This window comes from Capsicum annuum, chromosome 4, assembly GCF_002878395.1.
Source record: "Capsicum annuum cultivar UCD-10X-F1 chromosome 4, UCD10Xv1.1, whole genome shotgun sequence".
In the NCBI taxonomy this organism is placed as follows: domain Eukaryota; kingdom Viridiplantae; phylum Streptophyta; class Magnoliopsida; order Solanales; family Solanaceae; genus Capsicum; species Capsicum annuum.
Window position 1 is genome coordinate 34517394 of NC_061114.1, and position 72089 is coordinate 34589482.

Sequence of the window (72089 nt, forward strand, 5' to 3'; positions counted from 1 at the left end):
TTTTTGTGGTGGTTTGCATATATGGGTTCTTGTTGATTCTGGTTTAATAAATGGTTTATGGGTAACCCTAAACTTTATGTTTTATGCTTTGGTTTTCATCTTGGTAAAGTTATGCCCTCAACATGTTTGATAAAATACCTATGAGAATATTTTGCTCTATAAGTGAACTTTCATTAAAGCCATTACATGGTATGGTTTGGTAATGGAACCCTAAATTGGTTTAAATGGTATAAATGGCATAAATGGTTTAGAATGGTTAAATAGTAAGGTTTTGGTGGTTATGCTTGGTCAAATTGAAAGCCTTGCGGGGTATAGGGGAATCCCCCAAGCAAACTTAATAACAAACATCTTATGGGGTACATGGGATTCCCCAAGTCAACTTAATAATATAATCTATGGGTACATGGGAATCCTTCTTCTATAAAAGGTTTGCTAAGTACATTGTTTGCAATCTATCATCGGTATAACGATACCACTACTTATAGCCTTGGTTAATAATAAATGGAATGATGGTTTGGTTGTGTGGTAATGGTTTTAATTAACTAATAATGGCGGGGTGTGATAGCTAATCATAAAGGTGTGAGTCAAATGGACGGACACTGAAAACTCATGTTTGCCAACATGAGGATTGGTCATGGCAACCATATACTTGAGGGGTACATGGTAATCCCCTAACACTTGTATATATGTACCATAGAGAGCAGAGGGTGCACAGGAATCCCCTGCTCCTATAGTATCTCTAGTTCGTGTGACTACATGCATCAGGGCCCGTCCAGGGGGCAACACTGGACCCAGATAGCCCGTGTATTGATTATGACTTTTAAGCTACACATACCTAGGTTAATGGTTCTAAAGGTATGCTAAATCCGACTCCCTTTCCCAGCATGGATTATACATACATATATATAAATATGTATATGTGTGTATGGTTGTGAATGCACATGGTTGGTTTACTTGGTTTTAAAAGGTTGGCACTATTATATCCCTATCTTAAGTGCATACTAGCATTTTCCCGCCAACCCATCTTTAGGAGTTGTGTTCTCACGCGATGCAGGAACCAGCCATACTACTCTTCCTGCTCATTGATCAGATTTGGGAATAGTCAGTGTTGGATTGAAGTGGTGAGCTTTCATACTTCGGAAGGCATCTATTTCATGTCATGGATTACTTTTCATATTTATGTCTTTTCATAGACTTGGTTTTTGGCTATGGTCGGGGGCATGTCCCGACTAGATACTCCTTAGTTTGGTTTAGAGGCTTTGTATGGACAACTGTGGACTTGGCTATGGAATGGTTATGATTTATATTTATATATATATACATTGGATTGTCCTTTTTTGTTTGGTTGTCTATTGGGTGGATTGACTTGGTTGCATTGGTCGTGGAGATCCAGCCTCCGTAGCACGTCCAAAATACAGAGGCATTCTACCTTTAAGGTTCAAAAAAAAAACCAAACCTATTCCCAAAAATCTAAAACTCTCCCGAATGACCATTTTAACATCCCTAAACATATTTCAACTCAAAAATCAATGTTTTGAGCTCGGGAAGGCCAACAATAAAATGTTCCATTCTTGGTCTCTTAAAATGGCACATTCTTGGTCTCTTAAAATGGCTTAGTCTTTTGTACTTAGTATGAAATTAATGCCTTGGACCCCAGTAAACATGCGTCTAGAAGATGAAAACGTATCTATAATCTTGTGGGATATTATAACTATGATGATATGTACCCCTATTACATGAAAACATAAATCAACTATGATGCTATGTACCCCTGTTACATGAAAACATAAATCAGATCCAACATTCCTCTTGGTTCTTGAATTGATTTCTTAGGCTAAGTAATGGTAATATTTCTGATGAAACTCAACCCACTGATATAAGAAAAGAAGAAAGGAAATAGAAACGTTTGAACTTAGCTTCTACGGTTTTAATACTCTATTAAGGCAGATATTAGTCATGAATATGAATATCAACACCTATGATTGGAGCAAACAACAGTTGGGAGCGATTTGGGCAAGATGACTTCTCAACTTTCCTAAATGGTGTATAAGATTTTTATTGTTCCTCCTCTTTCGTCTGAATTTGTTATTTGCTTTTGGGCTAGGACACTTTTGGGCCTAGTCTTTGTATATGGACCTCTTTTTTTCTTATAAAATGGGTTTCAAACCTGTCTTTTATTTTTAAAAAATCATAATGTTCCCTTAGAGGCATACCTTGTATCAGACTGCGATTACAGTTAAACGTATGAAATTATAGCAATAAGTATTTCACAACCATAGGCTTTATACTTGCCTTAAATTTCCTTTGATAGTCCATGTTGTAATCATTTGTACTATATATAGATTAAATACATCACCTAGACAAATTACAGGCTTCATATTATAATGAACCTTTTTGGGGACATTATACAATGAACTAATAAAGTTGGTGCACAAGTTACAATTTCATATTGTATATGTGTTACTTATATGCTCATACTTCTTTCACTTTGGAATTTAATTCATATGAGCTTCTGTACTTGCCCAGCTGTTATTCTATCTGTTTCCATACCAGTACATGTTGTTTGTGTACTAATGTCTTGGGGATCACCACGTTCTATTGATGCAAGCTCAAATTCACATGATAGCAAATGTCAACATTAGGCTTTATAGTTGTTTCTAGCTAATATTTTGGTGAGCTCATTCTCTCTCTAGAGCCATTCTATATCTAGTATTATAATTATATGTAAAGGTCTCTAATTGGGTATGTCGGGCCCTGTTCCAACTAATTATTAGTAGTATAACGTGTTAAACTGGATAGAGGCTTCATAGACATCATCCAATATTGTATTGTTCAGTTTCTGTTAATATAACCCCCTCGTAGGTATATATAGCTCTTATTGGATATCCTGCTAATCATTACCTTATAATCTTGTATATGTCATTGATTGCTTGTAAAGTAGGTGCATACAATTCTTGTTTGTCATTACCATTTTGGGGCATGACAAACGTGGTGCCATATCCTAGGTTCAGTTGTCCCAAGAAGTCTATGAAGTCGTATCTAGTAGGACCTCACTTATTGATGTGTTGCATTCCACATTTATAATTAAAGGACTGCATGGGCGGCATTTGGGAATTTGACCTTCATTTATAATCTAGATCATGCAATAGAGCTTAATCATAAAAACTTATTTTTAACTCATATTCTACATCATGTCTGCTACAGTAAAGAATAAGGCATCCCAACAGGCCACTACTAGCACCATTCATGAGGCAACTATTACAAGGCAATCTCTCATATTAGTGGATCTGAATAGGACTCAAGAAAGTTTGGTGGATTCTATGTTTCCAGGTCCTCAAATGCTCGGAATGGAAGGACATACAGGTGTTTCTGCACCTCCAGTGGTACCAACTATAGTTCTAACCCGTCACTGGGTGCCTCAGACTTAGATGTCAAAAAAGTGATACAATTGGTTACACAGTTAGTAGTCGTTCAGGACTAAAGACAAAATGTGGATATACATATTGCTACTCGGGGAGGGGTATCCGAATCTATGATCAATGATTTCCTCTATATGAATCTGTCAGCGTTCATGGGTTCTAATCTTATAGAGGACCCTCAACAGTGTATTAATAAGACTCATAAAACTTGTGGGATGATATGGGTATCGAACACAAATGCAGTTGAATTGGTTGTATATCAACTGAAAGATATTGTTTTTGACTGCTATCTATGTGGGTATCCTCGAGAGGTTAAGATGCCCCCCCCCCCCCCCTGTGGTTGGAAAAGACTTTGCAAGGGCCTTCATGGATCATTTTATGCCACTAGAACTGAAAGAGGGAAGGGTAGATAAATTTCAATCTTTAAGGCAGGGTAATCTTAGTGTCAAAGAGTATTGTATGTGGTTTACACAATCATCCAAATTTTCTCCAGAGTTGGTTAGCACACAGACATCACGAAATCATTATTTTATGATTGTCCTTACAGGTCCTTTGAAGGACCTTCTTTTATTATTGTTATAAATACAGATTTGGATATAGCAAGGATCATACACGTTCTTAGAGGTTAGAGAAAGATCGATGAAATCATGAGGTAGATAGAGAGATGGAGTAGAATAAGAGAGCCAGGATGGTTCATCCAGTATTGCGAGACCAGTAGAGCTTCCACTAGTAGGGGGCCACCTAAGAAGACCGAGTCAGTTGTGCGCTCCACATATAGTGCTCTAGATCCAATTTCTAGACATAAATATAAGTAGGGTCAGACTTCTAGGGCATTAGAGTCATGGCCTTAAATGGGCACCTGTCGGAGATTACCACCTCGAACTACATGTAGACAGTGTGGGCGAGCATATGAAAAGGAGTGTCAGCATAGTTTAAATTTATTTTATTGGTGTGGTGTAGAGGGTTATATGGTACGAGATTGTCCACAGCTCAAAGATAAAGCTAGAGGTGATCGATTACAGACTAGGGTCTATATCATCCTCACCATCATTAATACCTTTTTTTCTTCTTCTTATGGTCCTTAGGAACCAACAAGTAGAGGATATGGTAAAAAAGGAGGGTTTGGTTTAAGCACTGGCTAGAATCAAATATATATACTAGCTGGTCGGCAAGATTTAGAGGCATCTCCAGACGTGGTCATAGGTACCTTAGTTATCTGTTCACATGATATTTATGCCTTGATAGATCTAGGACCTACCCTATTATATGTTGCTTTTTTTATTGCTGAGAAGTTGGAATAGAGCCAGAGTTATAAAGTGAACCATTTGTAGTATCTACTCTAGTAAGAGAGTCTTAAAGCTAAACAGGTCAATTATAATTGTGTGGTGACGGTATCTAGTCGTGCTTCATTGGCTAATTTGATTGAACTTGAAATGGTTAACTTTGATGTCATGATGGGTATGGATTGGTTATCTTTTTGTTATGCTGCAGTAGATTGTTGAGCAAAAATAGCCCGATTATATTTCCCAAGAAAGACATTCCTGGAGCTGAAGGGTAATTCTATGATTCCAAGAGGGAGGCTTATTTCCTATTTTAAGTCATGAAAGATTATTACAAGATGTGCTTGTATCATATAGTCGAAGTAAAAGACCTTAAACCCAAAAATTAGATATCGACTCTCTAATTTATGCCAATGGTGAATGGGTATCCAGATGTGTTTCCTGATGAACTTTTTGAATTACCTTCCATCAGAGATATTGATTTTGGTATTGATGTAGATCCCAAAACACAGCCGATATTAATTCCACCTTATAGAATGACACCTGCAAAATTGAAATAACTAAAGAGCAATGTTATTTGTACACAAAAAAAAGAGCATTGCAAATGTATATAGATTATAGGCAACTAAAGCAAGTGATAATAAAAAATATGTATCCTCTTTCTTGAATAAATGACTTATTTGATCAATTGCAAGGAGCTAAGTGCTTTCAAAGATTGATTTGAGGTCCTATTATCACCAGTTAAGGATCTGTGAAGCAGACATTCCCAAGACAGCCTTTTGAATAAGATATAGACACTTGGAGTTCCTTGTTATGTTATGTAGACCGATGAATGCCTCAACGGCCTTCATGGATATAATGAATAAGGTTTCCGAACCCTTTCTTGATATGTACATAATTGTATTTATAGATGACATTTTTATATATTCACATAATAAAGTAGGCCATGGAGATCATTTGAGGCTAGTATTACAGAGACTCTGAAAGCACCAATTGTATGTTAAGTTCTCTAAATGTGAGTTCTAGTTGACCTCAATAGATTTTCTTGGTCATGTGGCATATGGTGAAAGCATTAGAGTAGATTTTCAAAAGATAGAAGCTATGAATATTGGCCTCAACCAACCACTCCTACAAAGGTGTGTAGTTTCTTAGGGCTAGTTAGTTACTATAAAAGATTCGCAGAGGGATTTTCCTCTATTTCTACCCTATTGACAAAATTAACACGAAAAGTAGTTAACTTTCAGTGGTCAGATGCTTATGAAATATATTTCCAATAACTAAAACATAGATTAACTACAACACTAGTATTAGCCTTACTAGAGGGCACAAAGGATAGTTGTGAACTGTGATGCTTTAGGTATTGGTTGGGGTTGTGTGCTAATGCAACATGGGAGAGTTATCATAAACAAAATTATCCCACTTATAACTTAGAGCTTACAACAATGGTATTCACACTTGAAATAAGGTGTCATTTTTTGTATGGCGTGCATGTTGATATCTTTACAGATCATAAGAGTCTTCAATATCTATTCAAGCAGAAAGAGCTAAACTTGAGGCAAAGGAGGTGTCTAGAATTATTAAAGGACTGTGATATCAATATTCTCTTCCATCTAGGTAAAGGTAACATTATAGAAAATGATCTTAGTTGACTATCCATGGGTAGTCTAGCATATTCATCACATATTCAGTATGAAGTAGCATGAGATATTCACAAATTAGCCATCCTTGGAGTCTGTCTTATGGATTCTAAAAATGACGATGTTGTAGTACTCAATATAGCTAAGTTATCAATCATGGCATTGGTGAAATAGAGGCAGTATGATAATCTTTTATTGCTTCAGTATAGAGAGGGAATTAAACATCATCTAGTCACAATATTTGAGCTAACAATTAATAGCACCTTGAGGTGCCGAGGTAGATTACGTGTATTGGATATAGATGGACTAAGATAATAGATTATGGTCAAGGCACATTGCTCTCGATATTCAATCTATCCCAGCTCTATAGAAATGTATCATGATCTTGAAAATATCTACAGGTAGAGTGACATAAAGAAAGATATAGCGGAGTATGTGACACAGTGCTTTAATTATCAACTTATGAAAGTCAAACATCAGAGATCTAGTCGCCAAGCTCAAACCTTTAGTATTCTAGTGTGGAAATGGGATGCTATTAATATGGATTTCCTCATAGGATTAACTTTTTCTTATCAAAAACATGACTCTATTTGGGTAATAGTTGATCGACTAACGAAATTATCCTATTTCCTTCCTGTTAAGACTACCAGCAAGGCTGAAAATTATGCCAAGCTATATGTAAAGGAAATTGCTTAACTGCATAGGACCTCAATGTCCATTATTTTAAATAGAGGTTCCGTATTTAAAGTACAATTTTTTAGATCATTCTAGAGGAGTTTCAGTACACGAGTAAATCTTAGCACTACATTTCACTCACAAACAGATAACTAAATTGAATGTACCATTCAGATGCTCAAAGATATGTTGAGAGTATGTGTGCTAGACTTTAAAGGTAATTAGGATGATTATTTTCCCCTAATGGAATTTGCTTATAATAATAGCTATCACTCCAACATTGGCATAGCTCCATTCAAAGCTCTATATGAAAGATGATATCGATCGCCTATTGGTTGGTTCGATGTAGGTGAGACTCAGTTATTAGGACAAGATCTAGTGCACCAAGTTGTTGAGAAGGTTAAGTTAACATGAAAGAAGTTGAAGACTACTCAAAGTCGTCAAAATTCATATACAAATATGCAATGTAGGAATTTAGAATTTAAAATTGAGGATTTAGGGCTCTTGAGGGTGTCTTCTACGAAAGGTGTTATGCTATTTAGAAAGAAGGGTAAGCTTACTCCTAAGTGTATTGAGCCCTACAGAGTTATTCGATAATTGGACATATAGCCTATGAGATAGAATTACCTCCAAAGTTAGCTACAGTGCATCCCATCTTTTAGGTGTCTATTTTACATAAATGCTTAGGAAATCTTTGACAAGTCATTCCTATAGAGGGTATTGAGCTTGCGGAAGATTTTTTATTTGAGGAAGTCCATGTGGCCATATTTTATTAGCAGGTCAGAAAGTTAAGTTAGTTAAAGTATTTTGGAGAAACCAGAACGTAGAAATGCCACTTGGGAAATAAAAGCACATATAAAAGCTAAATATCCATATTTGTTCCAAAAACTATTATAAGGTTCCTAAACTACTTGTACCATTATAGGATCGTTAGTTTCTACTATATGTGTTACTTGTATGCTCATAGTTCTTTCACTTTGATATTTGATTCATATGAGCTTTCGCACTTGCCCAACTATGATTTTGTCTGCTTTTATACCAGTACATGTTATTTGTGTACTGATGTCTTGGGGGCACCATATTTTATTGATGTCGGCTCTAATTCATAGGATAGTAAACATCCATATTAGGCTTTATATCCATTCCTAACTGATATTGGGTGATCTTTATCTCTCTAGAGCTATTCTATGTCTAGCATTTGTTATTATATGTGCAGTTTTCTAGTTGGGTATGTCGGGCCCTGTACCAACTAATCATTAGTAGTATAGTGTGTTAAACTAGCTAAAGACTTGATGGACATCATGTAGTATTTTATTATTTAGTTTTTGTTAATATAACTCTCTCCTTTGTACATAGAGCTATTATTGGATATCTTGTTCATCATTACCTTATAATCTCGTATATGTCATAAATTGCTTATAAAGTAGGTGTATACGGTTCTTGTCTTTCATTACCATTTTGGGGCATGACAAATACCATCTATTTGATGCCTATGTGATTTGATAGGATTCTGTGGTGTTAGACCATGATTTATACTTTAAGGAGAAGTCTATAGCAATCCTACACAGGTATATTAGTATGTTAAGGTTTAAGAATATTAATTCAGCGAAGGTCCAATGGAGACATCACCCTATTGAGAAGGCTACTTGGAAAGCCGAGTCTGACATACTTTGAGATACCCCCAACTTTATACCGCTTCAGGTATTTTACTTGATTTTTAGTTTGAAGATGAATTAGTATTTTAGTGGTGGATAATATAACAATGTTGGTATGTAAAACTTTCCTTTTATGTAATTTGACCATTTTTTCCCTTCTCTAGTTGTTCATACTAATTATAAGGTGTGTGGATAGTTGGCATGATCCTCGATGCATTTGGAAATGATTTGGGAGAGTTTGAGACTCTTAAAGGCTTTAAAAGCCCTTAGTTTGACTTCGGTCAACTTTTCATGTTTTGGGTATCGAATGGTGATTAAGCTAGCTCCATTAGATTCGGAATGTTAATTTTGGATTTGTAGCGGGGTTGGTTTAGGTTTTGAACCTTTATTTCATATTTTGACCTTTGTTTCAAAATTAGTCAAAATACCTAAATGGGGATTTTGGGGGTTAATTTATCATAAATGGTCTCTTTTTAAAAATCTGACATAGTCATTAAGTCCAGAATATCAAAATAAGTTAGTAACATATATAGTTTATTTATGTACGATCCTAAACAAATTCCGAGGGTCTGTTTTGAGATAATTTTAGCATGCAAACCAGATGGTGCAATAATATTTTCTGGTGCAAAGTTCCTTCTTTGTGAACTCAAGCCCTTGGCCACGAACATGGAGAAAGAAATAATCCTTAATCACAAACGTAAGGGGGAGGCTTTATTTGCGAAGGTTAATTGACCGATTTGGACATTTTTCTTTGTCATGAATACAATTGGACCGTCACAGATGCCATGGATCTGAGTCACCAACCTTCATAAATATAAAGGGTTGGCCGCGAATGTGAAGGCAAATAATTGTCCCAGTCAGCATTGACCCTCGCAAACCCATGATTTGACCCTGTTTGTAAGGTATTATTCACATTATAATATAAATATCTTTATTTCATGATTTTTCATCATTTTTGAATCTTAGAGCTTTGGGAATAGGTGATTTATAGGGTTTTTCTCACTGTTTGTGCCTGGGTAAGCTCCAAACTCTTGCTTCAATTAATTTTCATTGAGTATATCATCAAAAATACTCTTAAAATCTTGATTTCAAAATGGGTTTTGAGGGTTTTACCGGTAAACCTTTAAAATAGTTTTTCTTCGATTTAAACACCAAATTCAATTCACGTTATTGTGTGTTTTCAACTGTATACTCCTATAATCTTGGGGAACATGTTTCTAAAATAAAATTTGACTTTACCCCTTTAAGTTCCAAATCTACTTTCGAATTCATCTTGGATCCGTCTTAAATATAGTAAATATAGATATTATCAGCTTCCTTATAATGCATAGACGTTGTTTTTGATAGTTTTAGCTTGTAACGAGGCCATTCATAAAGGAGAGGTCTCTGAATTGAAGGTTATAGGCTTAGATTTTGGCACTACGAGGTAGGTAGTGGCTTGACTTTTTTCAGACTGGGCTGGGTAGTTAACAAATGAGTAGAGTTTGATATAGTCTAGGGGAATTAGCCGTGGAAGTTATATTTCGAGATTATTAATACTATTGTGTGCCCATATGGGGCTTATATGCATATTGTTGTTGACTTGAGAGATTAAGCTTGTTGTCCGTACGGGGGCTTTATTTGACATCATGAGCCTTATTTGCGCATTAGATGCCATTATTATCGACATGATCTCGTGCGGGAGCTTGAACAAATACTATAGTACTTATTTAGCATCATTTGCCTCTATCATGATATAAATACCCGAGTAAGGGATTTGAAATTGATATTATTAATGACTTACATGACTATTCATTCTAGTGGTGCCAAGCGAGGGTTGACATCATGAATTGTTGAAACATTGAGTTGATCTTAAGCTTACTTATACATGTATTGAATGGATTATCATCTTCATATTGATTTAAGTATGAGCATTGCATCCTCATTTCGTACATATATTTTCATGAGACATTGGTACTATTTTGAAACATTGATTTGAATAATCCTTGATCCGTGTATAATAGTTAAAGATGTAAATAATACACTTTCTAAAAACCTTGATTTGTGAACATTAGCTGGAGAAATTAATTAAGATTTGAGACAGTATAAGATTTGTGAACTGCTATATCCTATTTTGATAATGACCAGCTGACAACAAGGGACCAGGTCTCTGGGTTCTCATGGACATATACAGTTGTCACATGGCTTGCACAGTTTAGTCGTCTAGTGTAACAAACTGCGCAGGTGAGATGTGTACCAATCAGGACACTTGGCCCAATCAGATTTTTTGCCCTAATCATTATTCCACTATAAATAGAAAGGAATGTTTCTCAATTGGTGAGTTTTTGTAAATCAGACTATAGAAGTGGGAAATAGGCAAAAACTCAAAATTTGCAACATTGCTTAAGTTTTTAATTTTTATATGTACTGAAAGAATGAGATTTCTTGAGTCAAGTATTGGTCTGTAATTGCATTGCTCATGTTATAAGAGTAATGCATTTTTTTGTGTTTTTTAGAGTGCTTAGATAGAGTTATTTGAGTTTGATATTGCAAACTGGTTAAGCCTAGAGTTAGGTTACATTTGAGTGTATAATTAAGAGTTTGATTATAGTGGATTGTTGAGTGTTTGTGAGGACAATTTGTGGTTTTTCCTTACCTGGAGCAAGGAGGTTTCCACGTTAAATCTTTGTGTTGTTTAATTTCTTGCAAATTTTTTGTTCCCTACTATTTTACGGTTAATTGCCTCTGACTTACTCTAAATGACCTGGTCTCTCATAGTGTGGTGCAACCCCCTTACATTTCACCAATTGGTATCAAAGCCAAAACACTCTAAAAGGTTCATACCTAGAGTGATTTGGTTATCATGGTTGCTCCACCTAATCTGGAAGAAGAGCAATCTACCACTAGACTACCCTGCTTTAACTGGCAGTTCTATGGGTGGTGGAAAACAAAGATGCATAACTTCATCATGGCTGAGGACAGTGAGTTGATGGATGTAATTCTTGATCTTTCTCATGTCCTAGTTAGAAAGGTCAAAAAAGAGACATAACTACAACAGGCCAAGAAAGATAGTTGAGAATAATTACAAGGCCAAGAAATTTCTAGTTTGTGGCATAGGACCTGATGAATACAACAAGAATTTTGCCTGTGAAAATGCTAAGGAAATCTGGGATTGCTTGAAAACTACTCATGAAGGAACTAGTAATGTGAAGGATTCAAAAGTTGATATATAGACTACTCAATATGAAACCTTCACCATGAACGAAAGAGAAACTATCCAAGAGAAACATACCAAATTCACTTCAATCACCAATGAGTTACATATCTTAGAAGAAGTAATTCCTTTGTACAAACAGGTGAGAAAAATTCTGGGGGTTTTACCTAAATCCTAGGGAAGCAAAGTGGATGCTATCACTAGGCAAGGAACCTGAAAACACTCACTATGGATGAACTTATTGGTAATCTAAAGCCACATGAACTCAAGATGCAGCAAGGTCCAGAGAAGAAGGAAGTAAAAAGGGACAAATCTCTGACATTGAAGGCTCCTAAGTCAGATTCAAGTGAAGAAGACTCCGTTATTGCCTATTTGCCAAAATGAATTGTTAGAGAAATAAAGAAAAGTGGTTAGTTTCAAAGAAAAGGAAGTAGCAGCAAAAAGAGAGGCACTGTGGAGGTTTGTCACAAATAAGGAAGTCTTGAGCATTTTATTAAGGACTGCCTAATGCACAAAATAGACTATCAAAAATATCTCAAGACTGGAGGTGACAAAGGAAAGAATAGGGACCAGGTCCTTGTAAAATCAAAAAGTAAGGTTGCAGTTGATTATGCAGCAAAGCAGGCCTTAGCTGTCTGGGGAGATTCCTTTAGTGAATCTGATAAAGCTGAGAAGACTGCAGATATGTCTATGCTAGTTGTGTAAGATAGTGAGGTTATCTATGATTCCTTATTTACTCTTATGGCAAACAATAAAGATGAAGAAGAAAATGAGGTAACTCTCTCTAACATTAAGAAAAATTTAGATAACTGCTCTGCTTGAAAGATAAAGAAACTAGAAAATATGATGATTGATTCTGTGTGTGAACTAACTACTGAGAAATATGCTATAGAACAGAAAGTAGACAATTAGGAGCTTGAATTAATTTCTTTAAGTCTCCAGATATCTGAAATAAAAGAACAATTTGCTAAGTTGAAATCTGATAATCTGAGTTTATTGAGTCAATTGGAACAAGTAAATAATACTAATGATAAAGGAAAGAAAAATGCTCTAGAAGTGAAAGTAGAGAATTAGGAGCTTGAATTAATTGATTTAACTCTCTAGATATCTAAAACTGAGGAACAAGTTGCTAAGTTGAAATCTAAAAATTTGAGTTTAGTGGGTTAACTGGAAAAAGTAATGATACCAATGATAAAGGAAAGAAAGAAGCTTCAAGGCTTCAGATTGAGCTTGAAAAAAAATTAAGGGATTCTCAAAAGAAACTTATGACTGCCCTCCATAAGAATAAAGAATTAGAAAGGTATCTAGTCCGTATAAGATTAGAACTGAACAAATCTCTACAATGGACCACATCTTTTCATATCCTTTCCAATTTAACTGGTCAGGGGGTCAATAATGGTAAAGGGCTTGGATATCAGTATCAAACCCAATTACTTGGGTATCAAGGGAAAGCTATTCATTGTATGCACTCATTATAGAAGAGATGGTTACATAAAGAAAAACTATCAAAGCTGGTTTAGAGCTAGAATAAAAAGTGTTAGATATATCCAGCAAAGGAATATCTAGCTTAAGGGTTCCAAACCTTTGAAGAAAATGAAGAAGCTCAAATTACCTAGAAGGGACAAGAAAGATTTGATCACACACTTGTCTTCCTACTGGGAACTCAAACTCAAATAGGTTCCCAAAATCTAACAAATGACTTTGTTTGTAAGTGGGAGAATTGTATTGATAGTAGATGTTCAAAATATATGACTGGAAAGTCTGGCTGTAGTCTCTCTCTCAAGACACTTCAAGATGGATGTGTCTTATTTAGAAAAGGTAATAAGGTTAAATTCTCATATAATGGAAGCACTGTATCTAGCTTGAAATCTAAGAGAATTATTCTCAAAGTCAAGAAGATAAAAAATATGTATGTGGTTGATTTGGAGTCTGTAGCTGATGGGGAATTAATTTTCTTAAGAGTTCAAAGTGAAGATGTTGATTTATGGTATAAAAGTTTAGGACATATAATGTTCTCTTCGCTAAGAAAATTGATTTCAAAGGACCTAGTCCGTGGCATGCCATAGATGAAATTTCTACAAAACAAGGTTTGTAATGCTTATGTAAAAGAAAAACAAACCAGGTCTTCCATTTAAGCTAGAGAAGCAAGTGATGATAAAGATTCAGAAATTAAAGAACTCATTTTTGTTCAAAGGGATGATATTGCTAAAGATGATAGTCAAGAACTAAATAATGCATAAGCGAATGATGAAAGTGATGGTGATCTAGGATCTCAGTCACAAAACCTAGCTCCAGTTGAAGAACGACAAAAAGGATCCAGTCAAACTACTCAGGGACTTGATCCCAGTGGAACTCATCTTAGAAGGTCAAACTGGAGACACAGATCCTCTCGCCCTCTTGACAATCTAACTTCACCTCTAAAGATAAGAGTCTAAACAAAAGCTTAAACAAGAAATTTCATGGTATTTTTAGCTTTTCTATCTTAAATTGAACCTAAAAATATAAAAGAAGCTTAGAAAATGCTAAATGGATTAAAGCAATGAAGGGGATGATTTAGCAACTTGAAAGAAGTTAATTTTGGGACCTGGTCCCCAGACCTATTGAGAAAATAATTTTTAGAATAAAGTGGAGTGCTGAAATAAACAAGTTGAGGCAAGGATTGATCGAATTGACCTTACCTACTAGGATTGATCGAATTAACCTTACCTACTAGATGAATCAGTTTTCTCTACAAAATTAGCTATGATCAGGAGACATTTATCTTTGGTAAAGTAGGAACATATTGGTCTAACTTAGTATCATACCTTTGCAAGTATATACCCATGGAAACAACTTTGGAGGAGGCCAGCTATGACTTGCATAAATGTGAGGATTTACTCAAGAAAAAGAGGGACCTAGTCCTATCTCTCAGGTTAGTACAAAATTAGTGTGCCTTAATAAGCATAAAATTCTATCTAAAAAGCCACACATTTTTTCTTATCTGAGCAAAAGTTGTCAATTCATAACAATGTGAAAAGTCGCATCTATTACAATCAGACGTGTCATTTCAAAAAGGGCACATTTTAAATAACAACAGTCACATCCTTTAATTAAAAAACCAAACCTTTTTATTTCACTCTCCTCTGAATTAATTCAAACTATCTTTCTCAATCGTCTATCATCTTTAAACTTAAACTGGTCCTAGTTTTTCTCTTACACAAAAAAATTCAAAATGGCAAATTTTCTCACTTCCTCAACCCCCGTAAAGATCTTAAAGTCAATAAAGCTCCAGAAAATCAATCAGAACAATCCCAAATTGAACCTTCTTATTCTTTAACACCAAAAACCATAGAAGACATCTCTTTAAGTTCTCAAGAAGAACCTGTGTCAACGCTACCTTCTGAATCTTCTCCAGAAATTCCAGAACCCCTAAATAAGTTTGTCTCTATTGAAACATCCTCAACCATCAAAATTTTTGCTGAATCGACCTTAGTAGAGGATCTAAATCATGGTTTTGGTACACCAATTAAAAAATAAAATTTCTCAATCCAAAGTTCTTTCTTCCTCAGAAGAATCAAAATTATTTGAAGACTCTCAAATCCTCATTTCTTCTAAAGAACTAGAAAATACAAAACTCTTAAAAACCTTACAGATACCTGGCTCCCCTACTCTCTTTGAGTCAAACCCCATCTTCACCCAACTGTTCGATGAAGAAATACCAGTGAAGAGGTGCGATCTTTCCAACAGTGTAAATTGGGTAGCTGAAAATTTATTTCTGTTTGCATATGATCCCAAGGAAAGATCTGTTAGTACAGAAAAGCAAACTATTAGAGAAAAGGTTGATGTAACAAATGATGGAGAAATTGTGCTACCTCCAAATGAGGAGGATGAGGATGAGCTATCTCTGAGATGGTCTATGACAAAACAAAGGAGAAGCAAAGGGAAAGAAAAAGTTCTAGTAGAGAAGAAGAATATTAAAGTTGTAGATGTTAGAAAGGATGAAGACATTAATCCTGATGTTGTTGCTGCAACTAAAAAAAGAATACGAAAAATTCATGTCTCAGAAAGGACCAAGTCCTCCCATTCTAAGTCAGGCAGCCCCGTAGAAGTGAAGCAGAACACATTATTGTAAAAAAAAAAAAGTCTCTGAGGGACCTGGTCCCAAGAAGAGAAAAGCTTAAAAAAAATAAACAGTGATTCCAAGAAAAAAAAATGGGTCTAGAGAGCAAAGGAATAAAATTTTGAAAACTCAAAAAGTATTATCTGGGAGAGTGTTTGATCCCAAGATTTATAAAAAACCTATCATGGTAGAGTTGGTGGAGTATGTCAAACACCAAGAATGGTTACACTTCCTAGAGGAACCAGCTCTCACGGTGTTTGAAGAGGGAGTAAGAGAATTTTATTATATAATGGACTTCTGAGATGAGGGGTTGGGCTTGACTGTCCAGGTGCAAGAAAACGAGATAAAGTTGGATGAAAAGGTACTAGGAAAGATTTTGGATGTGCCTAGTATAGGTGTAAGGACTATTGTCAAACAACAGACCTTAACTGAGTTCATGATTGACGCCTTAAAGGTGGGAGAGACATCAATAGCTAGTGTGAAAAAGAAATTTCTCATAAGTGAGTTCCAATTAGTATTTGAATTTGTGAACAAGGTCATTTTGCCCAGGTCAGAGAAAAAGACCATTGCCTCTGCTATTGATTTATTTCTGATAAAGTATTTGAGCAAATTTGAGTTGATAAGTTTGTCTACTTTAATGTTAGATCACATGCACAAGGTCATCCATGAAAAGGAAGATAAATATGGTATGTCTTATTGGTACTTCTTAAATAAGGTTTTTGATCACTTTGGAGTAATTGGGACTAAAGGGACTCCTAGAACAGTCAAACAAAAGTTTAGTATGACAATATTGGTAGAAAATGAATGCATAGAAGGAAAAGTGGAAACTGTGTCCCCAGTGTCAGAACTATTGGATGCTCAAGAAAATTTAAGCAAGGAATGAAAGAGATGGGGATTAAGTTAGCTTCAAAGGATGTTGAAATAGTGCACTTAAAGATGCAGAATCAGAAATTATCCTCAGAGGAATGAGGTGCTACTGAGGTACTTACACCAGAAAATGCAAAGCTCCAGATCAAGGTTACAGAATTTACTCAGGAGGTTCAATGTCTAAATGCACAAGTTAAAGACCTCACTAAGCAATTGTCGAATGCTCACACTGGAGAGAGTTCTAGAATGGAGTTGTTGCTGAAATCCTTCTCCTCTAAGCCCCCCAACCTAAGTCCTATTATCCCTATGTCACTATGTCATCCCTGTGTCAGTTTTTAGTTCTAGTTTCTAGTATGGCTTTTAAAGATAGTTGTTTTATGTTTATTTTGGTATGATTCTACTGGTACTGTTCTTACTTATCAATGAATAAATCCTTTATCTATGTATCTCATCTATCTCTTCTTTATCTTTAAAGTTATTCCTCATGTTAGTGTTGTCCCAGTGTCCATGAGTTAACAAACTTGTGCTTATTTTACTCTTGGTTTACTGTTATTACTTTTCAATGATGTCAAAAGAGAAAATAATGAATTCATGTGTTAGGTACCAGGTACTAGGTGCATATGTGGTAAAGTATGATGACATATTGATAGGGAGAATAATGATATGAGGAAGAATGCTAAATTTTAATGGTGTATGTGATAAGTGGAAGAATGTACTGAATGAACATTGATGAGTGCAGGTATATTGACATGGAGGACATTGAAACAAAGTAAATAAAGGTTGATGCCAATTGACAACAAGGGACTAGGTCCCTAAGTTACATGATATATTGATAGGGGAAGCAAGATGTATAGTGTTAGGGGGAACATTCACTAACAATAGTGGTAATCACTCTGACTAAATAAGGTGAATGAATTTGATGCTCTAAGTTCCGTGGTCAAGTTCTGTGATTTGTCATCATCAAAAAGGAAAAAAATGCTATATCTTTGTTTTGGTGATGATCAGTTGACAACAAGGTACCAGGTCCCTGTGTCTTCATAGACATATATAGCTGTCACATGGCCTGCACAATTTTGTTGTCTAGGGTAACAAACTACGTAGGTTAGATGTGTACCAGTTAGGACACTTTGCCCAATTAGATTTCTGCCCTAATCATTATTCTACTATAAATAGAAAAGAATGTTTCTCAATTGGTGAGTTTTTGCAAATCAAAATATAGAAGTGGGAAATAGGCGAAAACTCAAACTTTGCAACATTACTCAAGTTCTTAATTTTTGTATGTACTAAATGAGTGAGTGTTCTTGAGTCAAGTGTTGGTCTTTAATTGAATTACTCATAAGTAATGCATTTTCTTTGTATTTTTTAGAGTGCTTAGGTAGAGTTACCTAAGTTTGATATTAGTTAGGGTTAATCAATATCGAGGAGAGTTCTTGCCAGAGTTGTCAAGGTAGGTTTGTAATAGATTTATTGCAAACTAGTTGAACTTAGAGTTAGGTTCCTTTTGAGTCTGTAATCAAGAGTTTAATTATAGTGAATTGTTGAGTATTTGTCAGGGTAAGCCTTGGTTTTTCCTTCCTTGAGCAAGGAGGTTTCCACGTTAAATCTTTTTGTTGTTTAATTTCTTGCGAAGTTTTTTGTTCCCTACTGTTTTACTGTTGATTGTCTGTGACCGACTCTAAGGGACCCGGTCCCTCATAGTATGGTGCAACCCCCTTACGTTTCATCATGAACCCCCATGGGTCCTATCTTGGAAGCGTTGAGGCTCGATAGGTGTATACAGAAAGTCATGTGATAGCTTTCAATCATTCATCATGATCCCATCATCATTACATTATATTGTGGAAGCGTTAAGGCTCGATAGATGTATACAGAAAGTCATGTGATAGCTTTCAATCATTCATCATGATCCCATCATCATTGCATTGTATTGTATATACATTTCATGTGTTTCTTAATGTACCTTTGATGTGTACTTAATTCCATATATGTTTCGTGTATAGTTGTTCTTGTTTTGATCTTATGTATATATATACATATATATATATATTAGTGGAGAAGGTTTGAATTACCGTCTGGAAATTTTTCTGTTTGTAGGTGTCGTGCACATAGTATCTTTTACTTGTATTATTTTCTACTTTGCTCAGTCGATCTATGATACTTATTAAGTACAAGTGGACCGTACTCACCCCTACTATGCTTTTTCGGTGCAGATCCTAGCTTGAGTATGAGATGCGCTAGTTGATTATCCTGCAGAGATTTTTGAGGTATTGGTGCGTTCCAGAGTACGGGACAGACTCTGAATCTCTTCTTATCCTAGCTTTATTTACTTTTTGAGACAAGCTTATGTACTTTCAATATTCTGAGTTGCATTAGATGCTCCTACATTTGTGACACTTAGATCTTAGGGTTTATGATATTTTTTCAGACTTTCATTATTTTATATGTATTTGTCCTGACTCCATTCTAAAAGTCTTGTTGTTGTTTATTTGATCTGTACTTCATTTTTTTTCGTTCTTTGGATTTTGATTTACCTACCGAGGTTGGTTCAAGGTAAGTGTCATCATGACCTTGACTTTTAGATCATGACATATATGATTCATAAAAAGTGAAAAGGAATATGTGTTGTGCTTTATGCTTTTCAATCACCCCCATCAAAACAAATAAATAAGAATAACGTCAAACAAACTTTCGTCATTGTACTCTTCTATTTTCCTTGAAGAAACCAATGAAGGAAAGTCGATCCGTAAATTTTTAGACTTTAACTGTTGCACATAATTCAATTATAATTATATTTATATAGGAAACTCTATATAGATTATTTTAAATATATTAAATATTTTTTTTGGAAAATTTAGGTTCACGATGGTGGGTATAACCAAGACGAATCAAATCTTTTAAGACATGTGTTGATTATCCAGATTGACAATTTATGTGGATTAGTCAGATGATATTTTTTATCCACGTGAGTTGTTTGGTGGCATTCTGTTAGATTGAGGAGTATTTGTAAGCCAAAAAACAAACGGAGAAGTATTTCTTGAGTCAAAACATAAACGAAAGATTTTTTGCTACATTTCGAACAGTTCAAAAATAGTTTTGACCCTTTTTTATTTAATAATTATACAAAAGGTTTATGTTTATTTATGGAGTTTGGCCTTTATTAAGAAAAAAAAAAAGATTTAGTATTATTTTTGTAAGTCCATAAGATAATTATTTTTTAAGAAGTAGGAAATTTTTTAAAAAGTTGGAAATAGATAATGTGAAGTGTGTGCAGACACACAAAATACATGGCTCAGAAGAATCCCATTCATTCCCCTCTTCCCAAAACTAGCTCGAAGCAACATCTTTACACCAATAAATACCCCTGGATTCTTCTTTATTTACACCTTTACCCCTCCCCTTTAATTAACTACCTTTAATAAAGTCGCTTTTTCATTACTACTATTAATAAGGGGAAGAAACAGACAGCGGTTGGTCAACATACCTGTTTCTTCACCTGCTTTAGCTGCTCTGTAATTTTACTATATTATTTCTAATTAATTATTTTAAATTATTTATATATAAGAAAATTAATAATATTTAATTAAAAAAAATAAAATAGACATTTATGACATGTGTGTTTCACCTGCTTCAATTATAGTTTTATTATATCACTTCAAATTAATTATTATAAATCATCTAGGTATTAAAAAATTAATAATATTTAATAAATAATAAGATAGATATAAATGATAAATCAATTCTTGATGTTTTAAATTAATAGGACATCTTATCCGAGACTTATTTAAAAAAATTCACAAGTATGTTTGCTCCATTTACTCCTAATTAATTATTGTAAAACATTTACATATAAGAAAATTAATAATATTTAATAAAAAAGGTAAAACAAACATTTGTAACATGTCTACTTCAGCTACTTCAATCGTAATTTTACTATATCACCCCTAATTAATTATTATAAGTCAATTAGATATTAAAAATTTAATAATATTTAATAAAAATAAAATTGATATAAAATGATAAATTAATTCTTGATGTTTTAAATTAAGATGATATCTTATATGAGACTCATTTAAAAAATTTTCACAAATATTTTCTCATAGTAATTTTGTTATATCACTTCTAATTAGGTATTATAAGTCATTTAGGACATATCCACTTCGTTGCTTCAATCATAATATTCGGTTGACTCTCTAATTTATTTTAGTGCTACTTAAATAGGAATAAAAGAAAAAATATTATAAATCATAATAATTAATAATTTAAATTATTTTAAGAATATAATTGAATATCAATGCCACAAAAATTTGGATAAAGAGAGTAACATATATTATTTGAAAATTACATAAAAAATATTATAAATTACAATATCTAATAATTTAAAATATTTAAAAATATATTAAGAATCTGATTGATTATCTAAATTATATTTGTATCACGTAAATTCGGGATAATTTTGATATTTTATAATTTGCATGTTTTATTGTTTTAATTTAGTAATTTGTTGATCCAAATGATGTTTTCGAATGTAATATGTTTTAAAAATTTAGTACTTTGTTTATTTTAATTTATTTACTTTATTTTGGTAAAATATTATATATTTAAAAATTATGTAAAAAAATAATTATAAGTCATAACTATTAATATCTTATAATATTTTTAAAACATATAGTAAAAATATGATTGACTTTTGAAATTCTAATGTCACATAAGTTGTGATAAAGCAAGTAACATAAATTATTTGAAATTACATTAAAAGATACTAAAATCATAATGATGAACAACTTAAAATATTTAAAAAATATATTAGTAAAAAAATTTGACTGACTCATAAATTCTAAAATTGAGACAAAGTGAGTAACATAAATTACTAAATTATATAAAAGATACTATAAATCACAATAATTAACAACTTAAATTATTTAAAAATTTATATTCATAAAAATTTAATTGACACTCCAAATATTATTTGTGCTTCATAAATTAAGATAACGTAAATAACGGGCTACAGTATCTAGTCATAATAATAAGGCGGCTCTCCAAACTCCCAAATCACCCTAGCTTAACGGATATAATCATATAAATTCCAAGGATAAAATTGTAACTTCACTAAAAGAATTGCCTGCTGGACTTGAAACAGTAAATAAATCAAAATTCAACAAACAAAAACTTAGTGGGTTTGCGATAAAGAGAGCGTGTTGGTAGGGTGGGTGGTTGAAGAACTCCGGCCAAGGGTTTTCAAATTCCGATTCCTTTCTTAATCAATACTACAACTTTTTCTCCCTTCTTTCATATTATTTCCATTGAAAGTTCAAATCTTGATCTGTAACTTTTGCAATTCTTGAAAGATTTGTTCCTCTCTTTGGGGGAACTTTTCATAATGTCTACACCGGCGAGGAAGGTTTTTTCAGGGTGGACGTTGACACCAAGAAGCGATCTGGGTAAGAAGACTGTTTCAAAGGGTAAAGATGTTGTGTTTATGGGTTCTGAACAAAAGGGTTTGTCATCAATTCAAGATTCTGGTGATACTGTTGACAAAGTTTTGTTACTTGATAAGGTGTCAAATCTTGAAAATGAGGTTTGTTTTACTAACCCCACTTGTTGTTTCTTAGTTTTAGTTTCTTTTTGGTGGAATAGATTGTTTTGCATGTTTGGTAGTTTTTGTCTCTTGGGTTTGGACTATTTGTTGAGTTAGTTGTGGATAAATAGTTGTAATTTGTTTGTTTTTGTAAAGCTATGAAGAATTTGTTTTGTATTTTGTCCATGGATCTTGTAGAATTGCTCTTGTTTTTTACTACTTGTTGTTTCTTGTACTGCGATTATAGTATTGTTTTGTTGTAGTTTTTGTTCTGTAGCTATTGGTTGTTTCTATTATTATGATGTGTTGTTTTTTGTAGTTCCATTTTTCCTTTTTGGGATTGCTTATTTCCCCTAAAGCCGATTTGCCGAGGGTCTATTGGAAACAGATTCTCTACCTCTGAGATAGGTTGTGCTATTCAGGAACAAAATTGGAGCTATTATAGTTTGAGGTGGGAGAAAGTTGTTTTTTTTGAAAGTCTCAAGTGTTCTCCTGTATGTCGCCTTTATAAACTTTGGAAGGCAAAGTAGTGGTGTTCTTCCAAATAAACTTCCAATACATTGAAAATGACGATTCTATGTTTCTCGAATTCCTGTAAACCCCTCAGTTGTCAGGGCATCCGGCAGCCGTGCAACTGTGCTTGTTGACAACTGAAGAGTGCATATGGGGTTAGTCGAGTTTTCATTTTCAAGAGAAAATAGATTCTGAACGTGAACACAGAAATCTTTTGACATGGGATGACTGTAGCCACTCATTAAGTTCAGAGTTTTTCCTTCACCTATTACAGGTTGGTTATCAGATGAATAATCACATATCCAGGGTGCGACGTAGTGGTGAATGAATTTGAAATGAACCATTCCTGTCAATTTAATTTGTGCAAGTTGGTCCCAATGGCCAGTGTTGTCAAAGGCGGAAATCCTTGAAAGTGTTCCAGGTCTATTGTGGCTTTTAACGCAATGTGCAGTTTAAGGGTGGGGTTTTAGTTGAAAAAGGCACAGTATTTGTAATGCAGTAAAGTAACAATTTCTCTTTTAACAATTAATATATCTCTTTGCGAATAATATTCTTGACACTCTTTTCTTTACGGTCCATTCCAAAAGATCTACACCTTTCTATTTGAAAACAGTTTATCAGTAACATTCTCATTTTAGCCTTAATGACATTTGCATATTGAAGTGACTCGACATTTTAAAGACAAAACGATTTTAAGGGTACTTTTGGTATGTTATATATATACAACTTATTGCAAAAATTTCTTTATTTTCCATACTCGATGACAGTCAAAACCATCAGGAAAAAGGAAAAATGAAATAGAGGAAATTAATACCAAGGAAGCAGTTTGAGAGGTAGATAGGAAGGTGTGGAGATCGCGGATAAGGGTAGAAGGCTAGCGGGAGGGTGTGGGTTGTAGCAAGCCATCAGGAGAGATCTTGTGTAGCCGGGTTAGTAATTTTAGGACTGGGTTCATAGGTGTCTATGGCTGTGAGTATTTGTTACTTATACGTGGGTGTCCCATTCATGATTTCTCTGTTGCTATTTTCTTATTTCGTGTTGCTTTATCTCTCGTATTTTCGTATTGCTCTGATTTACTTTTTATTATTCCTTACGCCTTTTTTGTTATGTAATCCATCTTCTAGTCTACTATTCTTTATCTTGAGCTGGGGGTCTATCGGAAACAGCCTCTCTATTTCTTCAGAGGCCCAGACCCCACTTTGTGGGAACACACTGGGTTTGTTGTTGTTGTTGAAGCAGTTAGAGAGGTGTTTGAAGAGTTTATATATTTTGATACCAATTTCACAGGCCATTCTTTTGGTGCTACAATGATTTCGTTGGGGTTGAGAGATTACGCCACTTATATGTATGCATTGTCAAACAGTGATTGTAATGTTACTTGGTACATGTTTATGCAGACCAAAAATCAACCTAAGATTGCTAGACCCACACTTGGTTGGGCCTGGAACTTTTGACGTGTTGAGCTAGGCTTCATTGGTAAACTACAATCATTTTTTTTTTTTTGATAACCAAGTAAACGACAAACATTTTAGTTGAAGGTCAGATTGTATTAGTAACTATCTGAACATTTATCCGTCTGAAGTGCTTGTGACCTTAATCCTGATGCAAGCACATTTTCCAACTTCCATTTCATGTGATGGGAAGTACATGATTTAAATCCTTCTTATTTTTCCTGCGGATGGGAGATAGGGTTGACTTCCAGAAAGACGCTAAAATTTTTATTTTGAAACGGCAATCTACTGACTGTTGCCACTGAACAAAATATTGGTTCCTCTAGTGAATTCTTCCCAAGTTTAGCAACTGCCTGTTGCCGCAAGGACAAAACCTCGGTTTCTCAGTTACGATTTCATCCATGGTTCAGAAGCTTTTCTACTAGTTCCTGAATTACCAAAACAGCTTGTTGGACTCTTGATTGTCAACAACAACATATAGTTACTATTTTCCAATCTCCCAAGTTAAGTCAAATTAAAGTAGAATGATTGATGCTAATACTGTTTATTGGTGACAGAGCTGAGTTGGGACTCAATTCCACTGGCAATCCTTTTTCCTTTTTATGCTTCTGGTAATAAGGACAAAAACACATGATAGTGGGCATGTGTGGGTTTGAACCATGCCATGAACAAACCTGGTATTTTCCCCAAAGTTTTGAACTTGTGTGTCAACTCTAGTTGGGCCAGAAGCCCACAAGGGATTTCTTCGATGTAAAAGGAAGTTGTTTTTAAATTTGAACATTCAAAATCTTGCTTGAATTGATGACAATTTCAAACTCGCTTCTTACCAGAGCTGATGTTATGAAATCGAACTTGTGCTGTAGTAATGTAGTAATTATATAATCTTCAATTCTCTTTTACTCATGTACTGTTTTGACATCTCAGTTTAGGTAACAGTAAAGACATTTCATGTTGTTTATGAGTTCATCAATCTATCTTCGCGCTGATATTTTCTTTCTATATCTGGGTGTCATGCTTTAGCATATAGAAGATCCTGTAAGTTGTATTTGCATGATATGTTGCAACCTAACTTAATTTCAGTCCACTGATAGAGCGAATATGGTGCAAGCCCATGCTGCTTCTTTATTTGATGCAAGCGCTTGCTGCTTCTTTATTTGAAGTGTTAGTGTTTCTCAGTATATAGATGCTGTGCTGTTGGTATTACTCCTCTTGAGTTTCAACAAGTTAACAAGGATCTTGTATGACCTTTATGTTTTTTCTGTAGCTTGTTGACTATCAATACAATATGGGCCTTCTTTTGATTGAGAAAAAGGAGTGGTCTGGTAAGCTTGAAGAAATGAAGCAAGCCTTAAATCAAGCAAATGAGGCCTATAAAAGAGAATGTACAGCTCACTTAATTGCTCTATCTGAAGTGGAGAAGCGGGAGGAGAATTTGAGGAAGGCATTGGGTGTTGAGAACCAATGTGTGCGTGAGGTACATTTCTTCTACTTTATTACAACCACGTGTTATAGGATAACACTGTTCTTTCGAGGAATGTGTGATGAGTAAAACATATAAAAACATCATTAATGATATGTGTCAATTATGATCTTACCGTGTACTACCTAGACATTCCATCTTATGTGCTTTAGAACATCATCAGTAGTTGTTGCCAAGGATTAGTAATAATGATGTGTGTCAATTATGACTATGCAGTATGGTAAACCATGTACCACAAACGTGCGTTTGTGCTGGAGTATGGTAAACCATGTACTAACAAACAGAAAAATTCTGCGTTTGTGCTGGAGCTATGTTTGTCTAGAATATTTCCATTTACCACAAACCTGTCATGCAAACAGTTACCTTGACTTATGGGGATGATAAAATTTATTTCTAGTCATGTAATGATCAAAGAAGGTCCAAAGCTTCTAAAACTCTTAATTGAAGGAAGGCACTTAGGAGGTAATTCTGTTGATTTCCAATTTTTTAATGTGGTGAACTTGCTCGATTCTCCTAAATGAATATTGAACATTCTAGATCCCCTCTAGCAAGGTGTCGGGTAAATTTTGAGTTCTTCACGAAGTATCTAATAAGGTGTTCTTATGTGCTTCTTTGAGCGAAGGTACTTTGCACCCTAGAGTTTTCAGTTTTATGATCACACTGGCCTCTATTGAAAAAGCATCTATTCTACCAGCTTGATTTTGAATAACTTCAATTGTTGGTTGGTGCAGTTAGAGAAGGAATTGCGTGAGATGCGTTCTCAGAATGCAGAGAGTAAATATGTAGCTGATTCGAGATTAGACGAGGCAAAGGCATTGGCTACTATTGTTGAAGAGAATTCACTACAAGTAGAATTGAAATTGCGTGCAGCTGACGCCAAGATTGCCGAGGTGAATAGAAAAAGTTCAGATGTTGAGAGGAAACTACATGATGTTGAGGCTCAAGAAAATGCACTTAGAAGAGAACGCTCCTCTTTCAATTCCGAGTATGTTCCTTTGAACGTTATTATTTTTCTCATTTCTCTACGCCACTCGTCCTTTTTAGGCTTGCAGCCTTGAATGATGAAAGTGATGTCACAGTATCATTGACAATAACAGCTTTTTTCCCTTGTTATGTCAGGCGTGAAGCTCATGAAAGTGCACTGTCTAAACACAGAGAAGAGTTGCAAGAATGGGAAAGAAAACTAAAGGAAGGAGAAGAGAGGCTAGCTGATGCCAGAACATTGCTCAACCAAAGAGAGCAGCGAGCAAATGAGAATGACAGCGTTTTGAGGCAGAAGCAGAATGATCTTGAAGATGAGCAGAAGAAAATTGACATAGCTAACTCAGTTTTGAGGAAGAAAGAAGTTGATGTGAGCAGCCGACTAGCTAGCCTTGCTATTAAGGAGAAGGCAAGTTTCCTTTGAATTCTACAATGGAGTAGCTAATGTGTATTTTTAATCTTTATTAATTTTCCATTTGACACAGGAACTTGAGGATGTGCGAAAGAGCCTGGAGATAAAAAAGGAAGAACTAGATGAACTACAGGAAAAGCTAAATGCAAAAGAAAGAGTGAGTACCTGCATGTTATTACTGATTTGTTATTCTGTATTAATGATTAATATTTACGAGGACAGTCCCTTCGTCTTTTATTCAATTTCTCTTCATCTATTTTTCCATAAGATTACCAAAAGTTGCCTCCTCTTGCTCGTATTTAGAAATTTCTTATTGTGCACCACTCCCGATATTTGGAGTACTTTTTTAAAACTTCACTGCTTTACATGATTTCTGGTTGTGGGGTTCCTTGTTTTGCTCCCTTTTTTGCTTTAAAAGTCTTTTGTTTCAGAGGTAGAAGGAACTTGAAAAAGAGCTGTGAAGTATTTTGCTGTCATATTTTTATGTACTTGTCCTTGTGATAAAAAATGAACAGGAGGAGATTCAAAAGCTAATGGATGAACACAGAGCTATCCTGCAATCTAAGGAAGAGGAGTTTGAATTGGAAATGAGGCAGAGACATACATCACTAGATGAGGAACTGAAAAGCAAGATGATTGAACTGGAGAAGAAGGAAGCTGAAGTTAATCATACTGACGAAAAAATAAGAAAACGAGAACAGGCACTTGAAAAGAAAAATGACAAAACTAAAGAGAAGGAGAAGGATATTGAATTGAAGCTGAAAGCATTTGAGGAAAGGGAGAAGTCTCTGAAGAATGATGAGAAAAAATTGGAAACTGAAAAAAAGCGTATATTAACTGAGAAGGATAGTTTACTGGCTTTAAGGGTTGAACTTGAGAATGAAAGAGCTGAACTTGAAAAACAACAGCTCAGGATTAATGAGGAAATTGAGCAGCTTAAAATAACCGAAGATGAGAAAATGGAACATGCTCGCCTTCAATCAGAACTGAAGCAGGAGATAGACAAGTGCAGACTTTTACGACACACTCTTCTGAAGGAAGCTGAGGATTTAAAGCAGGAGAAAGAGAGATTTGAGAAAGAATGGGAAGAACTGGATGAGAAAAGATCTGAGATCAAGGAGGAGTTGCGGGAAGTTAATGAATTGAAAAAGAAATTTGAAAAACTGCGGCACGCTGAGAAGGAAAGGTTGAACAAGGAGAAGCTGGAAACAGAAACTTATGTTCAGAGAGAGTTGGAAGCCCTTAAAGTGGCACAAGAGACATTTGCAGCTACAATGGATCATGAGAGATCATTATTAGCTGAGAAAACTCAAAGTGAGAAAATCCAAATGCGTCATGATTTCGAAAGACAAAAAGGAGAACTTGAGAGTGAAATGCAGTGGAAGCGGGAGGAAATGGAGTCTGCTCTGCATGAGCAGGAGAAACTCTTTGTGGAAGAGAGGCAGAGGGAGCTCAGCAATGTTTACAATTTAAGGGAAGTTGCTCATAAGGAAATGGAAGAGATGAAATCAGAAAGTGTTAGGCTAGAGAAAGAAAAACAGGAAATTTCTGCAAACAAGATGCATCTTGCGGAACAACAGTTAGAGATGAAAAAAGATATTGATGTGCTCGATGGTTTAAGCAGGAAGTTGAAGGATCAAAGGGAAGCTTTTGCAAAGGAAAGGGAGAGTTTCATTGATTTTGTCAAGAAGCAGGAGAGTTGCAGCTCATGTGGAGAGGGAATTCGTATATTTGAGCTTTCTGACCTTCAAGTTCTAAATGATGTGGAGGATTTTGAGGCCCCTGCCCTGCGAAGTGTTGCACAGGAATATTTAACGGATAGTCTCCAGGACACACTTGGAAGGGCTAACAACGTGTTGTCCCCTGGTGCTCTTAATTCAGGATCTATGGCTTCTGCCGGAACTATGTCGTGGCTTCGAAAATGTACATCAAAGCTTCTGAAATTCTCACCAGGTAAGAAAATTGAGCATCCTGCATCTCAAGATCTTGTTGGTGGATCTTCTCTGGAAGAGAAATTTGTTGGTGAGTTGCCTGATGCGGTGTCAAAGAAAGATCAACTAGATCTGGCTGTCTCCCTCAATGATACGTTTGATGACCAGAAACTTCAAAGAGATAACAGTGTTAGAGAGGTGGAAGCTGGCCAAGATATTCCTGAAGACTCTCAGCATTCTAACATGAAATCTGTCAGAAAAGGGCGTGGCAAAAATAGGAAGACAGGTCCGGCTAATTCAAAAGCGGCAGGTGAAAAAATTATCATTGGAGAAATTCTTAAGGAGTCTGAGAATATGCAAGTCAATGGAGGTTTGGAGGCCTCAATTAATGTGAATGAGGAGAGACAAAAAACATCAAGTCTCTTGGGTGAAGCGCGAAGTAAGACCAGAAAGCGTACACGCGTCCATGCATCACGTGGAACTGCAAGTGAATTTGATGGAAGTCATAGTGATGGACAGTCAGATAGTGTGACAGCCACCAGTAAGAGGAAGAGGAGACAAAAGGCTGCCCCAGCTGTGCAGATTCTCGGTGAAAAAAGATACAATCTCCGCCGTCACGGAAGGTACATGCCTTTTATGGTTGGTTTCTGAATTTCATCATAATGAATAGATATTGGTTTCTGAATTTCATCATAATGAATAGATAAAATAAACTGCTATAAATGAGATCTTTCCTTAAATGTTTAACGCAGGGTTAAAAGGAATTCCTAAACGGGATCTTTCTTTAAAAGTTGGACGCAATTTTAGGAGTCCCCCCACCCCCTAAACAAATAATAAAATAAATAAAACCTGACATGCAAAAATAAATTGAAGAAAAAATTTATAAGGGTTTTTTCCTGGAGGAAAGAAATGAACCTCATACTGTCCCCATTCCTCCCCATCTTCAGTGCTGCAACCAATAGGTAAAAGCAGAGAATAAATGGAGCAAACTTAGAAGGTTTAGCTGGTCCCTCTCTATTTCTAGGAAAATTAACTTCCACAGCTGTGACGACCACACGCTGATTTTAGGTCGCATGGAACTCTTTTACCTTTGAAAGGAGATGACCAACTTTCTGGTTGCTCCTCTTTTTTGTGGTAGATTTACAGTCTCTGTCACTCCTCTACATTTCTCACACTATGGGAGCTGGGAGCAGGTTAGTGTTTTGACTTTACATGTTTTACCATCAGTGCTGCTGTAGCAACAGCAAATGGATCCTTGCCAGAGGTGGTCTCAAAATCTCAGGAAGAAAATGGGGACTCTAAAGCTGTGCCAGAAACTCTTCCTGCAGCAGGCAGTGTTGGAGATCCTGGAGAACTCAGAAACTCCGATGCTGCTCTTCCCACTGTAGCCAATAGCCCTGTAAGTATGCTCTATGCTCCCGTCTTGTGTGATGCACAAATGTGCATTACTCCACACCCTTATTACTCCACATATAATAATTTCTTTTGTCTCCTAGCACCACCTCCTTCTGGATATTAACCCACAACAGCGCTGGTGCATGAAATTGTTAGACATCTTTTTCTATTTGACAAGTAAACAGGCATCTTATTTTATCAAATGAAATATTCAGTTACAGTTTTCTAGCGACAACTGTTCCATTAAGGGGTCGTTTTGCTGGTGCAGTGAGGAGATTTAATCTCCACATAAAATCCAGCGTTATTTATACAACGTTTGCTTGCTATATTCCTTATAAATAATACCTGTAGTATAAGTTAGGCGGAAATGTATTATTATTGTACGCGGTATAGATGTGGAATAAGAATGAGTAATTAGTAATATATGGATTAAAATCACTAAAATGGCAAGTGCTGACATAGTTAATGAATTGGTAGAGGACTTTTATTTTTTTAAAATAATGGTAAATAGCTTGGACAACCACGGTTAGCCCAAAAAAAGAAAGTAAATGGACTTCTATTTTATTTAAAAAGTAAACACGTTTTAAAATTATACATCGTACATGAATTTGTAGTTAATATCAAACCAAACATCCAACAAGAAATAATCCCTGTATTTTTTAATCTTGCATTGCCATTGCAACATTACTAGTTCCTGCATAACCTGTCTCTAAATCAGTACTTTGCTATTATTTCTCTGGCAGTTGAAAGATGGTCAGGGATGCAGTGCTGACATAGCTAATGAATTGATAGATGATTTGGGATTAAGTGAAGAAGTGAATGGAACATCAGAAGGGCCCTCAGCTTACAGTGTCTATGACGAGGAACACAGACGTGACCCAATTGTGCGAGAAGATGGAGAACAGGATGATGATGAGGATGCCAGAGATGAAGACAATGAGGTCAACGAGGGGGAAGAGGTTCGACATCCTGGTGAAGTCTCAATAGGGAAGAAGCTTTGGACTTTCATCACCACATAGTGGAAGGCTGAAATGACAGTGCACATCGGTTGCATGTCTTGAGGGTAGTTTTCTAGGCATGTTAACAAGTATTTCCATTCATTTTGCGAGCAGCACTTTCATGCTTGTAGAGTTTGTGTAGTGGTGTGTGTTTCTGGAAATGAAGCGAAAACAGAAGTAGGTCGAGTATGTAGTAGCTTTTTTTAATGCTTGTGAGTAGGGTGTCATATGCTTGCATATTGTTTAACAATCTTAGTGTCCATAATCTTGGTAGCACGATTTAACTAGTGAAATTGTAACACTAGAATTCTGTTTACTTTAAATGTTATTGAAACAATGTTACAATAACTTGGTCGTTTGCTGTTCCATTTTATTTGGCACTTGAAATTACTTGGTCTTTTATAATGAGGATCTCTTTTTTTTTTTGTTTCCGTATCTGTAGTCTTAGTTGTCAAATCCACCCAATTTCTCCATCAACCACCTGATGGAGGAGGGACCAATTTATATTTCGGATCTTATAGCCATTGGAATTTTTCTTGTAGCTCAACTTACTCTTTTTTCAGAGTTGTATTTTACATATAATGTATTTGATCTTAGTTATACATTACGGTATCAAGAGGTTTAATTTGCTCCAAAATGCTTCAATTGGGTCATATGGTCTTACCGAGGTACTTGATTAATCTGATATAAACCTTCTTCTGACTACAATGATGAAAATCGATCTCCCCTCGGAACATTTCACTGACAACTCTTAACCCCCCACTCAGAAATGTCTAGAACGTGGTGTGCACTCACTTGCAGTGACGTGGATAAAACAACAAATCTGCACAGGATAACACTAATGACGCATCATCTTTCATAATCTAAAACTACAGTAACTCGTGGAAGCTAGTGTCCCACCATCACTGTAGTTATATGTCTACTATAATGCCATGGAGTAATTATCATCTATTTCTGCAGCAGAAAAATTGTAAGCCTCAAAGAAGTCAGTTACAGCTACATAGCAGTTGACCAAAGCACGTTGCAATGCCAAAAAGGCGTACAACAGGATCAACAGGAGACAGCAGGATTTATCTGAAAGAAAATCAAGCTGTTGCTATTTTACAAAACAACAGATCAGGAGTTCCAGTTTAGTAACTCCTAAAAGAACCAACAACTCACATATCCACTTAATCTCGTTCCAGATCTAGCTTATGTACAACACTCCAATAACTTGCTGAGGACTAGAAAGATGAACTTCATGGAATGATGGCACAAAGAGAATACTGAATCAGAGTATAAATCCTTCAGTCAATCAGATTGTCCAGAGAGTCTATCGAGTGGAACCATAGTAACGGTGGTGAAAGGAGACATCATTGACAAGTGGGCTTCTCCTATCTCTTTCTGACAAGGATCTTCCAAAACTAGGGCTTCTTGGCATTGAAGCACTATCCCTTGGGCTATGAGATGAATAACGTGAGTCATAAGTCCCATATCTGTAAGAGTGCCCTGACAATGAGGGGCTAGTTCCAGGATCACAACCAGGAGGTCCGTCATCTTCAATATCCCTAGACCTACGATGTTCATGATAATGCCCTCTGTTGACAGTGTCTTGTGCATGGTTATACTGGTTGTGTGAATGACTTCTCAAATAACGCGAACTCGAAGGCACAGCCTCCCAACGTCTTTCATCAGCATGTTCAGGTATTGGGGCATTTACACCTGGAAAATCAACACTCATCTTCCTAGGCGGGTTTGGAATGCTTTTATCAAGAATTTCCCCTTCCTCTGTTTCTTCTGTATTTTTCTCATCAGCAAATATTGTGATTCCAGAAGGTAGATCCTCGTCTTCTTCTGAAAAGGTTAAGTAAATTGTAGAACAATGAGTACATTCAACAATAGCTTTTGAGAAAATTGAAAACAACTCTGGATGCAAAACCAAAGAGAGTCGGTATGTCCAAAAACTGGAGGAAAAAGATGAATACAAGTAAGGGAAGAGAGTTGGGTGCTGATTAGTATGGGATCTAGCCTACTAATTTAATTAAAAGGCTCCTGTTTAAGCAGGTCAGATACTACACCTTGATAAAAAAACCAAAAGTACAATTGGAATACCACCAAAATATAAACAGGCATGAACTTTTAATTAATGAGGGAATATGATAATTTACCCAAATATCCTGGTGGATATCCCATTTCCCTCATTCTATTAATCCAGGGAGGCGGATCGAACTCCTGAAAAATGAAAAAGAGAAGTAATGATGATAAAAATTAAGATACCATGCTATCAGTGTCTAGTCACTTTCATAACTAGAATGAATTGCACTGGATCAAAAACTTCAGACAGTTAAGAACACAAAAAACCATTGATCACATGAGAAAGCAAATTAAGAACATATATCTCACCCCAAGGCCCAAAAGTTTTCGTGTTTCGGAGTCCAGGGCACCTGGCCTTAAACCATCATACTTTCCCCTCGGAGAATCTTGATAATATCGAGTTGGATTGCGAGAACTGGCACTTTGAGTCCTTCTGGACTTATGATTTTTACGGGCATTATTAACAGCTGCATTGTCACGAGGCTTAGGGCATTCTTTCAATGTGTGGCCATACGAACCACAATTGAAACATCGGGAACTATCAACCATTTCAATTCCTCTGCAATACAAAAGACATCATAAGATTTTATGCCTGAAATCAAACAAACAAAATCCTAGTCACCAAGTAAACATCAAATATTCCTCAACGGTACCCTACATGCTTCCTTCATTCATACAGTCTTGTCCTTGCCAATTAAGAATATAATAAGAGAACACAGATCATTAAAGGACACAACTACAACAACAACAACAACAACAACAAACCCAGTGTATTCCCACCTAGTGGGGTCTGGGGGGTAAGATGTACGCAGTCCATACCTCTACCTCTGATGAAGTAGAAAGGCTGTTTCCGATAGACCCCCGACTCAAGGCACGAGATACCACACAAACACATAGTAAAGCACAGAAGCAGATTACATAACATAAATACGGCACCCATAAGTAATATAAAACAGAGGAAAGCAGAGGAAAGCACACAGATTCGTAATAAAACATGGAACACGGAACACGGAATCATAACAGGAATAAAACCCCCACCAAGTAATTCCCTACACTAGCGACCCAAACTGGCCCTAATCCTCTGCCGAAATTCGCGCCCTCCAGACCTTCCTATCTAGGGTCATGTCCTCGGTGAGCTGTAACTGTTCCATGTCCCGCCTAATCACCTCACCCCAGTACTTCTTCGGCCTACCCCTACCCCGCCTAAAACCATCCAACGCTAGCCTCTCACACCTACGGACCGGGGCATCCATGCCCCTCCTCTTCACGTATCCGAACCATCTCAATCGTGCTTCCCGCATCTTGCACTCCACTGAAGTCACACCAACCTTCTCCCGGATAGTCTCATTCCGAACTCTATCCCCTCTAGTCAGTCCACACATCCAGCGCAACATCCGCATTTCTGCCACCTTCATTTTTGGATGTGGGAGTTCTTAACTGGCCAACACTCCGCTCCATACAACAAGGCCGGACGGACTACCACCCTGTAGAATTTGCCTTTAAGCTTGGGCGGCACCTTCTTATCACACAGCACCCCCGACGCGAGTTTCCACTTCATCCATCCAGCCCCAATACGGTGCGAGACATCCTCGTCAATCTCACCGTCACTCTGGATCACGGACCCAAGATACTTGAACTTATCCCTCTTACATACCTCCTGTGCTTCCAGCTTCACTACTACCTCATTCTCCCGCCTCACGTCATTAAACTTGCATTCCACATACTCTGTCTTGCTTCTGCTCACCCTGAACCCTTTAGACTCAAGAGTTTGCCTCCACACCTCTAATTTGTCATTCACACCCCCTCGAGTCTCATCTATCAGAACTACATCGTCTGCAAAAAGCATACACCACGGCACCTCCCCTTGAATGCGCCGCGTCAACACATCCATCACCAACGCAAACAAAAAGGGACTAAGAGTAGATCCCTGATGCAATCCTGTCAGGACAGTGAAATGCTCTGAGTCCCCTCCCGCCGTCCTCACCTGGGTTTTCGCTCCATCATACATATCCTTAATTACTCTGGTATATGCCAGCGGTACTCCACTCACCTCCAAGCATCTCCAAAGCACCTCCCTGGGGACTTTGTCGTATGCCTTCTCCAGGTCGATAAACACCATGTGAAGATCCTTCTTCCTCTCCCTATACTGCTCCACCAACCTCCGCACCAAGTGGATTGCCTCCGTCGTCGAGCGACCGGGCATAAATCCGAACTGGTTTTCCGAAATAGACACTATCCGTCTCAGCCTCACCTCGACTACTCTCTCCCAGATCTTCATAGAGTGACTCAATAACTTAATCCCCCTATAGTTATTGCAACTCTGAATGTCCCCCTTATTCTTATAGAGAGGGACCATGGTACTCCACCTCCACGCCTCGGGCATCTTTGCCGTCCTGAAGATTTCATTAAACAATCCAGTCAACCACCTTACACCAGCCTCTCCAACGAACTTCCAAAACTCCACCGGTATCTCATCCGGCCCCGTCGCCCTACCCCTCGCATCCTGCGGACAGCCTGTCTAACCTCTTCTACCTTAAAACGTCTGCAATAGCTAAAATCCCGACACTCCTCTGAGTGCTCCAGCTCCCCTAACACAATAGCTCTATCCCCTTCGTCATTCAAAATTGTGAACCGGGATATTTATAGGCATAATCTCAATATTGACGAGGAAAATTACTGCTATGAACACAATCTAAATGAAAAGCTTCAATGCAACCCCTGGTCAAAAGATCGATTTGAAGTGGAAAGACTAACATTACATAATAGCATAGAATTATCTCAACATGAAAAGAATAACATGATACTAAACTAGGAAATATTCTAATGTTGACACGGGCTACTACAGATACTGACTTTTTACGAATCTTATGCATGATCCTGCAACACATACAACTCACTTGACATTGAAGAGTAATCAAACGGCACCCCAATAAATGTCATCATGTAGGCGTTTAACAAGATGATACGACGAGGAAGATACATCTGACTCGCAAGAGGTACACTTCAAGACCATTACAACAGGAAGGAAAAGAGGTGGAAGGAAAAAGAAAAAGAAAAAGAGGAAGAGGCAATTAAGAGATAGAAAGAAAAGAAAAAGAGGAAGGGCAAGTATATGGTTGTACAGGTAGAGACCAATCTCTAAGAAGAACTACATCAACATTTGGTTGTCACATCAACCTAGAAAAATATTTGAATTTTATCACTTACAGTCAACAAATTGTGTGTATGAAGGTAAAAAGCTTTAATATCCACATTTTCAAATAACACGGGCACCCTGGCTGCAGTGTCACTCAACCATACAGTACTCCCAACTAACAACAGATTGATTATAGGACACATGCTCTTGGAATGAACTTACTCCCTAAGAAGACTGGAACTGTAACTTACCTTTCCACATTGCTTGAACTATCTGTTGCAGTCAAAGCAAATGAATATCCACGATCATAAAGAGGAATAGAGTTGCCATCCAATGGAATAAACTCGATCTCGCCGTTCCTTGCTTGTTTGTCCACCCAATATGTCTAACAGAAAATAGTACTTCTTAGCCTATTAGAAGAAAATTAATGCTACATAGTCAAGATAGTCAAATTACAATACTACTCTTCTCAATTTGAGCAGTATGGTAATATACCACACTGAACTCAATAACAGAAATTCTCACCTGCCACCATCAGAGGCTTGGAGTTTGCAGCACACACATGTAGGATAAGAATTCAATAGTATTGCATAATCAACAAAAAGGTTTTGCGGAAAAAAAAAATGTTTCACTTATAGACTCTCAAGAGCATTAAATTTAGGATTGAGCGTTTGAACATGCCCACATTTTTATGAAGATAATTCTCACTAATAGATGGTGATAAGCCCGTATATGATCTGTACACCTAAAAACATATAGAATCCTAAGACAAACACAGTGTTGATAAATTACCCGCAATATGATCCTCATCAAGCCAATTCTAGTTATTTTGCAATACAATTACTTGAAGGGTTTCTAATATTTTGTTTCCTTTTTTTGGGTGGGGTGGTGGGGGGTGGGGGTGGAGTTATAAGCTAGTTCTACCTTAATTATTCACTCACTGACACTGAAGATGCAATTTGCAAAATCAAATCAGTCTGATTTGTCTATTCTAGGAATCTATGGTGGCTGACGAAATGTCAACTTTATGTGTTAAAACATACACAGTAGGTTCAATGTGTGAAACAAAAACTAGTGTGCAAATTAGTGGAGGCAAATGTTTTTAGTTTATTTTTAACTAAGAATATCCTCAAATACAATGGTAACGATAGCTCAACAGATAATTTAAATTTGTACATGCGGCAGACATAGAAATATACCACTGCAGAAGGTTTCCCCAAACCAACGTGAAGAGCAGGGAAGTACGTCTCTTCACCAGATTCTAACACTTCTCTTGAATCCTGAAATCAAAGAAACAACGCTCAGCACTCTCAAGATGAAACCTACAGAAACACAGAAGATTACTTGAGAAAACCTCAATAATCATAATACAAAAGGTTAAGACTCACTGTCAGATGTTCCAGTAACATAATATCTAAACAGTATTAGGAACAGTAAAGATGTAAAATAATGTCTAAATGATGCCAGAGTATCAAACACCAATGTTTGACCATTTTTAACTAATGCGCTAAACATGCCAACTAACTTCCACCTTCATGCAAAATCTGGACAGTGGATCACATTCTCTTAATTTTGGCTATCCCCGGGTAGTTACCTATTAGCTTTTATTCAATGGAAAAGAATTAAAGATATTCAACCAGATATCCACTTAATCCAACTAGGTTAACATATTGTTATCTCTTACACTAGAAAACAGATACCAGATACATAAAGCTCTTACCGCTATTGAACAGCCCTTACTCTCAGCTTTTTGAGTTCAAAAAACTTCTAAAATGATTTCTACTAACAGCAAAAAAATTGGAACATGAGTTGCAACCAGGTCAAATTTAACTAATACAAATTCTTAATGCATGTGCAATGCCTTATTTTCTTCGACCAATTTTTCATTTGAAGGATCATGCCCTTTCAGCCCTAAAATTAGCAATCAAAGATGAAAGGCTTGCACGAGCACCCAAGGGTATGGCCTAATAGTCAATGAAGTGGTGCAAACATGTACTAGGGGAAAGTAGCACATGAATAGTCGAGGTACGCTCTAGTGGGCCCGGGCCACCACTGTTATCAAAAATAATAAGAAGATGATGAAAGGCTTACATGTGCTGAAGAGCAATGTTTGGCATGCCACTCTGACCATTGTTGTAGCAGCCCCTCAAGCATCTTTCTGCTCTCTCTGGAAACATAAGTGAACCCATCAAGATCAAGAAATACAAAGATGCCATTTTTACTAGCAATGTATGTTTAATGATAGAAATGGATCACGACTTCTACATTTGGTTCAACAAAGGGAAAAGAAGAGTGCTGAAGAGGGTGATTGATTTATTACCCTATCGGGGTCGTTTGGTACACTCCATGGGATAAGTAAGGATATCCCATGAGGTGGGATATCCCATGGGATTATTTTATCCCTCCCTCCCCATGGGATAGTAACCCCACCATTTTAGTACAAATAGTGGAATAAAATAGTCCCAGGATTAAGTAATACTTCATACAAACATGGGATAAAGTTAATCCCAAACTTTATCCCATGATTATTTTGCTTATCCCTTCTACCAAACGACCCCATATGTGATGTATTTAACCTCCCGTCATTACAGGAAAAGAATTATATGAGTTGTACTTCCTCTTATTCCATTTTAAAAAGGTGGAAAAAGCTGACATCTACGAGCACAAAATCCCTTCCAATCCTAGTTGAGTTTGAACCAAACAAGAGAAATGATCCGTAGCCCTCCTCATGTACACTTCCCCTTGTCACTCCAAATAAACATAATCCTAATGTGGCTACGGAAGAATGTAATAGAACACGAGAACTTTAGTCAAACCTTGTTAAAGAATTATAAACGACATGCACTGACGGTTGCTCAACGTCAAGAGTAGCACGAGGTCTCTTAACTCCAGATAAGCCTGCTAAAGAAGGTAATAATTTAGAAAAAAATTTCTTAACCAATAGGGACTAAGTGGGAAAAAACTAATAAAAAGATGCAAACTCTACATTAAAATAAAACGGAACTATAGGCATAAAGATTCCATTGCTTACAAGACATAAAATACAATATGTATTGGGCAAAAATAGACCAGAAAATATCAAACAAACAACATACATTTGACACCAACAATCTCCTGAGTGACATGACCTTGATCCTCTTTCTGATTGCTACTATTGTTTCCGTCTTGCAAACTTAGAAGTCCATTCTCAGCATGTAATACAGAGTTGATGGTAGTTACTTCTTCTGTTATCTCAGCTGTTCCAGTCAACTCAACACCACCTTGTGAAGGTGTTCCAGTCAACTTAACACTGCCTTGTGACGGTGTTCCAGTCAACTCAGCACCAACTTGTGAGCCAGGGTCACTCTCCAAATCCATGTCACTGTCACTTCCCTGTAAAGGTTCCTTGCTTTCACTGACAACATAATTAGTGGTTTTGGAAGTTTCTCCATTTGCACCATCATCACTATTTTTAGTTCCTCTTTCAAGATCATTAGATGCACAAAGGTTTTTTGAATCCTCAGTCCCCATGAAAGTGAAATTACTATAGGCTGCAAAACAGTCTACAAATAAACACCATGGTATACTAGCCTTTTGCTCAACAAAATCTCTTAAAAAACTGAGAACAACAATAAAATTGATGTTGCTCACTAAATTTAATAAAAAATCTACATAAATAGTTGTCAAATCGGGATATTATTGTGTATTTAGTGCCCACTTTGCGATCATCTAGCTATTGCATCAGATAGAACTGAATCATAAATGCATCACAAAGAAACATGCTTACAAGTTCTTCCTTTGAAATGTTATATCCTTTCTCAGAAAACAATTACATGTTGGCAAACTAACTAACTGTTTGTCAAACGAAACTGGAAATCTTGTTTTAACTCGATGAAAAATACTATAGCCAAGAAATGGTAGCTCAACAATGAAACAAGCACGAACAGAAAGAAAACTAAAAAGTCCTTTTCAATACATTCATACACATCTTTAAGATCAATATCACAAATATCATCAAGAACTTTTAGAGCTCTTCTTCGTGTCAAGGCTCATGTAGCACCTAAACAATATTTCAATCTAGTAAATCTACGAGTCTTCTGTTGTGAGCAATCATCTGCCGTCTTAAAGCCCTTATCCAAGTTGTAGATTAAAAGAAGTGGAAGAGGCAATAGCTTTGTATGATCAAGGTCCAAAGTAACTTAAGTGACATTACCTCATGTTATTTTCAATAAGTGTGTTTGCACCTTCTAGCATATGTGATTAGATTAAAAAAGGTTCAAGTAGCACGCAATGAGGATAAACAACAAAGTTCACTTGAGATGGCATGGTCACATCTTGCATCGTCGACCTACTGCACCAGCTAATAGACGTGAAACTATGGTAAGTGAAGGACCTACAATTTCTTGAGATCAATGCACAATTAGAGCTTGTTTAGCCAAGCTGCAAAAAGTTGCAATCTTGAGAAGCACTTTTATCAAAAGAAAAAATTTGCTTCTTTTGAGAAACTTTTCTCAAAACAACTTTTCAGAAAAGTACTTCGGACGAAAAACAATTTGTGTTTGGCCAATTCATTTGAACAATGTTTTTTCAGTATTTCAACAACAACAACAACAAACCCAGTGTGTTCCCACAAAGGGGGTCTGGGGAGGGTACGATGTACGCAGTCCATACTGCTACCTCCGAAGAAGTAGAGAGGCTGTTTCCGATAGACCCCCGACTCAAGATAACAAATAGTCGACCAAGAGATGGATTACATAACAAAAAAGGCGTAAGGAATAATAAAAAGTAAATCAGAGCAATACGAAAATACGAGAGATAAAGCTAATCAGAGCAATACGAAAATACGAGAGATAAAGCAACACGAAATAAGAAAATAGCAATAGAGAAATCATGAATGGGACACCCACGTATAAGTTTGTCCATCTTTTTAGAAAGTGCCATTAAGTATCAAATTACGAAAAAGGACAAGTATCAAGACACATTTTATTATTAGGATAATTTGAAGAGAAATTATTTTAAAAATTTATTGTGAAAGCCTTTAAAGTTATGTTAAGGGAATACTAACTCATATTTTTTCTAGTGATGGCTTGTTATTCCAAAGAGCAAGAGGAGAGACAGAAGAAAGAGACGATAGAGAAAAGGGAAAATAATTTGTATTTATAGTTGACGAACTTTTCCAAAGAGGAGAAGTCTCGTCCAAGTGACCACCACTAATTTTTCTTAGGCCCACACAAGAGGAAGCTTCATTTAAGCAAACTGCTAGTATTTGGTTTGATAACTTATACATTTTGTATATGATTTTCTAACGGGCACTTCATAAATCCTTTGTTTGATTTGGCTAAGCAAAAACCTTTCACGAAATAGAAATAAATTGAAACGCGCCACCGTTCACGGTGGCACCACTGTTCACTAGAGATTTGGAAAAATCGGACGATCTCTCTCAGATCTGGCCATCTGCTTTTGAAGAACACATTGGGGCTCTCTCCGGTGATCTTTCTCCGGCGAACTCGTCTTGGACTGACCGACTGAATTCGACGCCGGAGACGACGAGACGCGCCGGAAACAGGTCAGGGTTACTCTCTCTCCCCCGAGTTCTCTCTCTTTATCCCCTTCTCTCTCCCTTGCCCGATTTCCCATCTCGGCACTGCTATCGCCGGCTGCACTAGGGTTTCCACCGGCTCGACTACAGCGAAGGTGTAAGTGGGCAGCACCGGACAATGCTCAGAAGACGTTCTGTACTATTCTTGGCTGATTATCTGGTTGTGGGTGTCGAATTTTTTGTTGATTGGTTACTTTGTAATAGTGTTTTACGTGTGAATCTTTTTATTGTTCTTAGTAGTTTTGGAGTGTGTTACCTTGTCTGATTACTGTTACTTGATTTACTAGCATATCCATTAATTGTGGTAGTATAAGTTCCCGCTATTGACTATTGTTTATCAAAATTTGTGTTATATTATTGGTTTTGTTGCTCTCTATCTATTATAGATTGTTGTTTGTGTCCCTAGCTCCTTTATTGACTTCATTGTAACTAGTGTGCCCTTTTACCTTATCTTGATCCCCCTTTGTCATCTTTCTTCCCTTTTTCCTTTCATCTTTTTCCCCTTTGTTGCATAGTGGCTGTGATTGGCGATGGTAGACAAGGGTCATGTCATAGGTCGGGGTCGGGGTCAGGAAGTGTTGGGTCTGGGTCGGGTCTAGGATCGTGTTTGGAGTTAGGGGCTAGGGGTGGTAAGGTTAGGCAGGATAAGGGAGCTTCTAGGTTGCGAGTTGGGTCTTGGAATATCGGTACTTTACAGGGTAAGTCTATAGAGCTGGTGAAAATTCTGAGAAAGAGGAGAGTTAGTGTAGCGTGTGTCGAGGAAACTAAATGGGTAGGCACTAAAGCGAGAGATGTGGATGGATATAAGTTGTGGTACTCGGGTAACGTGAGACATAGAAATGAGGTAGGTATCTTAGTAGATAAAGATCTTAGGGAACAGGTGGTAGAGGTAAAGAGAAATAGTGATAGACTGATTTCTATTTAGTTGGTCATGGGAGGGTCTACGGTGAGCGTTATTAGTGCCTACGCTCCGCAAGTAGGTTTGGACGAAGACAGAAGAAGGAATTCTGGGAGGTTTTAGATGAGGTGGTGAGGAGCATCCCGAGCACTGAGAAGCTTTTCGTGGGAGGGGATTTCAATGGGCATATTAGGTCTTTGTCGAGAGGGTACGATGATGTGCATGGCGGTTTCAATTTTGGTGAGCGGAATGAAGGAGGAACTTCTCTGTTGGATTTTTCCAGGGCTTTTGGGTTGTGGATAGCAAATTCGAGCTTTTCGAAAAAGGAGGATCACCTTATTACATTTCATAGTACAGTGGCCAAGACTTAGATAGACTTTTTGCTTCTTAGAAAAGGGGAAATAGCGCTATGTAAAGACTGTAAAGTCATACCTAGCGAGAATTACTCGTCTCAACATAGGTTGTTGGTGATGGACTTGGTTATCAATAAGGGCAAAAAGAAGAGAAGTGGGGAGGCACGACCCAAGATTAAGTGGGGTAGCTTGACTTTGGCTAGTGCTTTGGAGATGGAAGAGAAGTTGAAGAGTAGGGGGGTGTGGATAATATGTGGGAGACGACTGTCAGTTGCATTATGGAGACCACTGGAGAGGTGTTGGGTGTCTCGAGAGGTCGATCTGGCAAACATCGAGGAGAATGGTGGTGGAACGAAGAGGTCAAGAGAAAGGTGGAGTCTAAGAAGGTGGCTTATGCTAAGTTGGTTGGGAGCAAGGATGATGAGGACAGGCAGAAGAATAAGGAGGAGTATAAGGTAGCTAGAATAGAGGCTAAGTTAGCGGTTACGACGGCTAAGACAGCAGCTTTTGAGAGTTTGTATGCGGCTTTAGAGGAGAAAAGCGGAGATAAGAAGTTGCATAGAATGGCCAAGGCCAGGGAGCGGAGGGCTCGTGACCTTGACCAAGTGAAGTGCATCAAAGGAGAGGATGGTATAGTGTTGGTTGAGGATGCCCTCATTAGGGAGAGGTGGCAGTCCTATTTTCATAAACTTTTGAACGACAAGGGGGACAAAGGTTCTATGTTGGGAGACTTGGAAATATCTAAGGAAGATCGTGATTATAGTTATTGTAGGCGTATCGAGGTTGAGGAGGTCAAGGGGGCTATCCGCAGGATGCGGCGGGGTAGGGCGACGGGGCCAGACGAGATTCCAGTAGATTTTTGGAAGAGCACTAGCAAGGCAGGAGTGGTTGACAAGGTTGTTTAACATTATTTTTAGAGCTGCTAAGATTGCTAAGATGCCTGAAGCATTGAGGTGGAGCACGATGATTCCAGTGTATAAGAACAAGGGAGACATTCAGAGTTGTAACAACTATAGAGGTATAAATTGTTGAGTCATACTATGAAGGTTTTGAAAAGGGTGGTAGAGTTGAGGGTGAGGAGGATCGTGACAATCTCTGAGAATCAGTTCGGTTTCATGCCTGATCGCTCGACCACTGAGGCCATTCACCTTGTGAGGAGATTATTGGAGCAGTTTCGAGAGAGGAAGGACTTGCACATGGTGTTTATTGATCTAAAGAAGGCTTATGACAGAGTTCCCAGGGTGGAGGTGATTAGAGGCTAGAGGGGTGCCCGTGGCGTACACTAGGTCGATTCAGGATATGTATCATGATGCGAAGACTCGTGTGAGGATGGTAAGGGGAGATTTGGAGCACTTCACAGTTTTGATAGGGTTGCACCAGGGATCGACTCTTAGCCCGTTTCTATTTGCTTTGGTGATGGATGTTTTGACACGACATATTCAAGGGGAGGTGCCTTGGTGTATGTTATTTACAGATGATGTGGTTTTGATCGATGAGACTCAGGGTGGAGTTAATGACAAGTTGAAAATTTGGAGACAAACGCTTGAATCTAAAGGTTTTCGGTTAAGTAGAACCAAGACGGAGTACTTAGAGTGTAAGTTTAGTGATATGTCGCAAGAAAATGGAGTGGTTGTGAAGCTAGACACTCAGGCCATCTAGAAGAGGGAGAGTTTCAAGTATCTGGGGTCTATAATTCAGGGTAATGGTGAGATTGAAGAGGATGTCACGCATAGTATTGGGGCAGGGTGGTTGAAGTGGAGGCTCGCTTCGGGAGTCCTTTGTGATAAAAAGGTACCCCCGAAGCTTAAAGGTAAGTTCTACAGAGTGGTAGTCCGGACGGCTATGTTGTATGGAGCGAGTGTTGGCCAGTTAAAAACTCCCACATCTAAAAGGTAAAGGTGGCAGAGATGTGATTGTTGCGATGGATGTGTGGACATACCAGGAAAGATAGGGTGAGGAATGAGATTATTCGGGAGAAGATGGGAGTTGCCTCGGTGGAGGATAAGTTGCGAGAAGTGAGGCTACGTTGGTTCGGGCATGTGATGAGAAGGGGCCCTGATGCTCCAGTGCGGAGGTGTGAGACTCTGGCTAGGGATGGTTTCAGGCGGGCTAGAGGTGGACCGAAGAAATATTGGAGGGAGATGATTAAGCATGATATGGAGCAATTACAACTTACAGAGGACATGACCCTTGATAGGAAGGTGTGGAGGACGCGGATTAGGGTAGAGGGTTAGGGGGTGGGAGCGCGAAGGTAGTAATAGGAGAGTGCTCCTTTAGGTCTGGAGTTTCTGGTTCGTAGTGTTGTGGCTGTAGTTTGGGGCTAGTAGTGTTGGCTTTTTTGCATCCCGTACTAGTTTATTATACACTTATTTTTGTGTTTGTTATACTGTTAGTTTGTTTTGGGTACCATACTAGTTTATCTGCGCTTACTTTTTATATTTGTTATACTGTTATTGGTCCTAAGCCGGGAGCCTATTGGAAACAGCCTCTCTACTTCTCTTGAGGTATGGTATGATCTGCGTACACTCTACCCTCCCCAGACCCCACTAGGTGGGAATACACTGGGTATGTTGTTGTTGTTGTTGTTGTTGGATTTTTCCAAAGAGGAAGAGGAGAAGAGAAGAAAGATGGACGAAACAGGAAGAGGAAAAGGAAAAGACATGATGGAAATCAAAATTGTATTTATTGATGGATGTGCTAAACTAAGGAAGGATAGTTTAGTAAATATAAATTTATGGCAACGATATTTTGGTAAATAACTAAGGAAGGATAGTTTAGTAAATAATTTCAGAAAGTGCCTTTAAGTGTCAAATTATGGAAAAGGACAAGTATCAAGACACGTTTTATTATTAAGATTATTTAAAGAGGGAAACTATTTTATTATGAAAGCCTTTAAAGTTCAAAACTGTTTTATTATCAAAGCCTTTAAAGTTATGTTAAGGAAAATATTAACTCCTATATATTTTACCAATGGCTTGTTATTCCAAAGAGGAAGAGGGGAGATGGTGAAAGACACGGCAGAAAAAAGGGAAAAGTAATCTGTATTCATAGTTATGACTTTTCCAAAGAGAGAGAGAGAAGAAGAAAAAGGAAAAAGAAAAGACAGGGTGGAAACCAAAATTGTAGTTGTAGATAGATTTGTTAAATTAAGGAAGGATGATTTGGTAAATATAATTTATGGGAAGGCTATTTTTGCCTTGGAAAAGATAATTTTTATATTTTTTTTTTTTTTAAATTGGTGTTTCTATTTCTGTAAGACAGTACATGGGTTGTACTAAAACCATATTTACAAAAGCTCTAAATCTACTATCCTATCCCTATAATGAGTCTAAGACATCAATGATAGAGACAGTGTCATTAGAGTATATCTGATTACACCAAAAACATAAAGTCAGAATGCAGTTCAACTTTACTTGTTGCATACTGTTCTCTACATTCTCAAAAATTCTAAGGTTCCTCTCCTTCCAGATTGCCCACTAGATAGCAGCGTCCATGCTATATATTTTAGTTGAGAAATATTCTCCACAGTTGACTAGTGACCCTACAGTGTATAAAAAGATGGACCACTGTTTCTCGAGTTTCCCCACAAAAAAAACACCTAGAGCACAATGGCATTCCCCTCTTCATCAGGTTATCTTGAATCAAAACAAATTCCTGTGCCAATAACCAAACAAAGCAGGCTACTTTGTGTGGGATTTTAGCTTTCCAAATAAGTTTCCAGGGCCATCACCCTAAGTAACTGCTTTGTCTGGTTAAGTTTCCTGTAAGTTGTATTTAATAATTTCTATATTCAAAAATTTGTAACTTCTTCCCTACATAGAAAATTGCTTCCATTGCAGCTTGATAGCACATCTTTTGTTGGCCAAACACCTTAAATCTAAAAAAAGTGCTTTTTTTAGAGAAAACATTGCTTTTAGTTATCAAGAAGCTTGTCCAAACACGCTATTAGCTAAAAGTTAGAGCACAATGGAAGAGAAAGATATATATAGGTGTTATTCACTGGTTGAGAGTACGCTAGCCTGGTTAGTAAGTTGACTTTAACCTACAACATTTCTAGGAGTATACCTTGTCATAGACTTATATGTCCGTACAAATGTAGAGTTCTTTTTTATGATTATTACTACTACTTATATATATTTATATTATTTTTTACTGCTATTTTTAGAAGGGGAGCAATGCATGCCAAGGTAAGGACCATTATGGTCGGGAAGACTTCCTCGGACTTTGCGCATAGCAGGAGCTTTAGTGTACCTGGCAGCCCCTTTTTTACTGCTATTTTTGGTATGATGATGACATAAATTGATCTTTAAATGAGAAACATGGATAGTGAGGATTCATATGGTTGACTCTAACTTGTTTCAGATTGAGGCAAAATTGTTGTCGTCTCTAAGTTGCTGCACATTTTCCTGATAAAATTGCCATATCTTACAAATAATATGTATCATACCAGAATTCTAGGGCGTACACATGAATTTCGGACGGGATCTGCTTCGTAACTTAGTAAATAGGTCATAATATATGCATCTTTGGAGGCTCATATAAAAGTGCAAGGAAATTAATCACATTCACTTTGGCAATTACGCTACTGAGTATAATACAAGTTCTGTAGAAAAGAGAGAAGTGGGTCCAATGGTAAGGTAACATCAAAAATACTCAGCTGATGAATCTGCACTCATTATTTAGGTAAAGATAAAAAATAAACACTTTTCACATAGTGGCACATGGCAAAAATCAGCTATATCACTAGTAGGAATATGTCATCCTTTTCTATTGAAACAAAGATCAAGAAATGAAACTAAAATGAAGTTTATGTAATTTGAAGCATTAGTATCTTCATTTCATCCGGCTGATTGAAGAAGTCACACCAATCACAGAAGACTAAATTTTCTAGGATATACTCCTTTTGTCAACTTCGATATTTAAGGAGGATGGAGGAGAAAAGTGTTCAAAGCTCGCATATAAACTCCGGTCAATCCTATAGTTTAAATCCAGGTGCAGCATATCACTCCAACCACTATTCCTTTGTAATAATTGGCGTGGTTCTTGTATAAGTATATACTTATAAGAACTTTGAGCAGTACATTTTTTTTTTGACAGGCATATGTCGACCCTCTAAGAAGCTGTCTTCAAAGGGAAACCTCCGCATAGCTAGTTAGCAGGTTGAGATCTCATTCATTAACAGAATTCAGACAAATCACTCCACCAACTAAGAATGGTCATCGTCCCGCCCCCTCCAATCCAATCATTTTCTAACTTTTTCAAAAGGAGGTTAATGTATTACTTCCTTGAAGAACTGCACTAAGTGTTGAAAGTATATGCCCGATGAACCACCACATATAGTGTGGGTCATGTCATAACATATAGCGCGCACGCGTGAACAGCAGGGTCCAATCAATAGCCAATAGAGTGTGATGAGCAATGCCACGAATAGCGTAATACAAGCACACGATGAGCAGCTCCGTAGGCACTCAAATGTGCACATTCTAGTGTACAACTAAGCTAATGCATTCAAAAATGACTTATAATCATTGTAGGTAATTGATTTCGTAAAAGAAAGTATTTTTTTTCTAGTAAAAACGTATTCGCCCCTACATAAACATAATATTTTTCAACAAAATTCTTCTCCAGCTTTTAAAATGGTTTCATACAACAATGACCTAATGAATTGAATATAACTACTTGAGTGCCAGGTGGGTTCCCTGGCAACTTTTGGTTTCCATATAACTTAATTGGAAACAACAATGGCAGCAAATCAAACAAAAATTACCATTTCTTTGCATGTAAGAGGGAATGGTCCAATAAAACCAAAAGCGAACAACTGAATCTCTAAGTAATGGAGAGAGGTTACAAAGATTCAAAAGCACGGAAAACACGAGGGGATTTGGAATTAATGAAAAAGGGATTAGGGTTTTTCAAACACGACAGACAAAGAGAAGCGATGTATAGGGAAGAAGGGAACTTACGACTTGGAGAAAGAAATCGCCAAGGATTTCGACGGAGAAAGATATCGCCGGAGAAAAAGATCGAGTTTAATTGGATTGGGTCGGAATTCTGATACTTGGCGTGCAATTATCACAAATGCTTTATTTTTACTGTTGCAGACGATACTTTGTGCGCATGTTGTGTGTACAGAAGATAGCCTGGGTTACTCATAAGGGAGTCATTATTACATAAAGGGAAACCAATTGAATTTTTCATAGTCATGGCCTAGTTATGTTAAGACCTATTTTCTTTCACCAAATTGTTTATGAAAGGATGAAAATTGGAACAAACAATAGATATTGGGTTCAAGTCCCATTGATTTATGACCTAAAAATGCCTTTATATGGATAAGACATTGAGTTTGAGTCTCAATGCACCATATTAATAATATAATGATGATGGTAAATAAAGTGGTGAGACAATATCGTTGCTTGACAAATGCATTTTTACCACGTTTTACTTCTTCGGTGGTGGATGAATGAATGAATCAGTCAGTTTGGTAAAGAAATAACTTCGACCAACAGCAAAATTAACATATAAAGATTTTAGCAAAAAAGTGTTTCAAAAATACAGTTCATACAAAAATGATGTTTCTTTTATATGAATTCTATATAATGTATGATAATTAACCTTCTCAGAGGTTCAACCTGTTGGAAGTGTCGCATTGGCAAAATATTAAAATTAACAATACATACAGTCTGTTTTGATTTTGTTAAAGGTTAGATGGTACTTGTAATGGGATGAAGTGACACGAACTAATCAAGAAATTTCTTCATTTGAGAGCTGATAGTGAAGCATCTGGAAAGAGCTTAAAGATGGTGAAAATGGCATCAACCCAAGAGATTAGTTACATGAAAATCCAAAATTAAAGGGTACAATATTGATATATTGCTAGATCTACGAGGAAAATAGGTTTTCACATTTTGAACTCCGCGATAAAGATTATCTTTGGACTTTTTTTTTTTTATTTCCAAGGTATCTTGGTCTGTCTTTTTTTTTGGTTTCCAAGGTATCCCAGCTTGATAGGCCAAGGACTAATCCTCTGCAGATCTGAGCTCCATTTAATGATTTGCTACTGGCCAATTATTTCTACATGCACAAGAAGGAAATCGAACTCTGTCACTTGAGTTAACCACTAGGCCAACCAAGCTTGGTTGATTACCTTTGGACTTGGTTGACTATCAGCTAAGCTATGTATGTTAACTATAGAAGTTAAAAAATCTCTCCAGCTTCTCTGCCAGTTGAGATTGAGCTTTTCTAGCAAATCATCGACTTTAACGATCATTTTGAGTGAACTTTGATTTTCAAAAGGGCCGATTGAGCTTTAGCTTTCTTTTTGCACTTTTTTTTTTAACTTTACTTTATATTTATTTTATTGGATTTCATTTTAGCTTTGTGGGTTTTGCTATTTTTCTAATAAAATAAAATATGGCTCATCCAGCCTATTATTTTTTAGAAAAGTACATAATATATTTCATAAAAAGTAAACTAATTAGCCTGATTTGTCCCCTTCATAACTAATTTATATCTATGTATATCTATATCTATACTATATTAAAAATGTGAAAGGCCTTAAAAATATTGTTTGAACCTTTTACCCTTCATTAAAAGACTTTACTTTACACAAAATCATCTTTTTACTATTTTTTTAGTATCATTGCATTTATAGCTATGTCTATAAGTGGCTAAACTCCCTTTTCTGGGGTTAAGGCCAAGAACATATTACTCTTGTTATGAATTGATTTAGTTTTTCTTATTTATCATATTTTGTTGTTTATTTATCCTTTTTTTTTTTTTTTACTCTTTTAAGGATTTTTGACCCTTATAATACATCCATTATCATCTTGTAAGCCTAAAAAGATGAACAAGAGGATAGAACGTGGGGTAAGTAGAATAGGATTGTGATCTTCTATAGAATGAAGTTATAATTTACATTTAGGATATAAATATACCTACGTGCCCTATTTGGTTCACTTATGGGATAAAATATGAATGTATTTAACTTAGTTGTCATATCCCCGCTCAATGATGTAGTTGTGGGTCTAAGTTAGATAGGTGATTAGAGGATCGAAAGACCATAATCATAATATCAACCTCGTAAATCAACAACCTAGATAAGTAAAATAACCAATGAAGTTCAATAGCATAGTATTATTGTTCGTAGAGCCTTAACCATGGATTTCTCCCCCATTGATTGTCCAAGACCTTTACTTTACTGCATTGTTAAGTTATTTTAGATTTAAAATTCCAACTATTTTGATTACCTTTGCACCAATTTAATCTCAATAATTAAGACCACGTACACTTGTGTGTGCACTTGGGGTTCAACACATACCAGTACATTCAAAGTACTGACCACATACTCTCTTTTGTGCTATATTGATTTCACAATATAAGATCGGATGCACAATTCCTCAATCGTATTTAGATAGTTAGTGAGCCACTCAGTAGCAGTTGTGGTGAGTCCTCATCCTTCAAGGAGAAGTTATCTGTAGTCACTTTTAGTACTTTTCATTATTGTCAGTCAGAGTTAGTTGGGTCCCATGAACTTGTAAGACCCCACAAAATCCTAACCTTGATTCAGTCCTGTAAAAGCTAGTAAGGGATCCTAGACTTAGAAAAATTTAGCTAACTGTTCATACTTAGAGTTATTTTAGACTTCATAAGTTGGCGATCCTTTTTCATGACCCTCATAACCTTAAAGTAATTATTTTTAGGTTAAATCAAGATCAGGAATGTCAGTAGCTGTTCTCGCATAAGTTTCAGATTTTTTGAACTTCATTTGAAACATATTTGAAAGCTCAAACCAGTGGATCAATACGATCTCTATGCGTCGCATTGTGAGTATTTTTTCCCAGCTCCCAGTGCAAATTTTAGTGTACCGATGCGGACTCGACGTGACACATTGGCTATCGCATCGATGCCAATGATGCGGTGTTGGTCTGCGCGTCGCTAGTCCAGTTTTAAGTAATTAAAAATCCACATCCAAAGGGGTAAATGGGTCTTTTCCTAACTTATATCATCCCCCAAAACATGTAATAAAGTCATCCAAAAGTGCAAATTTACTCATTCTCTTTAAAATTTTTCAAGAACAAACCTTAGTTCATCACATTCAAGAATCCAAGTTCCAAGGAAATCCATCAATCTTTCAGAATTCAAGCTTTAAGGTATGTCAAGTGTTCATCCAAGGGCCCCTTCCACCCTTGGAGTTCTAGAAACTACTTTTAAAACTTTAGGTGTATTGATTTCATGAGTTTCATGTTCGATTTGATTATATTCATGATTAAAATGATTAATTGGGTTTCTAATCCATGTTTATTACAAGTTTCATGTGGAGTTATTTGATATATGTATAGAATCATGTGAATCCATGCTAAACCCTTGAAATTTTAAATGGGGATTTGAATTATGATGCCTATGTGTTGTTCAGTGTCATGTGCAAGGATTATGTTCTCCAAGTGTGTGATAAATTGTTCATGAGAACAAAGAAAAAAAGAAAACAATCGTGTCATGTTAGCTTATGTGCAAGTTATATCATGCAAGTGTTTGATGGAATGTCTCTATGAATAAGTTATGATCAAGTGCATATGGTTATGCCTTTCAAGTTTATCCTATGATTTATTTTTCAAGCTATTGATTCCTGCGGGTATTTAATACCCAATAATTTAGCTGTTTACCTAGAGCCAATGTCAGTTACAGAATAATCTCAGTCATGTTATGATCAGTAGTTCTCTCAGTCAGTTATAGAACTCAGGAAAAACTCAGTAGACTTAATATTGGTCCATTCCAGTTCAGTGTTTAGTTCAGACCTTAGTAAATTCAGTCAGTTAATAGAATTCAGTAGTATTTTGTCAGTCAATGAAACTCAGTGAACTCAGTTCAGTCCAGTTAGACAGTATAATTAGTAATAGTGTTATCCAGCCTTGTATGAATAAGGAATCAGTTAAGTGTTTATTCAATTGGATGTTGGATTCAGCATCGAGTGAAACCTGAGATGGGAGCGTTCCTGCTAGTAAAGGGTTTCACCCATAGTAGCAATCCCTGTGTTACAGAACTACGTAGCCAAAGTAGGTTGAGATATCTTCCTGCCAGACTAGGGTTGAAATATCTCATATGAGTTTTCCTGCCAGTGAGGGTTGACGAAAAAGCTTTCTGTTAGAGAGGGTTAACTCACAGTTTTCTTTACTTGTAGAATGGTACTGATACCCTTCCAAGTGAGGTTATAGGTTGGAACCCAATCTATTTAGAAAGGGGCATGTCGGTTAGATGATTACCTCCTACAGTTTCAGTTTCAGTCTTTAAAATAGAACTAAATTTAATTCTACAGAAATCAGTACTGTCAGATATAGTCACTCAGTTCAGTACAAAACTTAGAATAGTTCTACAGAATCAAGGCTATCAGATACAATCACCGATTTAACAGTAATACAGTATCAGTAAACTCAGATATTAGTAAATCAAAAATTTAGAACTCAGTATCCATTGTTATCATGACCTCAGTTACAGTTTACGTATTCATGTATGCACTTTCATTTAGTTATACTCATGTTATTCAGTCAGTATTGTTCACGCATATGAACCCATGCATCTCATCCTACCTCACTTAGCATACTAGTATATTTAAAGTATTAACACATACCTTTATTTTACGCTATGATGTATTCTATCATAGGTTCAGATGCACGGGATCCTGATCATACTTAGTATCCCGATCCATCAATAACAGACTAGTGGTGAGTCCTCATAGTTTGAGGACATGATTATTACTTCATTGTCTCAGTTTATCAGTTTTCAGTAGTCGGGGTTAGTTGGGGGTTTGTCCCATAGATTCCTTATTCATAAAGTAGAGGCTTATAAGACTAGAGTATTTCAGACAGATGTATTAGTATTCAGTACTAAGTATTTATTTACAGTTTTGAACCTTATGGAAAGTTTCTGCCTAATTTCTGCATAATACAATATTATTATTCAGTTATTGCAGCATGTACTAGTCATGGGTTAGCTTGTGGTTCCTCGGAATTATGAGCACTGTGTAGCATCCGGGGTACAGACAAGGGGCGTTACAAACTTAGTATCAAGCTTAAGGTTTAACAGAGTCCTAGAAAGTTTGAAAGCCACGTCTAGTATAGTTTTATGAATGGGTGTGTAGCGCACCACACTTATGGACAAGAGGCTATTAGATGTTTTAGGGAAAATTTCCCTTCTTTCAGTATTCATGTCATGCGAGTGAGCATGAGCTCAAGTTAAACTCTCAGTTTAATCCGTTCTCTCCTTTTTATTTATAGAACATACCTCCTAAAAAGAATAATAAAGGAGAATCATAAATCAGTCAGTACCTCAGCCCATCCAGCCAGATCCCCTAGACAAACATGTCTCCACGCTGAATTTAGAGTAGCTTTCACCACCTTAGCTCATTTTGTGGTATCCCGGAATAAATGACCTGCTGCCGTTCCAGCCAACATAGTGGCCAATACTACTACAACCAAGATTTAGGACTTTACCTAAATGAACCATCCATCTTTTACCAATCTAAGTTAGATGAGGACCTACAGGAATTTCTTGATCAGGTGCAGAAGTTTACAAATATTATGGGGGTGACAACTAGTGAGAGTGCCGAATTAGCTGCATATCATCTGTAAGATGTGGCTCACTCATGGTTTAAATAGTGGAAAGCAAAGAGGGCGGCAGATGCTGGGCCCATAGAATGAGAGGAGTTTTTTATTGTTTTTTTGGATAGGTTCTTCCTACTAGAGTTGAGGGAAACAAATGTTTTGGAATTTATAAATTTAAAGCAGGGAAATATGACAGTACAAGAGTATTCTCCCAATTTTACTTAATTATCCAGATAAGCTCCTTATGTGGTAGCAGATAGCAGATCTAAGATGAGTAAGTTTGTGTCTGGCATGTCTAATAGTGTGTTCAAGGAATGTAGGACCACAATGTTAATTAAGAAGATAGACATATCCAGGCTCATGGTTCATTCTCAGTAGATAAAGGAGGCTAAGAATAGGGAGAAGGAGAGGGAGAATAAGAAAGCGAGAACAGGTAGTTTTAACTTTGCTCAGCCTAAGTTAGAGGGTGGGAGTTTTTCTCAGTTTTGCCTAAAATCCCCAGTTCCAGCTTCATTCTCAGGCAGTGCTCTTATGCTAAAATTCAGTGATGGGAATAAAGATAGGGCATCAGGCCCTAAATCCTAAGGTAGTGTTAGAAGTGACCGAATAAATCCTCTCTACCAGAAGTATGGCAGAAACCATCAGGGTGTTTGCAGAGTTGGCAGTGATGTATGTTTCGAATGTGGCAAGCCAGGCCATAGAGTCAGACAGTGTCCTCAGGTGGGTTTGCAAAGTTAGTATAATCATCCCTCAGCTCAGTTTGGTCACTTGAATCAGCAGGGTGCCGCTTCCAGTGCCACTAGTGGGAAATCCTCAAGCAGACTCTATGCACTTCAGTTCTGATAGGATTAGGAAAGTTCTCCTGATGTGGCCACTTCATAGATGACATCCTTGTCTACTCCTAAAGTAAACATGATCAAGCAGTCCATCTCAGAATAGTATTACACACTCTCAAAAACCATTAGCTATTCACTAAATTTAGGAAATGTAAATTTTGTCTAAGGTCAGTAGCTTTTCTCGGCCATATCATTTCTAGTGATAGCATTAGAGTTGGTCCCCAAAAGACTGAAGCAGTGAAAAATTAGCCCAGACCCATCTCTCTATCAGATATCAGGAGTTTCTTGGGCTTAGCTAGCTATTACTGATGGTTTGTTAAGGGATTTTCATTTGTTGCATCCCCTATGTCCAGATTGACTCAGAAGAAAGTCAAGTTTCAGTGGTCAGATTCTTATGAGAAGAGTTTTTAGAAGTTGAAGAATCGACTCACTCAATCCAGTTTTAACTCTACCAGATGGTTTAGTCGACTTTTTTGTGTATTGTGATGCATCCAGAGTAAGTTTGTGTTGTGTCCTCATACAGAGAGGTAAGGTGATAGCCTATGCCTCTAGATATCGCAAACCCTATGAAAAAACTATCCAACTCATGATCTTGAGTTAGTAGTAGTAGTTTTTGCCTTAAAGATTTGGAGGCAGTATTCGTATGGAGTGCAAATTGATGTGTTCACTGACCATAAAAGCCTACAGTATATGTTCTCTCATAAAAATCTAAACCTCCATCAGAGAAAGTGGTTGGAGTTGTTGAAGGACTATGACATGAACATTCTTTATCATCTGGGTAAAGCTAATGTAGTGGCTGAGGCTCTAAGTAGGATGTCTATGGGTAGTGTTGCTCACGTGGATGATGGTAAGAAAAAGTTAGCTCAGGAAGTTGATCAGCTTGCTCGACTAGGTATCCGCTTAGTCAATTCAACAGAAGGTGATATATAAGTGCAAAATAGTTCAGAATCATCCCTGGTTTCCAAAGAAAAAGAAAAGCATGATAGGGATCCCAACCTAGTTAAGTAGAAAGAATTAGTCAGATATCAGTAGGTAGAGGTTTTCTCCCAAGGAAGAGATGGTGTATTGCATTGTTAGGGTCGACTATATGTGCCAGGTATAGATAACCTGAGACAGTAGATTCTTACAGAAGTGCATGGTGCGCATTACTCTATTCATCCAGGGGCTACTACGATGCACTATGATTTGTGGGAGATCTATTAGTTGAGTGGGATGAAGAGACACATTGCAGAGTTTGGAGCTAAGTGCTTGACATATCAGTAGGTTAAGATTGAGCACTAAAAATCTAGTAGGTTTATATAGGAGTTTAGTATTCCTAATTAGAAGTGGGAAGAGGTGAACATGGACTTTATGATGGGTTTGCCTCATACTTGTCATCAGCACGATTCAGTTTGGGTCATTATAGATAGGATGACCAAATCATCTATTTCCTACTAGTCTATTATCTCTTATTTAGTTAAGGACTATGCCAAACTCTACGTCAGAATATTGGTCAGATTACACAGAGTTCCATTATCTATAATCTCAGATAGAGATACATAGTTTATCTCTTATTTTTGGAAGGCGTTCCAAAAGGGTCTTGGTACCTAATTCCACCTTAGTATAACTTTTCACCCTCAGACGGATAGTCAAGTAGAAAGGACCATTCAGACTTTAGAGGATATACTGTGTGCATGTGAGATAGACTTTAAAGGTAGGTTGGATGACCACTTGCCTTTAATTGAGTTCACATATAATAACAACTATCATTCTAGCATTCAGATGGCTTCATTTAAGGTGCTCTATGGGAGGATATGTAGATCTCCCATTGGTTGGTTTGAAGTGGGTGAGGCCACAGTGGCAGGGCCTGACTTGGTATTTAATACCTTAGAAAAAGTTTAGTTGATCAGGGAAAGGCTTAAGACAGCTAAGAGTCGACAAATATCATATGCAGATGTGTATAGAAAGGATATCAAGTTCGAGATTAGTGATTATGTGTATTTGAAAATCACTTCTATGAAAGGAGTGAAGAGGTTTGGCAAGAAAAGAATGTTTAGTCCCTGATATGTCGGTGCTTAGTGAATTCTCAGCCATTTTGGAAAGGTAGCCTACGAGCTTGAGTTGCCTTCAGACTTAAATTTAGTCTATCCAGTATTCCATGTCTCCTTTATAAGGAAATGCATAGGTAACCCAGCAGTTTTAGTCCCTATTGGGAGTATAAATGTTCAGAACAACCTCTCTTATAAGGATATCCCAATCGAAATTCTTGATTATCAGATTCGCAGACTGAGGAACAAATAGGTTCCTCTAGTGAAAGTTCTTTGGCAAAATAAGTCCGTTGAGGGAGCTACTTATATGGATTAAGTATCCTCACCTATTCTCCGTAAATTCAAACTCAACCCAATGTAATAGTTTTTCCTTGAACTTACTCAGTTTCATGCTCAGATTTTCTTTATAAACTTGGTATCTGTTACCATTGCATATCCAATCATACATTTATGAGTCCATCCAGTCAGATATTCATGCATCATATATGCATGTTTAGTATAAGAGACTCAGCTTAACAACAATCCCAGCCATGTACTCATGCATCATATATGTATGTTCAGTATGAAATTTCTGCATATTAGTAGTTTCAGTTATGAAATCATATTGCAGTTGTGCATATCCAGTATCTAAATTTAGTCTATCAGTATTATCAGCTTAGTCAGTCTCATTCAAGGACGAATGTTCCTAAGGGGGAGATATTGTAAGACCCCATAAAATCCTAATCTTTATTCAGTCCTGTAAAAGTTAGTAAGGCGTCCCAGACTTAGAAAAATTTAGCCAAATATTCATACTTAGAGTATTTTAGCCTTCGTAAGTTGGCGATCCTTTACATGACCCTAATGACCTTAAAGTAATGATTTTTAGGTTGAATCATGATCAGGAATGTCAGTAGCTATTCTCGAACAAGTTTTGGATTTTTCAAATTTCGTTTGAAACATATTTGAAAGCTCAAACCAGTGGATCAATGCGATCTCGATGCGCCGCATTGCCCATCGTGTCAATGAGTATTTTTCCCCAGCTCCTAGAGAAAATTTTAGTGAACCGATGTGCACTTGATGCGGCGCGTTGGCTATCATGTCCATTCCAATGATGCAACACATCGGTCTGCGCTTCGCTAGTCCAGTTTTTAGTAATTAAAAATCCACATCCAAAGAGGTAAATGGGTCTTTTCCCATGTTATATCAACCCCAAAAACATGTAATTAAGTCACTCAAAAGGCAAAGTTTGCTCATTCTCTCTAGAATTTTTCAAGAACAAACCCTAGTTCATCATATTCAAGAATCCAAGTTTCAAGGAAATTCATCAATCTTTCAGAATTCATGCTTTAAGGTATGTCAAGTGTTCATCCAAGGGTCCCTTCCACCCTTGGAGTTCAAGAAACTACTTTTAAAACTTCAGGTGTATTGATTTCATGAATTTCATGTTGGGTTTGATTATATTCATGATTAAAATGATTAATTGGATTTCTAATCCATGTTTGTTACAAGTCTCATGTGGAGTTATTTGATATATTTATAGAATCATGTGAATCCATGCTAAACCCTTGAAATTGTAAATGGGGAATTGAATTATGATGCCTATATGTTTTTCAGTGTCATGTGCATAGATTATGTTCTCCAAGGGTGTGTTTGGTAAGATGGAAAATATTTTTCAGAAAATATTTTCCTATTTTCCCATGTTTGGTTGAAATAGAGTGTTGGGAAAATTTTTTCTAAAGTCATTTATTTTCCTTCATATGATGGAAAATGACTTCCCTGACTTGTTAAGGGAAGTTATTTTATGGAAAAAAATTGTGGCGCGAGTTCCCTCCACCCCCACCCCTCTCCCCCACCCCAACAACACTCAGCTTCCTTGGTCCCAAATTTAGAAGCGTCTTCACTGTCACTACTCACCCAATTTTTGGGTTCTAATCTCTCTTCTCTCTACTGTGATTTTTGCAAGAATCTCAAGGTATGTTTCATAATTAATTTCTTCTACCATTTCAGTTAAAAATTTCTCCTCTCCACTACGATTTTTACAAGAATCTCAATGTATGTTTCATAATTATTTTCTTCTAAAATTTTAGTCAAAAATTTCTTCAAAATCTCTTATTTTTCTTGTTTGGGTTAATGATTTGAGTTTATTTTTGTTTAAAAAATAAAAATTGGGTTTAATTTTCAAATAAGATGAACATACTATAGTTAGTTAGAGTAGTAGCATTAGCAACTGATAATGATGGTAAAGGAGATTATCCTTTTGTGACGTGAAAGTGAGCTATCAACTTGATTAACAAAGGAGATTTTCTTATTTTCTGATTTGTTTTACATGGTTCTGGTTTCTTTTCTGAAATTTTTACCGGTAGTTCTATTATAATTGTGAAGTGAACTTACTTTCTTACTGCTCTTTCAAACTAAAGAGTTATATGGATTCACAATAGATCCCCATGAACTACAGAGCCCCAGGAACTAGTTCTTCAGCCCCGACACTTCTCTCTTTAACATATCACTAGATCTAAGCAAACTGAAAAGCCTTCATGTGTTATTAGGAGCTAAATTTCTTCTAAGTCATACTAGTTCTTTGAGAATCGGAGAATCGGATGAACTACATAACTTGTATGGATCTCTATCTATTCTAGATTTGCATAATATGGTTGATAGAAAGGAAGCTTTGAAGGCAAACGTGAGGGAGGAAAAACACGCTGAGATGTTATCATTGGAATAGAGTGTAAGTACTGCTGACAACTCACAAAATGAAAGAGAAATACATGTTGAGCTATAACTAAATATAAACATAAAAGAACTCTGTGGTAATTCGTTGCACTTTAACTCTATTGAGAAGCTTGAATTTTTGGAGATGTCGGAGTGAAAGAAGTGGCATGTACTAGGGAATGGAGAATTGCCTGCACTTCATGACCTTACGATTGAAGATTGCCCCAAGTTGATAAGAAAGTTGTTTGAAAATCTTTGTCATCTGACAAGCTTGACAATTTCAGGATGCCCTGAACTCATTTTGGAGACACCTATCCAACTTTCAAATTTCAAATTTCTGGTGGAAGTGACTTATTTTTGGAGAGAGTGGTACTAGATTAATCTAATTCTATATCACATGAGTTTGAGTTAGTCCCGAGAGCATGTGATTTAAGAGTAGATGATTGCCAAAGCCTCACTAGACTTTTGATTTTCGCTGGTACTGTTTTTGTCAGAATTTTTGGATATGGAAATCTAGAAATACTTTCAGTGGCATGGGGACTCTGATGATGGCATTGCGTGGTTTTAGTATGGGCAACTGTGAGAAACTAAAGTCGCTGCCAGAATAGATGCAGGAACTCCTTCCATCTCTTAATAAACTGTACCTGACTTATTGTCCCAAAATAGAGTCCTTTCATGAAGGAGGATTTCCCTTTAATTTACAAGTCCTTGGAATATACTATTGTAGAAAACTAGTGAAGGGATGAAATGAGTGGCATTTATAGAGATTCCCATGTCTCATAGAGCTAAACATTTTCCATGATGGAGGTGACGAAGAGATTCTTGCTAATGAGAATTGGGAACTGCCATGCTCTATTCAAAGTCTTCGTAAATCCAAACTGAAAATGTTAAGCAGTCAGTTAGTAAGTCATACTCATCAATTGATTGTTTAGTTAGTGAGATACCAATATTGATTCCTAGGTTAGTTGGTGCGAATGGAAAAATGTTAGGAGTTTTAATTGATCATTTAACAACTATGGCAGTATGACAGATTGCTTGAACACAACAATTATAAAAATTCTCTTTTTATTTTAGTTTTTATTACCATTGTGTCCAAGCCATCTTGCGCGTACCTCAACATAATCATTCTTTTTTCCTCTGGAATAAAATAAATGGAGTGTTATATAGAATGGAACAGATGAAATATTTATTTTCATGTTGGATGTTGTCACGAGGTCTCGAGATCCTCCTCCTCAACACGATAGAAGAGGTAGACTGAAATGGAGAACTATAGAAGCTCAATAAAAAAAGAATTCTTGTGAACAAAATACACAACCTGCAGGAAGAGTACCTATAGATAAAATAGCATTTAGTCAAACTTAGTTGTATCTGTAGATAAAATACAAAAGTCATAAGTAAATGTGCCATGAATTAAAAATTGAATTAGAAGAGTACCTGGATTAAACTTGGAATCATTACTCAACATCCCAGTGAAAGGCAGTTGGTTTTCCATTTTTGCACTATAACTTGATTGCAAATGAATGTATCTAAAGTAATCTCTATTTTAAATACTACATCTATCTTTATCTCTTCATATCTTTATTTATCTAATGTAATTTCTACTTTAAATACTAACCCAATCTAGCTTTATCTATTCATATTTGACGTGTTACACTCTTATTAAGTTTTAGTGATCAATCTTACACTCTTCATATCTTTTATTGTTTAAATTGAAGGAATAAAGTTAAACAACTATTTTTAATATTCTCAATAAAATTGGACAGAGGAATTATCTTTCTGTTTTGTTGGAATTTCGCCTCCTATGTTTGATACAACAGAGAAGGAACAATGTGAATAAGTAATTGGCGGATGGATTATGAGCAAGGAATATTTTAAGTAATTGGCGGATGGATTATGAGCAAGGAATATTTTTTATTTGTGCTAAAGATGACAGATTAAATTCATTAAATGAAAGTATATGTTTAATTTAGCTAGTGAATCATTTCCAATGCTTGATACAGTTGGAAAGGAAGTAAAATTGATATCCTTCTCTTGTTTAGCCAATTTTTGGAGTGATTGAAAAGTCTTGCCAATTTTCAGCTATGGACATCATATTATTTTGTCATTGCTACTATTTCTTCCTTGTTATTTTCGTCATGGCTTTTTTGCTACTGTATAATGTACTAGGAAAGTTCCCTTTACTGTGTCCACCTTTTTTAATTTTGGTGTTTGTTATGGTTTGTTTGTGTTACATTAACTCATTCGAATCAAATGAAGTTGATACCAAAATTTTTATAATCTTTATATTGTAGGCACATCTAAATCATGATAAGTTTATCAAAAAAAAATTGATATGTTCGATGAAATGTCTCTTGTGTGTGGGAATGATCGAGCTAGGGCAGATTGTGCTAAGTCATTTGAAGATATAGATTTTGAGTGTTTTTCTGAGAAAGATAATGATAATGACATTGAAAGACCATCCACGGAAAAGGATGTACAAGTGACTGAAGCTTCTCAAGGCAAGGCAAGTCACAAAAGAAAACGTTCTTTTGAGGTGCAAGATATCATTGGTGATATATCAATTAAATTTAGAGAAGTGGCAGCGATAATTGGTAGGATAGTTGATAGTTATCTAGATATGACAAAGTTGTACGAAGAAGTTATGGCAATGGAAGGTTATGAGAAAGAGTTCCTCGATGATAATTTTGATTACTTGGTTCAAAACGACACTTTAGCTAAGGCATTAATGACGAAAAATCAAAATCTTTATAAGGTGTGGTTGGAACAATTCAAGCAAAAACAATAGTGACACCTATTGATTGGAAGAACTTAGCTTCATTGGATTTGGAAGCAATTATTATTTACAAACTTTTATTTTTGATAATGCATCGTGTATTTGCTACCAAACTTCTCTTTTTTGTTTATTTAAGAAAATATTGATCTCTCTTTTTATGTATTTAAGGAAATATCGATTAGGAAGCTTGAATTATATAATTAGTAGTTGCATAAATTTTAGTGACTTGCAATGTTTTGCTACTCGATATTGGTTTTATTTGCTGTTCTTAAATTTGTTCCTACAGATTGTTGAGTTGCTAGCGACAGTGATATACAAGTTAACTATTAGTACATAGTTCCCAAAAATATTTTTTCTCTCTCCAACTAAATACTAAAAAATATTGTTTTGAAAAATATTTTTTGCTAACCAACCAAACACCATAAAATATTTTCCGAAAAATATTTTCCACTCACCAAACACACCCCAAGTGTTTGATAAATTGCTCATGAGAACAACAAAAAGGGAAAACAATCATGTCATGTTAGCTTATGTGTAAGTTATATCATGCAAGTGTTTGATGGAATGTCTCTATGAATGAGTTATGATCAGGTGCATATGGTTATGCCTTTCAAGTTTATGCTATGATTTATTTTTCATGCTATCAAGTCCTGGGGGTATTTAATACCCGAACATTTAGCTGTTTACCTAGAGCCAGTGTCAGTTATAGAATAATCTCAGTCATGTTATGATCAGTAGTACTTTCAGGAAAAACTCAGTAGACTCAGTCAGTCCAGTCTAGTTCAATATTTAGTTCAGACCTCAATAAATTCAGTCAGTTAATAGAATTCAATAGTATTCCATCAGTCAACGAAACTCAATGAACTCAGTTCAGCTCAGTAACAATTCAATCCAGTCTAGTATAAACTAGGAATCAATTTAGTGACTAGTCAGTTGGGAGTAGGATTCAGCACCGAGTGAATGCAGGGATGGGGGCATTTCTGCCAGCAGAGGGTTTGAACCTTAGCAGCAATCCCTGCATTACAGAAATACGTATCCAATGTAGGTTGAGATATCTTTCTTCCAGAATAGGGTTGAAACATCTCATACAAGTTTTTCTGGCAGTGAGGGTTGATGAAAGAGTTTCCTATCAGAGAGGGTTAACTCGCAGTTATCTTTATCCATGGCACGATACTGACGCCCATCCAATTGGGATTATAGGTTGGACCCCAATCTATTCAGAAAGGGGCATGTCGGTTAGATAATTACCTTTCATAGTTTCAATTTCAATCTTTATAATAGAACTCAGTTCAGTTCTACAGAAATCACGACTGTCAGACACAATCACTCAGTTAAGTACGAATCTCAAAATAGCTCTATAGAATCAAGACTGTCAAATACAGTCATCTAGTTAATAGTAATACAGTATCAATAAACTCAGATATCAGTAAATCTAAAATTCAGAACTCAGTATCCAGTGTTATCATGACCTCAGTTACAGTTTATGTATATGTTGGGCATATTTATACGTCTAAGCACCATAACTTACCTATGTTTTTAGCTAAGTTTTGAGGATAAAATACATAATTCTTGCACTTTGTCTATTTTTAGTTAAGTGAGCTGACCTATGTGATTAGCATGCTTTTCAGGTACTAATGAGGAAGATTACGACACTTTGGGGACCTGTGGATAGCAAAGGAAACTTCACATAAAAAGAAAGCAGCTTTTGGACTGAATGTGATATATGGGAACTTTTTCCAGGGCAAACTTAATATTTTTAAATAGTTAAGGATGCAGTAGTAATTTATTAGAGAAGGATGTTATTAAAAGCCTTATGACTGAATTTTTAGGGATTATTGAACATTCTATATTATTTTGAAAACAAGAGAAAGCGGCTTAGCTTGAGGAGAGAGAGAGAGAAACATTTTTTTCTCTTATTTTTGCTATTCATCTTCTCCACCAAGATCGTTCTAAGTTTTGGTATGATGAATATTTCTATTATGATTTTTATTTTATTCATGAGTGGCTAAGTTTATTTGTTAGGGTTATGGAAACCTTGTAGTATACTCTCTATTGCTATGGGTTTTTGAATTTATGATGTGTTAATCCACTTATATCATTACTCTCTTTGTTATGATTGAATTCTCATGGTTGCAAACATAGGGAATGTGCCATTATAGCAATAACTTGTTCGATAGAAAATTTACTGTTTGGAAAAGAGAGTAGTGACAAGAAAATAGGGTTTCCAACCTCTATTTTACACGTTAATGCCTTAGCAGGATTGACTTCTTGGAGAGTTCGTATGATTGGTTATACACTTTGGATTTTAGAGAACTAAGGTGAATAAATCCTTGATGGTTGAGAAACACTTGGATTTAAAATTAGAATACATCACTCTATAACTGCATGTATGTATAAATCCTTATTACTCATAGTTAATAGAGAAGTAAAAGCTACAAGGTAGACATAACCCTAATTTGTCATTTTCTGTGATCAAATATTAATACACATATTGCTTCATTGTTATATTGTAACTATCATTTCAAATTTAAACCAAAACCCCCCATTCAGGAACTTCTGAGCAACAGTCCAGTAATAACTACAATACTTAGTAACATAGTATTCCCTGTGGGATTCGACACCCAACCTGTTTGGGTTCTATATTTGATAGTGACCGCTTACTCTCTCGTAAGAGAGGCGTAATTTGGGCGTATCAGTATTCATGTATTTACTTTCATTCAGTCATACTCATGTTATTTAGTATGTATTATTCATACATATGAACCCATGCATCTTAGCCTACCTCACTTAGTATACGAGTACATTCAAAGTACTGACGCATACCTTTCTTTATTCTATGATGCTTATATCATAGGTTCAGATGTACAGGCTCCCGATCATACTTAGCAGCCTAATCCATTAGTAGTAGACTAGTGGCGAGTCCTCATAGTTCGAGGACATGACTATTACTTTAGTAGCTCAGTTTATTAATTTTCAGTAGTTGGGATTAGTTGGGGGTTTGTCCCATTAATCCCTTATTCATACAGTAGAGGCTTATCAGACTAGAGTATTTCAGATAGATGTATCAGTATTTACTTTTCAGTACTTAGTATTTATTTTCTATTTTAAACCTTATAGCAAGTTTCTGCCAAATTTTTGCATAATACAGTATTATTATTCAGTTATTGCAGCTGGTACCATTCATGGGTTAGCTTGTGGTCCCTTGAGATTATGAGCACCATATAACGTCTAGTATAGACTTGAGGCTTTACACAACTCTTTTTGTTAGAGGCTTTTAGATAGTTAGAATTGATTTCTATTTTATCAGATGTTAAAATATATTGAGTAATTGTTTCCATATTATAACTTATTAGTTTTCCCTAGTTTAGCTTACACATATCATATTATATCCTTATTATCTTCAGTGCTCACATCAGGTACTAGACCAGGGATTAGCTTGGGGTCACTTGTGACTCTAAGTATCGTGTTACGTCCAGGGGGTAGTCTCGGTTCATGACAAACTTGGTATTAGAGCATAAGTTTTAAACTATTCTAGGGTGTCTAAAAGCCGTGTTAAGTAGAGTCTTGTTCATTGGTGTGAAGTGTGCCACATTTATGAGCGAGAGGCTATGAGATATCTTAGGAAAGTTTCCCTTTTTTTTAGTGTTTATGTCTTGCGATATTGCATGGGCTCTATTGAATTTCCCCTTCTAACTTGTCATTCATCCGCTAACAAAAATACCCTAGAAGGAATAAAGGAAGGAGGAAAGGGGACCAGCCTGCACCACTATATGTTTAGTAGGACCCTCTGAATGAACATGTCTCCCATACCAAATTCAGGTCCTTTTTAATAATTTTGGCCCAGTCTATGGTTGTCCAGAATAACTAGTAGGCTATTTCCCCAGTCAATCATGTAGTGACTACGGCAATGCCTAAAATTCAAGACTTTAATCGAATGAATCCTCCAACATTCTCTGAGTCCAAGTCTGAGGATAACCCACAAGAATTTGTTGATTGTCTGTAGAAAATGACTGATATCATGGATGCAACTTCTCATGAAAGTGTTGACTTAGTTGCTTACCAGTAGCAAGGGGTAGCTCATACTTGAGTTGAGAAATGGAAGAAGGATAGAGGTGCTGATATAGGGCCTATAGAGTGGGATGAGTTTGGTACTACTTTCTTGGACAGGTTCTTCCTACTCAAATTGAGGAAGGTCAAGGTGTAGGAGTTTATAAATTAGAAGCAATATAACATAAGTGTAAAGGATTATTCACTCAACTTCACCCAGTTAGAGAGGTATGCTCTGACTATGGTGGCCGATTCCAGGTCTTGAATGAGTAAGTTTCTTTTGAGAGTTTTTAAAGATGTAGTCAAAGAGTGCATAACAACTATGTTTATTAAGAAAATGGATATCTATAGACTGATGGTTCATGCTCAGCAGATTGAGGAAGGGAAACTCAAAGAAAAGGAAAAAGAAAATAAAAGGTCTAGAATTGTTAGCTTTAACTTCTCATAGCAAAGGTCTGATGATGGAAATCATTCTTAGTTCTACCAAAAATCTTCAGCCCCATCCCCATCTTCTGCCAGTGCTCCAGTGCCTAAGTTCTAGCTAGATACTCATGATAGAGCACCAGTCTCTAAGAACCAAGGTAGTATGAATAGTGGCTGCATAAATCCAATATTTAAGAGGTGTGGTAAGAACCATAAGAGTGAGTGTATAGCTGGCATTGATGCATATTTTAAGAGTGGCAAGACAGGCCACAAGATAAGGAATTACCCAACAGGTATATGGAAGGACAGGAATGATTGTCAATAGGGCCAGACTAATTCTTCAGTAACAATAATAGGTCACCCTACTTAGAAGGGTGCCACTTCTAGTGCAACTAGTAGACAGTGCCATAATTGACTCTATTCCCTTCAAACTAGATAGGATCAAGAGGATTCTCTTAATATGGTAACTGGTATGTGACTAGTCTTCCACCTTCATGTTTATGCATTATTAGATCCCAGACCCATTCTATACTTCATGACTCCGTATACAGCTCCAGATTTTGGCATCAGCCTAGAAAGTCTTGCAAAACCCTTCTTAGTGTCTACCTTAGTCAACAATTCTATTCTATCCAGGCTGATATACATAAATTGCCCGATCACGGTATCTCAAAAAATCACGTCAGTTGATCTTGTAGAGTTAGAGATAGTCAATTTTAATACCATCCTTGGCATTGTTTAGCTCCACTCTAGCTATGCATTAGTTGACTGTAGAAATAAGATAGTTCAATTTTAGTTCGTTAATGATCCAATCTTAGAATAAAGGGGTATCACCTCAGTCTTTTTAGGCTGATTTGTCTCATTCCTCAAGGTAATGAAAATGATTTCCAAGGGGTGTATCTATCATCTTATCTGAATCAAGGACTCAAGTTTCAAAACTCCAAGTCTTGAGTCAGTTCCATTAGTAAATGAGTTTCCAGATATGTTTCCTTAATATGTTCCCAGAGTCACTTTGAAGAGGGAAATTAATTTTGGAATAGATCTCCTTCCAGATACCTACCCTATTTCAATTCCACCTTATAGAAAAGCTCCAGCTAAGCTTAAGGAATTGAAAAAACAGTTGAAAGATCTCTTAGATAAGGGTTTTATCAGGCCTAGTGTCTCTTTATGGGGCATTTCAGTCCTCTTCATGCGTAAGAAAGACTATTTTCTTAGAATATGCATCGACTACCATAAGTTGAGCAAAGTCATAATAAGGAATAAGTATCCTCTCCCCAAGATTAATGACTTGATTTAAATATTTAGAGGCATTACCTATATAGTGTTCATGTTGATGTGTTTACTGATCACAAGAGTTTACATTATGTGTTCAGGCAGAAAGACCTAAATCATCATCAGAGAAGGTGTCCAGAATTGTTAAAAGATTATGATATGAGTGTGTCGTATACTCTAGGTAAGGCCAATATTATGGCCGATGACCTTAGTAGAATGTTTATGGGAAGTGCTTTCCATGTTGAGAATTATATAAAGAGTTAGTTCATGAGGTTTATCAACTTAATAGATTGAGTGTTCGACTGGTTGATTCAGTCAAAGATAGTATATGGGTTTAGAATGTGTCAAAATATTCGTTGGTTTCTGAGGTGAAAGAAAAGCAAGACATAGATCCTGTTTTGGTTAAGTTGAAAGAGACAATTTGGGGTCAGAAAGTTGAGGTTTTCTCCTAGGGGGGAGATGGTGTGCTTTGTTGTCAAGGCAGGTTATGTTTTCTGAATGTGGATGATTTGAGACAATGAATTTTAGTAGAAGTGGATGGTTTGTGATATTCTATTCAACCAGGAGCCACTAATATGTACCTCAATTTGCGGGAAGTCTATTGGTGGAATGGTATGAAGAAGGATATTACGGAATTTGTGGCTAAGTGTTAGAATTATCAGTAGGTCAAGGTTGATCATTAGATACCTAGTGGTATGCTATAGGAGTTCAACATTACCACTTGAAGTGAGAAGTGGTGAATATGGACTTTGTTATTGGGTTGCCTCGTACACGCCGTCAACATAATTTTATTTGGGTCGTTGTGGATAGAATGGCCAAGTCAGCTTATTTCTTGCCAGTTCATACTTTGTATTCAGCTGAAGATTATGCTAGACTCTATCAATCTCACGGAGTTGGTAAGGTTGCATGTTTCCCTTTGACCATATTTTCAGATAGAGGTATCCAGTTCACCTCTTATTTTTGGAAGGCTTTTCAGAAGGGTCTTGGTAACCAAGTTTATCTCAGTACAACTTTTCACCTATAAATTAATGGTCTGGAAGAGAGGACCATTCAGCCCGTAGAGGATATGTTAAGGGCTTGTGTTAGCGATTTCAAGGGTAGTTGGGATGACGACTTACCTTTGATTAAGTTTGCTTACAATAATAACTATCACTCTAGTATTCAGATGGCTCCATTTGAGAATCTCTAAGGTAGAAGGTGTAGATCTCCTATTGGTTGGTTTGAGGTAGTTGAGGCTTCTTTAATAGGGCCAGATTTAGTATTTAAGGCAATGGAAAAGGTTCAATTGATCCAACAAAGGCTGAAGATAGCACAAAGCTGTTAGAAATCTTGTGCTAATATGGGGAGAAGGAAGCTTGAATTTAAAGTTAGAGATTTTGCTTACTTAAAATTTTTCCCATGAAAGGAATGAGGAGATTTGGTAAGAAAGGGAAGTTTAGTCCCTACTATGTTGGCCTCTATAGAATTTTGGGCCATTTTGGAAAGGTAGCTACGAGTTAGAGTTGCCTATGGATTTAGCATTAGTGCACCCAATGTTTCATGTCTCTTTGTTAAATAAATACATTGGTGATAGAGCTTCTGTCGTTCCTTTAGAAAGTGTGGGCGTGGAATATAGCATCTCCTATGAAGATGTCCTAGTTTAAAGCCTTGACCATCAAATTCGTAGGTTGAGGAATGAAGAGGTTGCCTTGGTTAAGCTTCTATGGAGAAATCAGTCTATTGAAGGAGCTAGTTAGGAAGTAGAAGCTGATATGCGAACCAAGTTTCCCTATCTCTTCACTGTGAATTCAAACTCAACATGAGGTAATGGTTTCTTTAAATTAACACTCTCATTTTCTATTTCATCTATCCAGTCATCCTAATGTCATTACATGTATTTACAAGATTATTTCAATCCATTCATCATGTTTCAAATTTTAGATATTTAGTCATGATTCATCTCGTAAATACTCTGTGCATGATCTCAGTCTTATTACTTTCCTAGCTCAGTTAGTTTTATTTGAGGATGAATGATCTCATGGGGGAGATATTATAATACCTCAAAATTTTCAAGAGCTAGACCTCTTAAAAGACAGGCCATTAAGTTGGCTTTCAAAAGCTTCAAGTCTCGCCTCATCCAATATCGTGGCAAAAAGTTGTGGAAATTTCCCTTAAGGGCCTGACACACTGCCGTGACGACGACTCAGGTAATGAGTCATTACCACTCGTGATGATTTGTTATAAGTGAGTAGTAGTCATTCCAGTGAAGGCTCCAAGTTTTGAGCCCATTGGCTACAACCATACCTCAAGACTCGTAATCAGTGACTACGAGTCGTAGGGAGAGACTTATAGCCTGACCAGTAAAGGACCCAAGATTCAAGCTTCAGACTATGACTCCATCTCATGACTCGTAGTCAGTCATGATGAGTCTTAAGGTGGAAGTTTTAGTCAAACTAGAAAGGGAACGTAGACCCTATATTCAAGATTACAACTCAGTCTACGCCTTGTAGTCTGTCCCAATGAGTTGTTGGGTGAGTCATAATGACTAGGAACCCTGTTTTCAACATGTTTTTTTAGGGACTTTTATGTCTTTTCCTATTCCCTTAAAAGCCAAACTCATGTCGTTTTGTCTTCCCAAGGGGTGATATAAAAGACCCAAAGCCTCAATTCATAACATAATCATTAGATCCACCTAAGAGAAATCAAAGAGGCGATTTCGTTTTTCCTTAAGAGAAAACTAGGGTTCTTCAAGCAAGTCCAATTTTCAAGAAATTTCTTCAAGGATTCTAGTTCAGGTATGCTGGATATTCATAAGTGGGTCCCTTCCACCCATTGAGTCCCAAGAACTCTCTAA

At 36.6% G+C, this 72089-nt stretch overlaps 2 protein-coding genes across 10 annotated transcripts; one reads left to right on the forward strand and one right to left on the reverse strand.

Annotated features, from left to right (window-relative positions):
• The first annotated feature begins 21978 nt into the window (after positions 1 to 21978).
• LOC107868051 (nuclear matrix constituent protein 1) lies at positions 21979 to 31909 on the forward strand. Of its 2 annotated transcripts, XM_016714610.2 has the most exons (8): positions 21980 to 22400; positions 25629 to 25838; positions 26576 to 26829; positions 26964 to 27234; positions 27311 to 27394; positions 27753 to 29791; positions 30396 to 30567; positions 31307 to 31909. In XM_016714610.2, the coding sequence occupies exons 1-8, from the start codon at positions 22203 to 22205 to the stop codon at positions 31580 to 31582; spliced, it is 3504 nt and encodes a 1167-aa protein (XP_016570096.1). In that variant the 5' UTR covers positions 21980 to 22202; the 3' UTR covers positions 31583 to 31909. The 2 variants fall into 2 exon arrangements, with proteins under 2 accessions (XP_016570097.1, XP_016570096.1); XM_016714611.2 differs by lacking the exon at positions 30396 to 30567 and having other exon boundaries at positions 21979 to 22400.
• Positions 31910 to 32494: 585 nt separating this feature from the next.
• LOC107868052 lies at positions 32495 to 49785 on the reverse strand. 8 transcript variants are annotated; one of them, XM_047410807.1, is made up of 10 exons: positions 49563 to 49785; positions 40963 to 41151; positions 39866 to 40300; positions 39587 to 39671; positions 38862 to 38937; positions 37970 to 38050; positions 37022 to 37155; positions 33944 to 34193; positions 33709 to 33772; positions 32495 to 33394 (listed from the first exon to the last, which is right to left on the reverse strand). In XM_047410807.1, the coding sequence occupies exons 3-10, from the start codon at positions 40278 to 40280 to the stop codon at positions 32874 to 32876; spliced, it is 1626 nt and encodes a 541-aa protein (XP_047266763.1). In that variant the 5' UTR covers positions 40281 to 40300; positions 40963 to 41151; positions 49563 to 49785; the 3' UTR covers positions 32495 to 32873. The 8 variants fall into 8 exon arrangements, with proteins under 8 accessions (XP_047266763.1, XP_047266767.1, XP_047266765.1 ...); XM_047410811.1 differs by having other exon boundaries at positions 39587 to 39668; positions 40963 to 41142; positions 49563 to 49782; XM_047410809.1 differs by having other exon boundaries at positions 39587 to 39668; positions 49563 to 49782.
• Between the last annotated feature and the right edge of the window lie 22304 nt (positions 49786 to 72089).

Coding starts and splice junctions, on each gene's coding strand:
- LOC107868051 (XM_016714610.2), top strand. CDS start 22,203: ATGTCTACACCGGCGAGGAAGGTTTTTTCAGGGTGGACGTTGACACCA. Junction 27,235..27,310: donor GCCTTGCTATTAAGGAGAAG/GCAAGTTTCCTT, acceptor CATTTGACACAG/GAACTTGAGGATGTGCGAAA. Junction 29,792..30,395: donor AATCTCCGCCGTCACGGAAG/GTACATGCCTTT, acceptor TTTTACCATCAG/TGCTGCTGTAGCAACAGCAA.
- LOC107868052 (XM_016714613.2), bottom strand. CDS start 40,280: ATGGGGACTGAGGATTCAAAAAACCTTTGTGCATCTAATGATCTTGAA. Junction 38,938..39,586: donor GTTTATAATTCTTTAACAAG/GTTTGACTAAAG, acceptor TTATGTTTCCAG/AGAGAGCAGAAAGATGCTTG. Junction 33,773..33,943: donor GAAAACTTTTGGGCCTTGGG/GTGAGATATATG, acceptor TTCATTTTTCAG/GAGTTCGATCCGCCTCCCTG.